The 65,915-nt window shown below is 51.0% G+C and overlaps 16 protein-coding genes across 16 annotated transcripts in view; 9 read left to right on the top strand and 7 right to left on the bottom strand.

Moving 5' to 3' along the window:
• Nucleotides 1-2,390: 2,390 nt before the first annotated feature.
• Nucleotides 2,391-2,907, bottom strand: BDW70DRAFT_75229 (uncharacterized protein). The gene has a single exon (XM_073744768.1). The coding sequence runs from the start codon at nucleotides 2,742-2,744 to the stop codon at nucleotides 2,448-2,450; it is 297 nt and encodes a 98-aa protein (XP_073594560.1). The 5' UTR covers nucleotides 2,745-2,907; the 3' UTR covers nucleotides 2,391-2,447.
• Nucleotides 2,908-4,866: 1,959 nt separating this feature from the next.
• BDW70DRAFT_138981 (uncharacterized protein) lies at nucleotides 4,867-7,788 on the top strand. Its single transcript, XM_073737325.1, has 2 exons — nucleotides 4,867-7,465; nucleotides 7,548-7,788. The coding sequence occupies exon 1, from the start codon at nucleotides 5,427-5,429 to the stop codon at nucleotides 7,131-7,133; it is 1,707 nt and encodes a 568-aa protein (XP_073594561.1). The 5' UTR covers nucleotides 4,867-5,426; the 3' UTR covers nucleotides 7,134-7,465; nucleotides 7,548-7,788.
• Nucleotides 7,789-13,452: 5,664 nt separating this feature from the next.
• Nucleotides 13,453-14,008, top strand: BDW70DRAFT_75280 (uncharacterized protein). The gene has a single exon (XM_073744769.1). It carries the CDS (start codon nucleotides 13,594-13,596, stop codon nucleotides 13,879-13,881), a length of 288 nt encoding a protein of 95 aa, XP_073594562.1. The 5' UTR covers nucleotides 13,453-13,593; the 3' UTR covers nucleotides 13,882-14,008.
• Nucleotides 14,009-16,478: 2,470 nt separating this feature from the next.
• Nucleotides 16,479-20,635, top strand: BDW70DRAFT_75469 (uncharacterized protein). The gene is made up of 5 exons (XM_073744771.1): nucleotides 16,479-16,800; nucleotides 17,618-17,879; nucleotides 18,020-19,075; nucleotides 19,419-20,135; nucleotides 20,235-20,635. The coding sequence occupies exons 1-5, from the start codon at nucleotides 16,726-16,728 to the stop codon at nucleotides 20,426-20,428; spliced, it is 2,304 nt and encodes a 767-aa protein (XP_073594563.1). The 5' UTR covers nucleotides 16,479-16,725; the 3' UTR covers nucleotides 20,429-20,635.
• Nucleotides 20,636-21,569: 934 nt separating this feature from the next.
• On the top strand, nucleotides 21,570-24,911 carry bgt3 (putative cell wall glucanase). The gene is made up of 3 exons (XM_073737326.1): nucleotides 21,570-21,977; nucleotides 22,036-24,050; nucleotides 24,123-24,911. The coding sequence occupies exons 2-3, from the start codon at nucleotides 22,246-22,248 to the stop codon at nucleotides 24,265-24,267; spliced, it is 1,950 nt and encodes a 649-aa protein (XP_073594564.1). The 5' UTR covers nucleotides 21,570-21,977; nucleotides 22,036-22,245; the 3' UTR covers nucleotides 24,268-24,911.
• A 43-nt stretch (nucleotides 24,912-24,954) lies between these two features.
• Nucleotides 24,955-26,004, bottom strand: BDW70DRAFT_161267 (SRR1 family protein; the record flags this gene model as incomplete). Its single annotated transcript, XM_073740955.1, has 2 exons — nucleotides 24,955-25,370; nucleotides 25,434-26,004. The coding sequence occupies 2 exons, from the start codon at nucleotides 26,002-26,004 to the stop codon at nucleotides 24,955-24,957; spliced, it is 987 nt and encodes a 328-aa protein (XP_073594565.1).
• A 926-nt stretch (nucleotides 26,005-26,930) lies between these two features.
• Nucleotides 26,931-27,925, top strand: BDW70DRAFT_75499 (copper acquisition factor BIM1-like domain-containing protein). The gene is made up of 3 exons (XM_073744772.1): nucleotides 26,931-27,240; nucleotides 27,296-27,609; nucleotides 27,667-27,925. The coding sequence occupies exons 1-3, from the start codon at nucleotides 27,027-27,029 to the stop codon at nucleotides 27,871-27,873; spliced, it is 735 nt and encodes a 244-aa protein (XP_073594566.1). The 5' UTR covers nucleotides 26,931-27,026; the 3' UTR covers nucleotides 27,874-27,925.
• Nucleotides 27,926-32,810: 4,885 nt separating this feature from the next.
• Nucleotides 32,811-35,723, bottom strand: BDW70DRAFT_151319 (CHAT domain-containing protein; the record flags this gene model as incomplete). The annotated part of the gene is made up of 8 exons (XM_073739278.1): nucleotides 32,811-33,038; nucleotides 33,083-33,413; nucleotides 33,503-33,872; nucleotides 34,085-34,402; nucleotides 34,438-34,779; nucleotides 35,085-35,154; nucleotides 35,227-35,569; nucleotides 35,632-35,723. 8 exons carry the CDS (start codon nucleotides 35,721-35,723, stop codon nucleotides 32,811-32,813), a joined length of 2,094 nt encoding a protein of 697 aa, XP_073594567.1.
• Nucleotides 35,724-36,586: 863 nt separating this feature from the next.
• BDW70DRAFT_139038 (uncharacterized protein) lies at nucleotides 36,587-37,206 on the bottom strand. Its single transcript, XM_073737327.1, has one exon. The coding sequence runs from the start codon at nucleotides 37,135-37,137 to the stop codon at nucleotides 36,700-36,702; it is 438 nt and encodes a 145-aa protein (XP_073594568.1). The 5' UTR covers nucleotides 37,138-37,206; the 3' UTR covers nucleotides 36,587-36,699.
• A 6,002-nt stretch (nucleotides 37,207-43,208) lies between these two features.
• On the bottom strand, nucleotides 43,209-47,758 carry BDW70DRAFT_75527 (uncharacterized protein). Its single transcript, XM_073744773.1, has 5 exons — nucleotides 46,728-47,758; nucleotides 44,829-46,673; nucleotides 44,035-44,756; nucleotides 43,741-43,981; nucleotides 43,209-43,524 (listed from the first exon to the last, which is right to left on the bottom strand). Exons 1-5 carry the CDS (start codon nucleotides 47,464-47,466, stop codon nucleotides 43,325-43,327), a joined length of 3,747 nt encoding a protein of 1,248 aa, XP_073594569.1. The 5' UTR covers nucleotides 47,467-47,758; the 3' UTR covers nucleotides 43,209-43,324.
• Nucleotides 47,759-54,605: 6,847 nt separating this feature from the next.
• BDW70DRAFT_139057 (type II myosin) lies at nucleotides 54,606-55,904 on the top strand. Its single transcript, XM_073737328.1, has 2 exons — nucleotides 54,606-55,181; nucleotides 55,238-55,904. The coding sequence occupies exons 1-2, from the start codon at nucleotides 54,654-54,656 to the stop codon at nucleotides 55,676-55,678; spliced, it is 969 nt and encodes a 322-aa protein (XP_073594570.1). The 5' UTR covers nucleotides 54,606-54,653; the 3' UTR covers nucleotides 55,679-55,904.
• Nucleotides 55,905-56,226: 322 nt separating this feature from the next.
• Nucleotides 56,227-57,327, top strand: BDW70DRAFT_75580 (pre-mRNA-splicing factor ISY1). The gene is made up of 2 exons (XM_073744774.1): nucleotides 56,227-56,301; nucleotides 56,409-57,327. The coding sequence occupies exons 1-2, from the start codon at nucleotides 56,299-56,301 to the stop codon at nucleotides 57,174-57,176; spliced, it is 771 nt and encodes a 256-aa protein (XP_073594571.1). The 5' UTR covers nucleotides 56,227-56,298; the 3' UTR covers nucleotides 57,177-57,327.
• Nucleotides 57,259-58,506, bottom strand: BDW70DRAFT_75583 (putative GTPase MTG1). Its single transcript, XM_073744775.1, has 2 exons — nucleotides 58,193-58,506; nucleotides 57,259-58,138 (listed from the first exon to the last, which is right to left on the bottom strand). The coding sequence occupies exons 1-2, from the start codon at nucleotides 58,457-58,459 to the stop codon at nucleotides 57,341-57,343; spliced, it is 1,065 nt and encodes a 354-aa protein (XP_073594572.1). The 5' UTR covers nucleotides 58,460-58,506; the 3' UTR covers nucleotides 57,259-57,340.
• A 286-nt stretch (nucleotides 58,507-58,792) lies between these two features.
• On the bottom strand, nucleotides 58,793-61,545 carry BDW70DRAFT_151324 (phosphatidylinositol 3-kinase VPS34; the record flags this gene model as incomplete). The annotated part of the gene is made up of 2 exons (XM_073739279.1): nucleotides 58,793-61,427; nucleotides 61,487-61,545. The coding sequence occupies 2 exons, from the start codon at nucleotides 61,543-61,545 to the stop codon at nucleotides 58,793-58,795; spliced, it is 2,694 nt and encodes an 897-aa protein (XP_073594573.1).
• A 355-nt stretch (nucleotides 61,546-61,900) lies between these two features.
• Nucleotides 61,901-64,794, top strand: BDW70DRAFT_151325 (Nse4 C-terminal-domain-containing protein; the record flags this gene model as incomplete). Its single annotated transcript, XM_073739280.1, has 5 exons — nucleotides 61,901-62,204; nucleotides 62,260-63,093; nucleotides 63,157-63,328; nucleotides 63,911-63,912; nucleotides 64,118-64,794. The coding sequence occupies 5 exons, from the start codon at nucleotides 61,901-61,903 to the stop codon at nucleotides 64,792-64,794; spliced, it is 1,989 nt and encodes a 662-aa protein (XP_073594574.1).
• Nucleotides 64,795-65,752: 958 nt separating this feature from the next.
• Nucleotides 65,753-65,915, top strand: part of BDW70DRAFT_161277 (MARVEL domain-containing protein) — a gene marked incomplete at both ends in the record, with an annotated part of 705 nt that continues 542 nt past the window's right edge. The window contains 2 exons of the mRNA XM_073740956.1: nucleotides 65,753-65,815; nucleotides 65,874-65,915. The exon at nucleotides 65,874-65,915 is cut by the window's right edge and continues 118 nt beyond it. Coding sequence (XP_073594575.1) covers nucleotides 65,753-65,815; nucleotides 65,874-65,915 — 105 coding nt within the window. The remainder of the gene's footprint in view (nucleotides 65,816-65,873) is intronic.

The raw sequence follows: 65,915 nt of genomic DNA on the forward strand, positions 1-65,915 counted from the left end.
TTTTGCATCTTGATGACCTGGGAAGAGCTTGAATTCGGGTGTTAGTAGGAGGGCATGCTGGTGCTGGGCGTCGAGGGACGACCGTTAGCGGGGAAAGTCCTGTCCCTACGGAACACTCGAAGCACTCAGGTACCTTTGTCTCTCCGCCCAGTCGCGTATAGCGCCTTCGACTCCCTCTACATAGCTATTAGAGTACTTAGCTTTCCTTGTCTGTGAACTTCCTCGCTTAAATTGTTCTATCTTTATCCAGATCGACAACCCCGTCAATGGGCTTTAACTCTACTAGTCTCGCTTCTATATCTGGCGTTGACAATTCCCAACGTCGCACAATCATGAACTGAGGGGAAGAATTCTTAGTCTGCCGTTCTAATATTAGATCCCGCCAGCGCTTGGAGCATGTATACCGACCCCTGTCATGCCAGGGGCCGTACTGCAACAATAGCCCAGAAGCTAGAAGCTATTCAAAGGTCTCCGCAATGGGGGCCAGAAACCATGCTAACAATAAACAAGGCTATTATTCATTCATGATTCATGATTCAGCCCTACACTGCCTCTATCTGGTTTCTGGCAGGGAATATCTACCACAAGTAGGACCCGGGCGGCGGCCCGGAGAGATATACCACCACAGAATTGTGCACCCAATATTATCTAATCCTGTATAAGTCAACATATACATATCTCTGGGGTGTGCCGTGTCCACAATGTTGGAATGTTGGAATGTTGGTTCTCACCCTTGAACGGCCTCGGCCCGACCCTCGTGCCATCCGGCAATTACCGCTACCAACAACTCGCGTACTAACACACTGACCTAATCAGGCCCCGTACGGCATTCTGTACCAGAGTCAGCTTATGAATGTTTCGTATCAGACCCCGAGTGAGACATAGCACACAACACATGACGGCGCTGTCCGTCCCATCTCATAGCCATCGTGCCGTCGAGGATTTGGCAACTGGCGTGGACGGATACGCTGCATCTTGCAGATTATGGCGATCCGTTTGCTACGGCTGGATTTAGTGTTGGATTGATTAGTCTTAGGGGGCTAAGACGGCTTTCGGTGTCTTTGTTGGTGAGCTTGTCTCACTTGGGAGCTGCACAAGGGCTAGAGTTATGCTGTCACATCTAACAGGTAGGGGGCTTGAAAGCTGAGCTGCTTCCACCTGTTGAAAAAGAGCTTAACCAGTAACCTTGTGCATTTAACTGATTATGGCATCTTCTATGCTCGCGATAGTCGTTTCTGGATGGATAACCAACATGACGAACCGCGAGGTTCCTGTCAGCCAACCGTACTAAGTAGTGGAGGTCTAGTAGTAGGAAATACTATGGAAACCCCCTAAGCAAGATAAGAACTCTCAGCCTGCTAGGTGTCCTTGCCTTTGCTGCCATCAGGGCGACTAACCCGCCTTCTAACATGTTTCAGAGTTTGCCAAAGCCTCTGTTGACTCATAATACTTTTTACGCTAGGAGCATATGGCATCCCGGCAAAGCGACCTTGAACCATCTCCATTTGCTCTAGACTCAGCGCCGTAGAGCTGTGGCTATAGCCAGCAGACCGTACTAACCAACTTCATTTTCAGGCGCTGAACTTCGTTTCTGTCTAGAAAGGGTTGAACTGAAGCTGCATATGCATGAGTTACAAAGCATTATTGAGCTGCCCAAATCAGGCAGTACTATCACATTTATAAAATTACTAGCGGGTAGACTGACTATCGACAAAAAGCCCCATTATGCCTTGGGTGTGTATACCATCTCTGCCACTCTCAGATGCCGTAAGCTTTGATAGCTATGGCCAGACATCACTCGCGAGGTCATGTGTGAATGCTGACCTCGGGTCCAAATCGTTTGGGCACCCTGGACTGCTTAGCCACGAATGCATCTAAGAGCCACACTGGCGCATCATTACAGTAGACATTCAAGTAGATCACATAGATGATTACCCGGGGGTTTTTAATGCCCAGTCTAAACTCAAATTTGGACTAAGTATGGGGGTCTTATGTAAGACCATGGCCTCAGTCTATATGCCAAGATGTGGCTGGGCAAAGCCCTAATCAACTAGAACCGCCTCAATTCAAGGGCAACGAACACTCTTTGCCCCGGTTTCTCTCCACTGCGGTATTTTTTTGCTCCCTGCGGCATTTTCACCGGGCTGCCTTGCCCCGTTTTGCTACTCTGCACAACTCTTTCTGGAATGAGGATCGAGTCATTTGATGATTGCTTCCTGTCATTGAGTAATCTATAGTCGTGAAATCTGTCCAATATAATCAAACCCAGCGCTGATCGCAAAATGACCAAGCAATGCAACTTCAGCAAGCGAAGTAAAAACAAAGAACTCTAAGTTGTATGCGGCGAACGCCGGGGTGTTCATACAACATAAGAAGAAAACAAGAACAGAACGGCAATCCAACAACATGAGCTCAGCAGCGGTGATACAGGAAAACAGAAAGACCAGCTAAAGAAGTAAAAAAAAGGGAAGTCTATGTATATATCTAACCAAGCCCAAGATGCAGAGGCGAGAGGAAGAGGAAACCCGAAAATGGAAAGTAACAAGGCCATGCCGAAAGTGGGAAAATTCTAATAAGACAGCTAAGAAAGAAGAAACCGAAAGACGATAGATGGTAGAGCCACCGTGTTCGGTATAAAGCCTGCAGGCAAAGGCAGCGCGCAGGTGTCGAGAACACTCAAATGCATTGTCGAGTATGCATATGAGCTGAAGAGCGAGCAGACAAGCGCAGGAATCGAGAGTCATCGAGAGATCCAAGCCCTAACTTCATGGCTGTGAGCCCTCAAACAGGGGTGCAGGTGTGGTCTTTGGCGTGGCCGCAAACAGTACAACGGCCCCCGCACAAAGCAGGATTGTTCATGTTGCCACAACGGCAGCAATTCCACCACCCTGCCATACCGTGCCTGACGGAGTCAACGAGGGCACAAACAGATGGGACACTGGCCAACATCGTTGGCCGAAAATATATGTTGTCTAGGGAGCCGGAATGCACTGTGGGGGGAGAGTATTTGAGGATTAGAGCGACGAGGAAGTTGGATGGATGGTAGTTGTAGGATAGAACGTAGATGAAAGCCTTGATGAAAACAGAGATAGAGGATGGACGGGACGTGATTTTATATCTTGATGTTGATGTGTGACGAGCATAGCGAAGCAGGTATAAGAGCGAAGCAAGGGTAAGGACCCATATTCACCTTGTGCGCAGCATGAAGGCAACGAGGGCGAAGTCGATATTGAAACTCGGCGACAGCTTCATCAAGCAAACGCCTCTCGATAGGTAAAAGTCGACTGACAGGAAATAGCGCATAGGCGTATAGATGGCAAGTAACGAGGCATCTTCCTCCCAGGTGACCTCGATTGAGGCGCCTAGGCAGCAGGCAGTGCAATAGCGCCCTTCATGACGATAGGGCAAGCGCGATATGCTGAGCTCCAAGTCTCTGACAAGCTCCGTGTCTGCAACTGTCAAGAAATACGATTGCGCGGGATTTACGGCATTGTGCCCGTTCCAGAGCCCTCGGCGACCCCGTTCAACCCAGCAAGTGCAAAATCGTCAACCAGTCCAGACTGCATGTTAAAGCAGCCGGATGTCTGCCTTCGAGGTCAAGACCGAGAAGCATCACGCCTAGGACCGGCAGAGGCGGGCTAGAAATTGTTTCATGGACAATTTCCGCGACTGCTCCGAGGCCGTATGAGAAATTGTCCCAATATGTCATATAAGATGTGTTCACCCACGACTGCGGACTGAGCCCTGACTGAGTCTGATCCCAGGGGTACGTATCTGTGGTGAAAGGACGGGAATTAGACCCGCTGCATGCTTAAGATTAAAGTGAAGCGTTAAACCTGGGTGAACCCGCCGCACTGACCCAAGAGCTCTTCAAGAGCTCTTAGAAAAAGGGTTACCAGGGAATTTTGCCAACGGGTAGCTCATATCTCGCGTTTGAGATGTAGGAGTCACGAGCCAGGAAGCGAAGCCTGAGCAAGGCTACTCCCTGTCAAGCAGGGACCCGGGAGAGGCTTGGGTTTCCGTAGAAGTTTCCGTAGGAAACAGTGTCCCTGTATGTGGATATTTTGAATCCATATTTTTCTGTGGATGCCTAAGATCGCGGGTCACGAGTTGCCAGACGTCAGTTCGAGTCGAGAATATCGTGGATCTTCCTGAGTTTCAACCTTCTGGGCACAGTCCAGGTTGGAGGGCCGAGGCGGAAAGGGTTAAGTGAGTCCGCCTTGGGACCCAATATTACATCAAACTGGAAGAAGAAGCCAATATCGGAGTTCCCCGAACAGCAGGATTCCTCTGCGTAGGTCAAATTGGCGGAGGAGGCCAAGCAGGTGCGATTTGGCTCCGCGCTATTGAGACGTGCATTACACCCTAATTGAGCCTCAACAGACTCACCGCCTTCTCAATACCAAAGAGGCGGTCACCGGTCGCAGGGTGCATGTGAAGTAGTGACGTGTAAAGTAGGCATACTCTTTTGAGAAGGTACTTTGGCTTCACGCTCGAGTCAAGTCTTCGAGGGGCCGCCCTGAAAGCGGGGAATGTAGGAAACCGAGTGGCGAAAGGCTAAAGAAACCCCATGATATTCAAGGCCTGAAGACCCGACTGGATGGCGCTGGGAATTGGGTTGGGTCGGGCGCGCTGCGAGAGAATCCGTTTTGAGTCGAAGATATGGCTGAGAACAAGATCCACAATTGAGTTGATAGTCGAGTTGGACGGTTGCCCAGTAGATGGCTGATCCAAAGTAACGTGATCCAAGGGGAACTGCCAACCTTTCCACGGTACTTGTGTTTTGATCACTACAGTCTACTTAATCCTCAAGTCGAACTGGATGCAATCAATCAATCAATCATTCATTCATTCATTCAGTTAACCTAAAGCTCATCGTCAGGCCGAAACTGCCCACATCCTGCCCTCTGATTCGTTATTTTTCTCTGTCGCCCAGTCAGACGGCCAGATTGGATTCGTGGAGTCGTCAGGCTTTCGTTTCGTCACCGCCGCCCAGTAGTGCAGTGCCCACAGTCCACTCGCCCCTCACAGCGTCATCTTTCATCCCTCGAGACTCGAGCTGTCTAAATCTCATCATTATTCTTCTAATTGGACCCAGAGAGGCTCTACCCGGTTTCTAGTCTCTGCGTCTTTCTCGAATAATCCGCGAGTTGCCGCTGTCTCAGGTGTTGATATCCACAGTCTCAGATCCCCACATCTGGTGGCTCGACCTCGGGCTGCTTTTTGACAGACCAACGCCCTTCATTGCTTTTTCAACTCTTCCAATAGTCAGTGGAGTGCCAAAGCTTCTTTTGCTTCGAGTATTACTTGGTTACTTGAAACTCTCGAGACAGGGCGCAATCCTATAAACTTCACATTTCAATCCTTTCATCGACCTTTCTGATCCGCTCCCCATCCAGCGCGCCGTTCTTGCATTGCAGATTGGGATGAGTTCCGCAGCACGGTACCGGCCCATCTCGCCGGGGAGGGCAAATATGATCGATCCCTTACGTGCCTCAACGGGCACAGTTCAACTCGCCTCCTCCTACGATCCTTATGACCCTGCCGGCCGCCCGATCTACACAGGCTATCGCTCCGACGTGCCTTACTCGCCTACATACGACCCTCGATATCCAGTCGCCCCACGATTAGAAGCCCATCCGATTTCCCAACAGACGTACCACGACCCTGGACAGTCCACAAGGTTGAGAACCGAGTACGCGATTAGACCCAGACAACGGAGCAGCACGACATCCGCCGCTGACTCCCACGGCAGACTCGGGGTGCCTCCGATCTCGCCAGTTTCTAGAACGTCACCCGTGGTGTTGTCTGACTATGGTCGATCTCCGAGCCCTCTTACAGACCAAGACGGCTACCTTGTGCCTGCATCTTCCAGACACCATAGGCATCATCGCCACTCTTCTTATGATTACGCCAGTGATACCGGGGGACAACCGACTTCGCGAAGACATTATGGCGCTTACCCAACATACGTCAGTCGACGGAGATATCCCCAGAATGGAGGTCTCCGGAAAGGCGAGGACATTGACAAGTACGATGCCTACTCCTACACCAATCCGCGGGAACAATTCGAGAAGGAGGCGGTGGCCAAGTTACAATACCACCGGAACGCCCGGAGGGAGCGACCTCTGAGCTTGACTGGTATTGAAGACCCCTGCTTGCTGGGGCGAAGGGACCCTCGCGCACATGGGCCCCCTCCATCACATCGTGGATTTGATAGAGCACATCGGGATGACCTGCGTCGATCGACGTACGGTTTTGGTAACAGTGAACTGGATCTGGCGAGCGCACGGCAACGCTCACCACGTTCGGTTACCCTTCATCAGGATCACGACGAGGGTTACTCTTCCTATCGGGATGAGTTTGATGACACTCGTCTTGCCCACCGTGAACATAAGCGGCCCGACAGTGACGCGCGCAAACGAGACACGGTAGACAGCCATGGAGCGAGGAAGCCCTTCAACAAGCCGTCCCCACCCTCGGTGTCCAGTAGTGGTCTAGGAACAGCCGTCTTAGCTAGCGGATACTCAGAAGGCCAAGATTATGAACTCGGTTCGCATGCTGATCGCTACCGCCATCGAGACCGAGTGCCTCGCGACCGAAGTCGCTCGAGAAGACGCTCCAGACGGCGTGGGGGGAGCGAGTCCGATGAGTGCTCATCGGATGACGACCTCAAAAAGTACCGACGAGAGCCATCTGTACGTCCGAGGATTAACGGCTCCGACAGTTCTAAGGAGAACGAGCCTCACCGTCACCGCTCACGCTCCCGTCACCACGAGCGGCCGTCAGAAAAGAAATCAGATCAGAAGAAGGCAGATTCTAAAGAGCCCGACGCGCCACCCAAGGGTATATTGAAGCCACCACGCGATAAGTTCCCAGAGGAGCCGAACCCTGTCCGAGAGGGCGTTGCACCCCTGAAGGACGCCCACAAGAAGGGGATCCCACCTGGGGCCCGTTGGACCAAGATTGACCGCCGACTTGTAAATCCAGCCGCACTAGAAGCGGGCCAAGAGCGATTCGAAGAGCGACCGGACCATGTCATCGTCTTGCGGGTATTGACAAAGGAGGAGATCCAGGCCTACGCTGTCAAGACGCAAGAAATTCGAGGTATGGACATCCCAATTCTCTCTTAGCCAACCTATCGTATACCGTACGCCGTAGATTCTAACAAGATCAGACGCGAGATATCGAGAGTATATCCGAGAGCGCCGTCGACAACGAGAGGAAGATCGTCGGCGCGGGCGGCCCGTAGACGACTTCTCTAGCGACGACGAGGACGAGAGCGACAACTCTCCCCTTGCAATCGAGGGACCAGGCGAGCCAAGATCGTCGCAGAAGAGTTAACTCATGAAAGCCGAGATTGCAGGCCAGCGTGGCCATTGAGTGCCGTAGGCTGTAGCTTGACAATCAAGCATGAACGTATGGAGTACGATTTAGGGGGTTATCACTCGCATGTTTGTGTTTGCTATACGGAGTAGGGGGTCAGTACATATTAGCGTGCTTACAGGAACAGCAATAGCAATCAACCATTAGAACATCAACCTCACACTTTTCATCAAACATCAGTCGAGATGCATCTGCCCAGTCTGACCCCTCAAACACACGTAGAGAGTAGTTTCTTGACTAGACAGCAGACAAAGATCCGAAATTTGGCAGTCGATCCCAACCTTCCCTTGTGACTACGAGATAGAAACCACCACTATAGAATATCCACAGAGCAGTGCACCTAGGTTACACAGTACAACACAACAGCACAGTGCATTGCACTCCGGTCGAGTCCCCATGACCTTTTTGACGTTAGCTGTTGTACTAGGTGGGATAGGGTAGGTAGCCATGCCCAAGCGCTGTTGTTTTGCTTGTCACCAACAGCACTCACGTAGTACATAGGCAGGTGGCGTGTGTACTGGGTGGGAAGACGTTGGCTACCATGGAGTGTAGGCAATGCACGTATGCAGGTGGGTTGGTTGTACTCCCTCCTACCGGCCCCTTACTTAGAGAGTACGTGCAGTGTTGACCGATCTACAAAGTACAGGCTGACATCCGGACTCGTTGAGACCCATCCCCATGAAGCTCACTTACCCAAGTATAGAGGCGAGCACTACTCCATACTCAAGTGATGCTTACTGTACTTCGATCACTGCGCATCATGTCTACGGCCTGCATCTCCCTGCCTAGTTGACCATGAGGAGCCTCGCTCTGCACTGCACTTTGCGAAACCAGAACACCCGACCACCCATTACTGGACAGCTGTCAAAGCACGGGAGGTTGATATCTCGATCACCATATGTCCGTATTGACTAAGACGAAGCAATCAGAGCCCACTCAGGAAAACGGCGTGAAATGTTGTAAGACGAGAAACCCCTTTTTTGTCTGGCTGCCAGGTAAGCTGGACGGGCGCCAAGGGTCGAGGGTTGGGGATTGCAGCCAGAGAAGGAGATGAGGATTAGGCGCAGGCCTATACTCCGCATGTAACCTACGTCTCCGTACTCTATACACACATACACATACTGTAAGCGAGCGTAAGCGCGTGACTGACGTATGCGTGTTGGCTGTGCTCACTACCTTCAAGCTGGAAGGGTGTTTGCCTCTTTTTTTTCCTTCTTGAGGTATGCTCATGTGCCTTTTCTTCCTTTGGGAACTAATCTGATGCGGCCATGACGTTGCGATGAGGGAGGTAAGGACGGAACACTGAGAAGGAGGGGAGAATCTGACGGTGACTGGGTGGATGGATGCCGTTGGCTGTCTGTATAGTTGTCGAATTGTTCCGAGCAGGACTCTGCGAGGCTCTGCTGGTGCATGATGCAAATACAGTGCCCCGTCAGGACATAGTGCTGCTGTTCTTAATTGTCGAGAGGTCGAAAAAAAAAAGAGGAAAGAGGAAAATTGGGGAGGGCGGGGTGAGAGCTGCTTCCAGTGATATGACAGCCTACATACTACGGAGTAATGCCCTGGAGGACATCCATCGCCTATGCGGCCTCCAGCTCGAATTCCGTGCGCGCTTCTCCCAGGACAGGAATTCCCCTTTTGGTGTCTGAACTATCAGCCGAGGAGAGGAGGCGACATCGGTCTCATCGAGCACTATCCGTCTACTTGCAATGGTGAATATGAACAGTACAGTGCTGGAGGACAGGTGTTATCTCCGTTTCGGTTCCTGTGCATAAGCCGCCATTACTCCTCCGTACGTACAGAGTATCGCGCCTCCAAGCAACCAAACTATAGCTCATCGATGACCTAGTGCAGTACCAAGGGGAAAGAACTTGCATGAGATAGATAGGCCAGGGCAAGGGCATGGATCCCTTGGTTCTGGTCACATACGTGAAGACTCAAAGAGTCAGGACCCAGGTCAGCGCCGGCTCGCCGAGCCACTTGCACTGTGTAGACACCAGAGCTGCAGATTACAGGCTCCGCTACTGCAGCTGCAGAAATGCCGTCGTAGGATCGTAGGACCTCTTTCACAGCACGCTGGATGTGTGTACTGCAGGTATACTCCGCATTGTCCGTTTGGACTTGAAAGACAGTTGTCGTTGTAACTCGCCAACATTTCTTTTCTCATGTTCTTTTCTGATGTTTTCTTTTTCGGCCACCTGGCACCGCCGGACTCGACGGTGGAAATGATGAACGGTGGGAAATTTGGAGTACTGTAGGATGATGATGGGTGTCCATTTCACATGCTGGACTTTTGTGGAATGGATAGTTGTCATGATTCGAAGTGACCGCGAACAAGAGCGATCTATTCTAATTTTTTCTCCTGCTTATTGGCAGAGTACACTTCATTTGCTTGCTTGCTAGTACAGGAGAGGACTCTAGGTCGCGACCGAGACCGAGACTAGACCGGGACCACGACGACTGGCGGCCTCCCTCCTCGGCAATTTGAGGTGTTTTCGTACCTGTGCCTTTTCACAAGTTCACTCACTGCCTTGGAAAGGTCTCTCCCCGCTGGCGAACCGAACCGTCGTCGTGGCAGTGGCAGCGGGCCCAATCACAGTGCACTCTTAAATGAGACGATGAGCACCGGCATTATTGACAGATTTCAGTGTTTGATACTCTGTCCTGCTCACTGCTCGTGTTTCGGTTGGCGTCTCGGTTGGCGTCTCCGTAGGCTGCTCCGTTCCCCGTCCGGAGTACAGTGCTCAACCAAATGAAAAGAAAGTCCAGAACCCAGATCGGGAGCGAGCCTGGTCTCTTGAGCGATATTAAGAGGCGAATTATTCATGTATGCCCGATACAGGCCGTGTCGAGTGTCGACACTCGATCTATCCGTCTCCCAGCGCCTCTGCAAAAATCACCGCGAAGCTTCGGCACCGCTCACATTTGCTGGGTTGTCGGTGAGATAATTAGACTTTGCGACATGTAGGTCTGGGAGACGAATGAAGAATTCTGCCAGCCGAGAGTCTCTTGCCGCTTCGACTTGGCTTTCGTCGTCCCCGCCCGCACTTTGCGTCCCAAGAGCAGTGCACGGAGAAACATCAATAATCACTATACCCATCTCGGGCACTTACCAAAACAGGTCGCACTCGGCTTAGATCTATCTTGGACCCCATATCAATATGACGAGCGATCTCATGCATTCAAGAGGGACTGTTGAACGACCTAGGCCCTCGGACCTGTCCCGTCAAGCGGCACGAAGAGTCGAAGGCCTTGGACGGAGACCCAACCATCAGGCATTTCCTTGAGCTCCACTCTTGAACGATGCATAATCCGATAATCACCCGCTTATAGTGAGTGTCAGTGCGCGGGGAATTATTAACCACTGCAAGCCTGCTAGCAGGCATGACCAGCAGGGCCTGACTGGGTTGACTGGCCTGACTGGCCTGACATGACCTAGAGGATAATCGCTGAACATCGTCAGTGAGGTTAAATTGGCTGATGTCTGTTGATCCTTCGGTCCCGGTCTCGACCTGGGAGGAGACGTCTGGACACATTTCTGTCAGGGCCTATGCATAACCACACCACTTGTCCCAATTCTTCGAGAGACCAGAGTCTCGACGAGCCTTATGGAAACATAATGGGTCTGTACTGTCCGGATGGTGGGGCCGCGCTGCCGGTTGCCTTCGACTTTTCAGTCCCGCGGCTAAGGCTCTGAGTGTCCGCCTTCCTAAGCTCAGGCTATCTCCCGTATGTTTTTAGTCCTACTCTGTCGTCGTGTTTATCCGTTTCTTGGCTGGATAATTGTACCAGATAGACGGCTGGTGCGATCAGCAGTGCAAAGAGCTAGAGCAATTGAGCGGAGGAGACTGTGTGTAATCGCCCCTAGCTCCGCGCCCCTTCCGTCGCGCCTGCGCGAGCGCTAAGCAAAGGAACGTGCATTTTGGATTTCTCTTAAACCATAACCCGGCATATATCGTCGCGATCCGTTGTCCAACCCAGCTGGGATTCCATTCCATTTCGGGAGTGTTATCCGATAGGCTCCTTGTAACGTAGACGTCCACGCTGACTGCTCCATGAGCATGACTCCATGCTAATTGCCACCCCCAGAAGCGGCTCTTCCGCCCGTGGGACCCAGTGTGTACAGTAGTACGCCGTACTGGAGTCTCTAAGCAGCGATACTCTGGGTCTTCCCGGTGCGGAGAATTCTGCCCCTCTCAAGTTCTATTTTGGTCGCCCTGTGGTTGCTTTCATGTTCTTGGCGAGAACAGGAAATCGAATAATTCCCTCACCCTTGAACCAGGCCGAGGCTCTCGAGTAGCCACACTGGATATTATCGGGCCTGAACTTTATCGGGAGACAGGCCAGCGGCACGCCGGCAACGCGGCAAATCACCTTGGGGCTCTCGTCTCCCTAATGGTGATTCCGCTAGCGCTTGGTGGCTATGACATATAGTGCTGAGTAGTAACGAGTTTGGCTAATTCATACGATCGCCTATTTCAAATCTGCGTGCTGTGCGCGCCAGTTCGATCAACACTCCCTACAGTTGGCAGGATTCTATCACTGTGCTCTTTGAATGGCGCTAAGGTTGCGTGAGTACAGTCCTCACGCTGTGTCCTGTCGTGGTAGACGAAAATTTCCTCTCGAGTGGGAACGCAAGTACCGAGCATGTCTGTATTGCTGCTGTATCCGTATGCATTTCGGAGGGTTCATGATACCTGGCTCATGCCAAGAGCCTAAGGAGATTTAAGATTTCTCGTCAAGTTGGATTTCCTGGGCTGCTTTAGTCCGGATGGCGTGTGCGCGACTTGGGTCGGAAGCTGATTAATTCTAAGGATGATAAACAGAGAGGGTGGGAAATGCCTTGGTCGCTGTTGGAGCAATGTCTATGCACATCAAAGGACTGCCATACCTACTTTACACCGTTAAATTACCCTTCGGTCATCGGACAGACCGTGGCAGCTTCGACGGGTGTACGGAGAACGCAGGAGGTCGGATTGTCCCGCCATCATTTGTTCGTACCGATGATCGAGGCGGGTTCAGTTCCGTCAGACGTTGAAGCTCGACCAACCTCTTAGCTCACCTGTTCGAAGTTATAATATAAGAATGACGCCCCTTAAGTATTTAGGTGGAGCCATCTGCGGGGCATAAAGGAATCTCTCATCGAGGGCCGTGAACAACGCAAAGTGACTGGCTGGTGGACCAGCCGAGATTCCGAAAGCAGTATAGGGGGTCGCCGCACCGGCGCGCGATCTCGAGCTCGCTAGCATTCGTCGATTAATATCGGTTATTATATGATGATCGGAGGCGCACATAGGTAACAGTCAAGAGGATTATTGGGCTATCGCAGACCACGAGACGTATTCTCCCAATTCGTATTTAATTATGCCAAGATATCATTGCTATAACGGACGAGGAATAAGTTGTTTGTGGTCAAAGAATGCCTTGAATGGTCCGCATGGGCAGATGATCTCACCGAACTCATGTTGACACAGTGCCAGGTGTCTGGCGATCTTCCCTTCAAGGATTCGACCAGGATAGCGCCTGCGGGTGTGTGTCAGATGCTGTCTTCAAGAACTGGGTCGCTGGTGATGTGCATGAATCCCCAGCTGCCGATCAGGTCTGAAACCCGTTAGCGCTAGTTTAGCAAAGTCAAAAGTACAAAGTCAAAAGAACAAAGAGCAAACGTTCCGTCTCGAGGTCCCACCCTCAACGCTGTCTCAATGAGACAGCCTTGACTGAGCTGAGGTGGCGTTCGACGGGGTTACGCCGTATCAAAAATGTTAGTGCTTTTCTCCGGATCCCTCCGTCTCATCTCGCCAGCCATCACGGATTTTGTGAGTCCCGCTTCGCGTTCGGAGCATAGCATCCCCGCCGTTCGTTGGAAAGAAGCAGATGTGGAACGGACGGCGCGACTCTTGTTACATCGCAGGGAGACAGGGTGAGATGTATGTCCTCAAAAATCTCCTAGCCTGAAGCATGAACCAGCGAACATCATTTCTGCAGGTTCTTCTCCGTAGCTGCAGTAGATATGTCGAATCAAAACACTTGTAAGCCGTTAGAACTGTCGGACCTCAGATCAATAATAAGTTACAGTCTCCAGTAACTGATCGTGCGCGAGGGTTGGAGGCTTATCCTTGGCTGGCGAGGTTCTAGCTCAAGGGAGGTCGATTAGGCGCACCTTCCTAACTGAGCTGCCACGGAGTACTCTAGGGTTACGAAGTACGTATGCTGGCCATTCCCAGAGAAGCAAGCTTCCGACGAAAGCTGGACTGGACTCAAGCGCCTCTCAATCTAGCAGCGTTCAGATCAATGGACATGTGTTTCAGAATGACCCCGACGAACATACTCCGCGAGGTACTCCGTGGACTGTTCCTTCCATTCCTACTCCTCACTGTCATCGCGGTCGGAATTGGAATGGCCGGTACGGAACGCTTCCACACCCTGCATCAGATCATGGTGGCTGTTCCAGTCCCATCACTTTCGCTCAACCAGGCTCACGCTAGAGGCACCTAGCTAAAACTTGGGTCTGAGGAGCCCGCTTACGACGCCCCGCTAGCACCGTTTCGGTAAGACATTTCTCAAATCAAGTCCTCGAGCGAGGCTCGCCTCTGCTGGAGCTGGGTGTGGTTGTACTTTGTATAAAAAATAATAGTCAGCGTGTCTCGAACTGAGTCGGACACCTGATAGAGCGAGGTTACCTCAACCCCTCTTCGCGGAATGAGACTCGATGGCGTCCAACCAGGGTTGTCCGTTATCTGCAGGCAGGAAGCTCGAGTCGCACAAGTTTGCCTGTCATTCATGACCATGAATTAAATATGCAACTTGTTGGCCGTTGTACACGGAAGAAATCGAGGCTCCTCAACTATGATAGGTTCACTGGCCTATCAGGAAGATTTCCAGCAGGGAATGCTTGCCTTTGATCCTGTTTCACATGGAAGGATCGCACGAGGACATCCTGTAGCTTGAGAATCTTATCGCTGGGGATATTGGACTGCTTGATCGAGTCCTTATGCCAAGGATCACTAAAGATGGGCATCGACGTCTTATTTGAGGGAAGAATTATGCGGGGCCGACGATGACGCTTGACAGGCTGGTGGTGGATTGCTAGTAAACGCCGTCCGTCAGCCCATCCGCCCATGGTTGAATCTCAGAGTGACAGCGCCAGATGACTCGACCTTACACGCTCACAACGATGGACAAAGTAATCCATCCCATCGGGAGGCAGCAGGAACTCGGGAAAGAAAGAAAAGATGTCGGTGATTCAACAGCCACTTGGCAATGACCGCGGCGTTACACAGCCTGCCTTTGCGCGAGGATGACTCTCCATTCCCCATTTCCCATCGTTTCTTGACCCTTTTTCCTGAGTGCGTTCTGTCCTCGCTCAATATTTCAAGCCTCCTGTTGTTCCCCCTCTAGACGGCCAGGATCATCGTCTTGCGGGTTGCAGGGTGACCGTTAGGGCGTTTCGCGTTAATTCGAGAAGCGGCCAAGGAGAAGTGGCCGTGATGTGAATGGGAGGGTGGCATCGTCATCTGGCTCGCACCAATTGCTGATTCGAGGGACCTGGCGCTCGATGGGGCGTGCTTTCTGGCCCTCGCTCGGCCCCTTTTGATTTGACAGCGGGCCTCGGGAGGGGTGGATTTGGCGTCTGCGCCGGTGGGAACAAGGCTGACGGCAGCAAGTCAGATCGGTTGCTTCCCTTCCAGATTGTGCGTAAATCGTCATTTTTTCGCTGATTGACTTTGGACTAACTGCGGAAAGAAGCCAGAGAAGATCTCGGAGTGTCGGAGAGCAGAAAAAAGGAAATAAAAAAGAAAATACCTGATGCGGGCCTGGTCTTTCGTAAGAAGACGGTCACGACTCACGACTAATTACGCCGACCTCTCTGGGGGGTCTCGCCAGCCGGCCAGCGGCGGCCGCCAGAGGCCTCCGTACAGAGACCGTCGTCTGTGACTGGCTGCGATGGAGGGGATCAATCCTGCTGCTGATCAGCGCCGCTCTTGCTGCTGTCGTTGTCTTTTCCTCGGAGACCGGAATCTTCTGGATAAAAAGCCTCGTGTCAATGAAACACTAGTGGACGGTACCTGACTGCCAACTGGGATTCCTGGAGTCTCCCAAGACTTCGCCTATCATGCAAGGTAAACTCTGTTCATGGGCAGTCAGTGTTGGACTGGAGCTGGAAGCTTTATCCACAGTAGTACTCTGAGTGGTGTCTCTGATGATCCAGAATCCAGACGGCTCCAAGCCTCGAAACAGAGCCAGCGTTCGCGAGTTCAGATTTCACAGGTCCAGACAGTGCGAGTGAGAATTGGAAGGTGGGTGGACCCGCGGTCTCTGCCAATGATGATGGGAATGAAAGAAGCCATTCGTTCACTTGCACACTACTGCCACTACTGCTACTGTACTGTTATGGCTGCATCTCTGCTATTATAATATTCTGAAAACGATAATAATACCCAATTTATTATTATTTGTCCTCTTGGTCAAGGACCTCAAGGGGCAGTCGACTATCAGCATCATCCTGATTCTGTCTTTGCCGTCCCCCATACTCCATAGGGAACGCCGTTCTGTACCTACTGTAGCAAATATCTCCAAATATCTCCCACACAAAACCCCCCAGTTTTCAGGCTGGATACAAGATCGCTCGCGGCTCCATTTTCTTTGTCTGGTCTCCTCTTTTCCCTTTTCTTTTTCCTTTTTTCCCCCGACATCAGAAAACCTCACCTCCCGCACAAGCTTGGCTTTCGGTCCGTCCATCACTGCCACTGCGGTCTCATCTGTTGCCCAGGCTGGGTCGCTCCTCAGTTCTTCAAACTACTTGCTTGAACTGCAAATCATTTTCGGCTGGTCACCCTGGATCTAATCTCCAGCTGAGCTTCCCGGCATTCAGTCACATTTGCGCGTTCTCCTGCGTCCTGCATTTATCCCGGTCAATATTACACCACCTTCCCGCTAGTAACAAGCTCATCTTGATATCCCCACCACTCACTCTCTTTTGATTTAATTTGATTTTCTGCTCTTTCTTTTCTCTCCGTGCACCTGCACCTACGACTGCCTCCATTCCGCATCTGGGCTAGCAGTCTCTGGCCAGCCTGGATGGGTCTCCGAGCTAAATAACGACCCTGGACCCTCCACACACTCGCAGCGCACCGTTTAACAAGGCCCTCCCCCAGTCCGTTCAGGGCAACGAACCACTGCCATTTGTTCTCTGTGTTAGGATTTACTCTTGTTCTGCTGGATTTCCTGCTCTGCTCTGTTTCTTGCTGCTTTCCAGCAATCTAAGTCTTCCACTTTCGCAGCGCATGGGATGAGCTTTTGAGTTGACGAGCAACGAGTCCTCGATCCGCGAGGCCAGTCATGACTGGCGTTGTCCCGAATGACCTCGCCCATTCGTCTCTGACAAAGTACAAGGACGAGCCTGGTGATAATCCGGTAAGGTTTTGCTTTCTTTTTGCTCTTCTGCTTTGGCTACGTGCGCTGCTTTCGCCCCCATTCTTCGGCTTCATCCAAGGACATCCTGGCTCGTTTCACGTGGTCGAGACCGGGAACGACCTGTCAACAAAGACCTGGCTACAAGTCAACAACGGCGATCTCCCCCTGGATTTGACAGTGCACGGCACTCCTGTTGTAAACGGCTGCCGCTATCTTAAGCTTTGATACACGCGACTCGACCCTGGCCGTCTTGGTGCATCGGTCTCCATCTAAATTGAGGCTCCAAGGACCCGTTCTCCACTCCCTGGGGTCCTAGGAGACCCTCTGATCCGGCCTGATACTCGCCGTTTCCCGGGGAGAACAGTCTTGTGCGAGTCTCTGGCCGACGTGGACACTGGCCCTGCGCTCTGCGATTGAATGTTTCGCGAGACTGGACATGTGCAACCTCAGGAACCGCAAAGGCATGTCTTGGGCCCATTATGGTTACAATGGGATGTTGGCTCACTCTGGTCACACCTGGTGTGACTGACGTCCCTACAAGCCGTCTGGCTTTTGAGGAATGCCTGGACAAGATTCCGGTATCTGGAAATGTCAAGGCCGCACCGAGCTGCATCTATCATTCAGGCTGGAGCGGCCGTAGACACCTAGAGGATTCTTCGACGCTCATCGCGCCGCCAGATCAACCAGCTGCCCACGACCTAGGTCCGGATTTTGACAGCCGCTATCATGTGGCTGCTGGGGGCTACGCAGCCTCCCTGCTTTGCAGCTCGAGCGTTAGATGCACATATTAAAGCATTACTGACCAGTCCCATTGCAGTTGCGACAACAACACGCTATCTCTGGGCATCAAGGCTCCCAGAATCCCGGCTCAGCAAGCCTTGTTCACATCTCAAAGCAACCCGCGTCGCCTCGCCAAACTAGCACGAATCTCTCTACTGGATCATATGGTCCTCCGACTCTAGCTAACGGAGTCTTGCATCATCCACCTCCATACGGCCCACAAGCTCCAGAGCAAACCTATTATACATCGCATCAATCTTACACCACGGCGAGCGCACCGAGCCAATACCCGTCTAGCGGTAAGTGCATATGTATTATTTGTCTTACGGAGAAAAGAAAGCCCAGATAGCATATTGGCCAGTTCACGGCCGATTCCGAAACTTCCCAGTCCACATCAGTACTCAGTCATTCTAGGCCTTAGCCTCTAATTCTGTTCTAGGTCCTCAAGAAATAATGGCTACCACACAAATGCATCGACCTTATCCCCCCATATACCATACCCCCCAATCATCCTCCCCTGCTTCAGTGGCTTCCCAGCCGCACGAACATAACAGAAGCCTCTATACACAATCTCCTCAAATGACGTCGACGATATATGGCTATCAACAAGCTTTATCAGCACTCCCTGTGCAGCCATCACCGTATGGAGCACATCCATCACCTCAGCAACACCCTCTCACTACCCAGCCTTTGATGATGTCCCATCAGACTAGCACATCCCAGCTTCAACATCAGTCTTCCCAGGCGCCAACTGCCGCATTGACTAGCCCTACTACCGCCACTGTCCAGCAGGCCACCCCTTCCCAAAGGGCTCTCTTGAATCCCCCGCACCCCCCAACTTCAGCGCCCCTCCAACCAAGCAATTCCAATCATCAGAGCTCTAACATTGGGACGAGCTCTAGCGCAGCACCCGGTCCTATCCCGGCGACAACCCCTCTAGTTGTACGACAAGACAGCAATGGAGTGCAATGGATTGCCTTTGAGTACTCTCGTGACCGTGTGAAGATGGAGTACACCATTCGGTGCGATGTCGAATCCGTCAACGTGGACAATTTGTCGCAGGAATTCAAAGCAGAGAACTGCGTCTATCCCCGAGCATGCTGCAGCAAGGACCAGTACAGAGGAAATCGTCTTGTTTATGAGACAGAGTGTAATGCTGTTGGGTGGGCACTGGCGGAACTTAACGCCACATTGCGAGGGAAGCGCGGACTGATCCAACGCGCTGTCGATAGCTGGAGAAATAGCAACCAGGATCCTCGACTGCGGAGCCGGCGGGTTAGGCGAATGGCCAAGATCAATAGACGACAAGGAGCCCTTCCAGCACCGCCGCCTCAACATATGGCTCCGACAACCGGGATTCCCCCCGGGGTGTCAAGCTCTAGCATCGCACCAGTCGGCCCTCGTCCATCACTTGGACCATTATCAGCTATGGGACCGCCGCAACTACATCACCATCACGCTCAACCCGACGGGCCCGTCCATGAGGAAGCTAGCGGTATGTTCCGCCACATATGATATGCTTATTCCCTTAACACTCCAGCGTCTATGCTGGCAATATTCTATGAGCTCGTAATGTTCTTCTCACATCCCTTTCTTCTGCAATACGCGCGCAAGGTTCACCACGTTACCGGATGAGTGGACGTTTGCTATGTACTTTTATTCTTGTCCTTCTTCGTGGCGTTCCTGTCTGGTTTCTCTTTCATCCTAAGACTTACCCTCCATACTCCCACCTGTCTGCTATGTTATCATGGATGCGTATTGCCGTTTCATACCCGCATCGTGGGCGCGCCATATGCAGTTCTGTGTAGGCTAATTCTTGAATGTTGCCTTCTCTGTAGGTTCCGCCGATTTTGCGAGCGGTACCCATCGGCCGCTGCCACCTGCACCTTCTCCTAGTGGGCATTCGCCAACAGACATTCGCAACGCTCATGTTTTCCACGGATATCCTACATTCCCGCTCTCTGCCAACGCTTCGTCTGGACATCGGGGCCCATCTATCCCCCCTCTGCTTCGGGACAATGGCCTCGGGTCCTTCGGACGCAACCCAGCCGTCGCGACTTCGGGTAGGGTTGAGGAGATAGAGGATGATGAACATGACCCAAACAAAGATGACCTGTTCGGCACACTACCGGAAGGCAAGCGCCGCAAGTTTATCCTCGTCGATGACACACAGAGACCCGGCTGCCGTGTCCGCGTCAAAGTCATGCTAGACCAGGTGGACATGGACGAGATTCCCGACTCCTACCGCTTGGCTAATTCAGTGTACCCCCGTACCTACTTTCCTGTTCAGATGAAGACTCCACGGGGCCAAGTGCTTCCTGGGGACAGGTACATCAAGGACGATACCCAGATCAATGATGTTGACGATGACGAGGCGACCGTTGGGAGGACCATGGTCCCCGCTCCGCAGGTCGATGACGACAGTGAGATCGCTGTCCCTAGGATCTCCCGACGCAGGCATAGAAAGGAGGTGCTGTTAAACGACCTGGGATACCGGATGAGCTGGAGCCAGAGCAGAGTATTCTCCGGACGGATGCTCTTCCTTCAGCGGTCTTGTGAGTGCCCTTCCACGCTTTCACACTTCCCTGGCCGAACTGTGAAATTTTTCGATAAGATTGGCGCGGAATATTGTCTGAGCTAACATTGAGCTCTAGTGGATGCATACCGAAACAAAATGCGCAGCACTATGCTCGCCGCCGGCCAGGATGAAAATTCAATCCCACCACACTTCGAAATCCGGGCAGGAAAACGACGTTTCCTTGAGCGAAGGAAGCGGGCAGCTATGTCTCGCGACACCGAGCATACAGTTTCTGCATCCCAGCACGATGCCGAGGAAGTCGAGCCCTAGCCGCAGCGACTGGCTATATACCATTCCTCTCCTCGTACAACACATTCTTCAAATTATGCCGGCTTCGAATAATCCTCAATTCTTCTCACATTTGCTTGACCAGTACGAGCTCACGTGACCACGGCCGCTATGTATGATAATAGACAGACGGCAGAAAGTCGAGCGGCCAGGAGCGTTGTGTTCCCTCATGGGCGCCATTTACTCAGATGCTTGATTTTGTTCGGTGTCTGGAGAGACGGTTGGACATTGTTTCGATTACTGTTAACCATCCTGCCATACTTGACGATTCGATGTGGATGATTGATGATTACGCTTGAGAAAGGGAAGTACAGGACGGAAAGGGTGAACTACTTACCTATGTTATGACTTACGAATCTGCTTGCTTTTGCCTTTTGTATTGGATTTGTTGTCATTTCAGGGGCGTCGGTAGTTTGTTATGTTAGGTGTCGGCGCAGGGCAGCCTACTATTTTCCTCCAAGATTTATTTGCTTCGCTGTTTATTTTATCCATCTTCCTCCTCAACTGGTTGTCGAGCAATGGGGCTTGATTTTCGAAAGTTTCTATAAAGTATAATCCCTTCTGCTGCCGGGTTAGCGTCGACAGGCACCTGAGCCGGGCATCCTGGGACAGCTCATGATGTAAAGCCGAGTTTCCGGACCTGAGACATTGAGCCAGAATCTCACGCAGCAGAACTCGCTGGACGCTAGTAGAATTGCTGAGCTTCCAGAAGCGATAGGTAGTTGGCGGGTGTCTCGGGAAGATGAGTCCGGAACCATCACACGGTGCAAGTGTGGTACTTGAGCTGGGCGCCTTGAATACAGCCTTCCAGAAGACGCGTATAGGTTGCATCCATTGAAGTCATTGAAATTAGGTTGCGGGCTCTGCATGTCTCACGCTGGAATGCCATTCCTCCACGTTTGCGGTGGACTCACTGGTCTGGCTGTCTTCTCCGCTAAAAATAGCTGGCTGCGCTAGTCCCTCTGCGGAAAGACACCCACCGCCCGTGACGCCGTGGGCCGTGGGCCGTGGCATTGAATCATTGATACCGTAATTACGACGCCGTCAACAGGGTCTAAGGCGCTACCTAAGGGTTCTTAACAGGGTCTTACAGGGTCCGTACGCTGGTTGTCGGGGTCACAGCCTCCACCAAGAGCATCAACAGATTGAACTCCTAGTCCGCATGCAGTAGCAAATCGATCGAGCCAGTTCTTTCTCCGCTTCCTTTATCCAACTTGGCTTCTTCCCCATCACTCCTCTTCAGCTCTATCCTCGACTTTTCTTCTCTTGCGAGATCGAGATCGCGGTGTTCCGTCCTACCTCTCACCCGCTGAACGATCGGCCGAAAGTCAGTGCGTGCGTGCTTTATACGGAAGTCGAACTATTTCTTTCCTGGCCAATATATTAGCATTCAGCATATTAACTACGGTAATCACCTGCGAAACCGAATCAGCAACGACCATTTCCGACACCTGTTTATCTCGCCTGTTCCTGACATCTCGAACTTTCATCGTCATCTTTCACTTTAGAACCGTGGTTCTTGCTGAGCTCGGTGGGTTCAACCGACCTGGCGTTTCAGATGGTTCCAGCCCGTTGCTAACTTCGGACAGGAATTTCGTCTCCCCTCCTGCGATCCTCGTTTCGACGATCTTGTTCTTTCCTCCATCAAGCCGTCTTCTCCTTTCCTTACATGAAACTTGGCATCAGCCAACACCGCGGGATTCGAGAGTCGAGATTGACGATAGGTCCGGAGCAACAACCCACTGCGGTCGTCGTCGAATACCGATAGCCGATACGGCGGCCGATCAGAAGCATACTTCATGGGCGACCGGTCAGAGCAGTACGGCGATATTCCGCCGATTTCCTCTCAACATCGAATGCACGGATACGGGAACAACGGCGAGCCCGCGGCGATGCCGGAAGACGGACAGCAGAACTGGGGCCCTGGTCCTGGCATTGCGCACACGCATTCAATGCGGACGGCCTCAACCGCAACCCCGGGGATGGATAATTTAGGGCCTTCGGCCGTGGGAGGAGGGATTAGCGGTATCGCCCTTGGCGTTGCCAACACCCATGACCGTCAGAGTGGCATTGACGCTTTCAGGGAAGCAGACGCGACACTCGGTTATATCCCCGCTGAACGAGGTTATCATACTACCGGCGCAGATAATCCGTATGTGCCTTCACCGCCGAGCGTTGGGCCTGGGCCAGCCGGAAGCTCAGAGGGGCTGCGATCTCATGAGACTTTTGGCTCAAGCGCGGCCTTGGGCGCTGCAGGTGCGCCGGCAGGGAACTGGACACCACCGAGCGGATCCCATCACAGTTTTCTTGACGGGTCATATCAGGGTGTAGCGTCAGGGCCGTACCAGCGACATTCTGCCTACAGCGCACAGGACTATCCTGTTGACATCAACCCGGATGATATCCTTGACGATGGAGATGATGGTTTTGCGGCAGCCTCGTCCAAAAAACCTAACGCAGCTGGAGGAGCAGTCACTGGCGCTGCGGCTGGGGGTCTTTTAGGAGGCCTCTTTGGTGCAAAAAAGGCAGCCGATGTTTCTTACGATCCTGTTCCCGGCGCAGGTCTGCCATCTGTCGAAAAGTATGCTAAACCTAGACCCTCCGGTGCGAGCCGAAAACGGGGCTGGATTATAGGGGGCATATTGGCTTTCATTGTTATTGGAGCTATTGTCGGCGGCGCTGTTGGCGGCACGTTGGGCAATCGCAGGTCAGAGTCCGCATCAGAATCGTCCGAAATATCTGCAGATGATGACACGGAGACCAACGGTGATCTTGACAAGAACTCGGACGAAATCAAGTCTCTTATGGCCATGGAAGGGTTACACAAGGTGTTCCCAGGCATGGATTACACCCCCTGGGGCGTCCAACACCCGGAGTGTGACAAATGGCCGCCATCCCAGAACAACGTCACCCGTGATATGGCAGTGCTCTCGCGACTAACCAACACCGTCCGCCTCTACGGCACAGACTGCAACCAAACCGAAATGGTCCTCCACGCCATCGACCGCCTCGAACTTACAGACATGAAACTCTGGCTCGGCGTTTGGATTGACACAAACACTACCACCAACGACCGCCAGCTCTCCCAGCTCTACGACATCCTTGACAAACGCTCCGATCACTCTGTCTTCAAAGGCGCTATCATCGGCAACGAAGCCCTCTATCGCGCGGGTTCCACAAAGGAAGAAGCGCGCAAGAACATCATCGACTATATGCGCCAAGTCCGCAAGCACTTTAACGACCACAACATCAACATCAAAGTCGCAACCTCCGACCTCGGCGATAACTGGGACGAAACACTCGCAGATGCCACGGATGTCGTCATGTCGAACGTCCACCCTTTTTTTGGGGGCGTGGAGGTCAGCAAGGCAGCGGGTTGGACCTGGAGTTTTTGGAACTCACATAACGCTCCACTTACACAGGGGACGAGCAAGGGCAATATCATTGCCGAGGTTGGCTGGCCCAGCGGTGGGGGAAACGATTGCGGCGACGGCGCCAACTGCAAGGATGATACCTCTGGTGCTGTGGCGGGTGTCAAGCAGATGAACCAGTTTATGGCAGACTGGGTCTGTCCGGCGCTGGAGAATGGGACGGATTATTTCTGGTACGCTTCATCCATCCACCTACCATGCATCCCATCAATCCTTGGACTCATTAGTACTAACAGGAGTTACAGGTTCGAGGCCTTTGACGAGCCCTGGAAAGTGAAATTCAACAAAGGTGATGAGCAGTGGGAAGACAAATGGGGTCTCATGGACCCTGGTCGCAAACTGAAGCCTGGGATCGAAATCCCGGATTGTGGTGGCAAGACGGCTACATAGCACATCCGGGTCTTTTGCAGACTTCTTTCTGCTTCGGGCAAATGCGATCCATTATCATGACATCTTTCTTCTTTTATGATCACTGTACCTTCCCGTGTGTTATTTTTCTTCTGTATACATGAGTCTTCTAACGTACAAATGACTGACGATCTGGTTGCTGCTCTCCCTCTCTCTGTGTGTCTATCTGATTATTCCAATTTTGGCGATTATGTTGCTCTCATTTCTCGGACCATGGATTGCTTGTTGACTATTTGTGACCGGCTGCGGTATTTCCTCTGTATTTTCTCCGTCTGCTCGGGGCTTATTGCACCGACCTCCATTGTTGGTTGCGCGCTTGGCTTGCCATGTATATAGTATATTACACAGCTCCACTCGATTCAGGTGTCCTAATACAACCGGTGTTGTTTCAATTTGACGGTCTCGGGTCCAATCGGTCGATCGGGCTGTCCTGAATTGAGCTGGGTCCCTGCTCGATTGAATACCGGTCTCCCGCTCCCTCATGGCTGTCACAGTGCATCGTTTGGCATGACGTACCCGAGTGGCTGGCTGCGGCGGACCAAGGTATAATATAGCACTCCTCGCCTTACCTAGTACAACAATCCCTGACCGGCAGGTCCAGTATGCACGTCATGGTTTATGGTAACAAAGTTCTCGAAAGAACCTGTTCACCATACATACGCTGTAGTCCTATCCCTCAGCTACCCCCTCTTGATTTCTACTGGAAACCCCATCTTGCTTCTCTGCCCCCGGACGCGGGAAATATATCCTCATTCCCCAGAACGCCGTCTCAAGCTCCGCAAACTCCTTCAGTCTTACCGACTCTCTCCTCTCCACAAACCGCCTCACAACATCCGACTCGATATCCTCTAGCGGCCCGCCGACCACAATCGCCGGATCGTGCGCAAGAAGGAGCTCAAGATGACGCCGTTCTGCCCCTGGACAAAAAAGGAGGGTTTTCGGCGTCACTTTCTGGAAGGCGCCGGGGTGCGCGAGGACGGTTATCTTCAGCTCGTTGAGTAGAGTTTCGTCGTGGGTGTTGAAGACGGGATCTTGCGCGTAAGCCCCGATTCCGGGGTTGGGGTTCTGCGTCGAGGTGCTTTCTCCTAGCAGTCATTCAGGAGTTAGAGGTTTGCCTTCAATTTTAGATCCAGGGCAGAGGAACGAACCAAGCCATTCCAGGATACTCGCCAATGCAGCGAGCTGGTACATCGAGACGGCGCGACGATCGACCCAACCGCCCCGCAGGAAACCACTGGGACTTCCCAGACCGATGCAGACAATTGAGATGCCATTATTGCCCTGATCTTCGTCTTTATCCTTGACCTCTTCTTTGTCGTCGCCGTCGCCGTCGCCGTCACTGTCGCTGTTGCTGTTGCTTCCACGCTCCGCCAGCAAGGAGGGCATCCCGCGCCTGAGGCCCTCAACAACACAACCCCAGGTCACGGACTCCTCCCATCGCTGTTTATATAATCCAAGCTGCCGCTGGAGGTCGGACAGTGTAGTCTTTTGTGGTGCTTCGGCGGGGACGAGCTCCTCGGCTACTTCTTCTTTCTCGACATCATTCTCTAGACCATTGCGGTTCCCAGTCGAACTCGAGCTTGGATTCGGGTTTCGGCTCGGCTGTCGGATGCGGCGAGCGTGTTTGTTCGTTGTGACGTGCGTCCAGCCGGAGTCGTCTGTGACTTGGAGGCGCTTGTTCTGCGACGGGGAGGGTTTTTTGCGGCAGCTGTGGGGCATATTGTCTCCTTCTGGAAGAGGGAGACAGTAGACTTGGGGGAGATGGATGGGTGAGATTGAGCGCGATTGGTTTAGAGACCGTAATGTGGCGGTGGATGCATCCTGTTGGCCGTGGGCGGTGGTGTATAGAGGAGTTTGTGTGCCTGTGGTGAGCGTTGGCGAGTGTGATGTTTTGCTTGATAGTGATAAGCTCGCAGGCTTGTGGGGAAGGCGGCTAGCGAGGGGCCGCCATTAGAGGGAGACGAGACACTCGAGACCATCGTTTATGCTGCTTTCTGGAGTCGCAGACAAGCCAATTCTCATTAACTCTTGATATTAATCCAGGAATGGTGCTGACGCTCATTTGGTATACCTTTCGTTCGCCAATACTACACCACTCACATCGCCTCTGTAAGCGCCCGGTCTGATCTCCGTCTACTTAGTCCCAATGGGCGCTTGCAGCAGGCTTTCCTTGACCAATCAGAACTCTCCAAGCAGGTCTGGAAGGTGATGCGCGTGCATGCTAGGCCTCTTGGACTCTACTCTTTGGCCAATCTCCCTCTCGTTCTCGCACTTCCCCCTCCAAGGCGTGCAACCAATGGCTTTATTGCCGACCACCTGCTTGCAACCGGCCAAGCAAACCTCCTCAGCATTTCGAACCGCAGTGCGGTGCCCCCTGTCGTCGCCTGCAGGCCTGTCACATCGTGATCTCCGCTCTCACTCGTCCAGCGCTCACTGCAGTCCCCCGCTAAGCCTGGCTTCAAAGGCCCATCAGACAATGGCGGCGGTGCCTCAAAAGCGCGGCCAGCCCGTCTCACCTGGGCTCGTCTCCGTTTTGTCTTGTCCTTGACCTTCTGCCGTCTGCATTGTCCGAAGCTTGTTTCGTTTCGGATCGAGGATGATCTGTATCGCTCGCATCGAGTGAGCTCTTTCTCGTCCGGTTATTCTAGGCAAAACAGCGTACAGTGTCCTGGTCTCTCGAAGGCCTGACCGAAATTCAGTTGACTCTCCTCGGCTCTTCGTACTGCTATAGACCTCGCAACATGCTACTGTCAACGTCGCCGTCACAATGGCTCGCCGCGGCCATGCTTTGCATCGGCCTGGTGAATGCTCATACCGTTATCGTCTACCCTGGATACAGAGGCAATAACCTACACACGACTGGGACGGTTGAGGGAGCTGACGGTCTCGGTGTTGCGTGGAGCAGCGACAATGAAACTTTGATCTATCCATATGGAATGCAATGGACTTATCCTTGTATGTCAACACTGTATTCTGTCGATCTGATAACAGTTTGTGCTGATATCCCTAGGCGGCGGCATGCCCACGTCAGAGAATCGAACGAAATGGCCGGTGCAAGGGGGCGCCGTATCCTTCCAACCAGGCTGGTTTCAGGGCCATTCGCGAGCTCAGATCTATATCAACATTGGGCTGGGCACTGTGCCGCCGAATATGAGCCACCCCATGATCACGCCCTTCGAGATCGTCGGCCCAGACAACGACCCCTACCCCGGCACAATCTGTCTTCCTCAAGTCAAGCTGCCGGCCGGAATCGAAGTCCAGGTGGGGGATAACGCGACGATCCAGGTGATTGAGCTTGCTCAGCATGGAGCGGCTTTGTATAATGCAAGTCATGCCCTTTCTTTTCCCTAGTGCTCGCTACAAGGTCTAATGCGGCTTTAGTGCGCGGACATCACCTTCGCCGAACCCGAGGATGTCGCCGAAGTCAACTCCACAAACTGCTTCAATTCGTCACACATCTCCTTCGAGACAATTTTTACTACTTCCTCCCTAGAAAATGCCGGACTCGAAGCTGTCACGGTGCCGTCCCTCCTCACTGCCGTCGTTCCTACGTTCCTAGGCATCGCATACGGCCTTCTGATGGCGTAGATTTACACCTCACCACATCCTCACCGTCACGATTGCACCTACATTTATACCCACACTTACATCCACTCAGAAGTACATACCTCGCTGACTGGTTGACTGGTCAATCAGCAGTGGCAATCTGACGATGAACAAAATGAGCTCGCGTTTTCCATGTCGTTGGATTGGCTTGATGATATATTGGCGTTGGGGATATCGTATCGCAGCACATCATCACCCGGACTCACTGACGGCTGCTGTATATACTTCTGCACATGCTTAATACCTTGGTTTACCATAAATTCCTTCACTAGTGGAATCTGATATCTATAATAGTGTATACCAGCTTGATGGTATTCGTCTACTCTACTCCAGCGCAATTCCCTCAATGTGTGTGGCTCGCATACTGTTCATATACACCGGACTCTAGTATCTCCGCCTTTTCTTTATACATGACTCTCCGCCCGCTACGTCATATGTATCATAAAGCAACCTACGCGACTTCCCTATCTGGATCACCCATGGATATGGGCTTAATTCTAACACTATAAGCCGACCATAGAGCGCTTTCATCCCCGTCTATGCGGGGAATCTTATCTAACCGGCCTCAATAAATGCTGCTATCTGCCCACACTGGAGGCGATGTATGATTCACGTCACACCGTGACGGCAGCAGACCCCATGATACCACCTGGCAGAGTTTCCCATTTTGGGAGTTCAGCATGCATATTATGGCTAGTTTGCAGTAAGATAATACATACTCATGATGCCAATCCCACAGGTATATACGTATCTCCTGAAACAAAATGGTACCTCACAGTCCGTATAAGAGGTTGACTGGTTTTCATTAGCTGTTCCGTAATATGTCTCAACGGCATAGATGTTGCCTGCCAGTGCTCCGTCAAATCTATCCTGCATATGATCCACAGAAATTGTTGATATCTATAGGAGCAAAAGGGAATCAAGTACATACGACCATAGGGTGTGGAAAACAGGGCTTCCCGTCCGCTCAGCCGTACTTAAGCCACACGCCGGCTGGTTAGTAGTATGGTGGGTGACCACATGCGAATCCCAGCTGTTGTATGTTTTTTTATCTTTATTAGTTCAACCTTTTCGTCCTCTACTTTGCCTCTTTTCCGCTTTCACGCTTTTTTGTTGATTATCTGATTTAGTAGTTGAATGTCACGCCGTGTCGCACTTTTCTCAAAACCCCAACTCTATTCACCCTTTTGTTTACGCAGGATGGGTACTCATGACCTTAGCTAGGAATTCAAAAGCTGTGCTTGGCATGGAGATGAAGGCACATGTGCGAATAACGGCTGTCCTGCAGCAAGTTCAAGACCAAGCGCACTTTTAAAAGTCGACAACGCGTCTAACATGGTCTTCTACCGCTATACGGGCAGGTGTATATGTACGACTGGAATGGAGCACATGCAGGCCCTCCTGCGGACTTCCCTGGATGCAATACGCTTGGGGATAGCTCTGTATTTTGCTGTGACTGTCCATTTGTTTGGGGGCTCACCGTTCTTTCCGGTGCCCCTGGAGAATCTGCTCCTGGACGCAGGCTTGTTCCCAACATATTATAGCCCTACATTTGCAATGGGCTTTGACAGCAACACTGATTAACTGGCCCAAGATGCTCCAGGGCAGCAGCCAAACAAGGAGCCATTTGTGTGGATTGTCCTGGTTGGCAAGGAAGATGATTTGCACAGTTCTGAAAAAAGGGATGGGTCAGACCTTGAACTATCTGACTGTGCACAGACTGCAGAGGATGATTTAAGCACAAAAGATTTGCGTAGTCTGTTGGAACTCTGATGCTAGCAGCAGTAACTGTCTATATATTGAGAAAGGAAGACTTTGAGCCACTGTGGTCTGCCTTCTATCAGATTGTGGCCCCGACAGATACGTGCATGCTATGCGCTTTTTTTATATGGAATACAGAGGTGGCCCGCTGGCTTGCATGGCCCATTCGTTACGAGATACGTTATATAGAACCGATTAGTAATCGTCCCTGATCTTAATGCCACCTCAGGAGGGTAGTATATCACGTCTTACAACTCTCAGCCGTCATGCCGCATCGCCTTCTGCCAGAACTCTGGGCGCAAATTGTCTCATACCTGGAAGAGGATGGCACGTTCTTTACAAATTGCGCCCGCGTCTGCTGTCAATGGCAGCCTATCTTTGAGCAACTGATCTACTGTTCTGTTGAAGTAGAGAGCAAGTAACTGCAGCCAGGAAGCAGGTTACTATCTTTCTTATAATTCCAAATTCTCATGTCTGACGCAAACCGGCGCCGACGATGCTTTGTCCGCTGTCAGCAATATACAGTTATCATGCCTTATCATCTTCCAAACTATGAGGCAACAAAGCTTGAGGGTTACCGTGAGCAGAATGAATTCTGAGAGGCGAATAATCAGGCCTTTGGAAAAGGCGTATCCTCATTATTCGATTTACTAGCTTCATGGAAGGAGAATTTGAAGCTTATCCTGCTCCTTACAGCCCGTGGGAGAGACAAGATGCTTGAACCAGAAACAGAAGCAACAGCGCATGCTGAGCAGTGGCAAGTTGAGCTTGACGGAGAGCAGGTGATTGCTCCGTACCGCGCGGTGTTTCCCGCCTACAAAGCTCCCATGCTGCCTCGGGCTACCTGCATTGAACACCTGTGGTCCGAAACCAGATATCAGGGGATTTGTAATAGCGCTGTGCTGCAGATTGCGGAACACTGTGTTGGTTTGCAGCGGCTTCGTCTGCACTTGGCAGGCTGGCTGAGGCCAGATCATGTACAATATATGTGAGAGCGCAGACAAGGTAAGTGCTCTTTGACTAGTTTCAAGATTATATATGTCTTTTTCTGTAAACCTGACCTGGATCACATAGTTGTGGCGTCGGGTCTGCAAGGCTCCCAGCAACCCTTCGGGCATTTGAATGCCTCGCTACCTGTGACCATCCCTGGTCAAATACCCTTCCCGCCCTAGATCTTCGGTCCGCCAGCAAAGTTGATGAGTTCTCGTCAAGATTGCGCATTCTCTGGTGCAATCTACGGGAACTGAACCTTGGCGTTCTGTCCTTGGATATGGATTTTCTCTTTCTGTTAGACGAGGGTGGCAACCCCTTACCTACTGCATCCTCCCTTTACTGGCCTTACCTCGAGACCATCGTCCTAAGTGGGGTTTCCGTGAATCTCCCATCTGATATGACTTCCCGCCCCTCTTGACGCTTAGGTCCAGTTGTGCTTTTGCTTGTTCTTCTGGCCCATTAGACGTAGTTTCTGTTCCCTCAGTTGTAGAATCCTTAAGCCGCTTTGTAAGCTACTTTTGTATTGTTCACAACCCCAACGAGGACCAGGTCTTGAAGAAGGCGCCCAGGGCGACTCGGTTTTGTTTCCTCAACAAAATCGCGAAGTGCATGTTCGGTGAGGTCAACATGTTTGCGTCGGAATTAGGACTTGAAGTGGCTCCCCGATGATCCTAGGGCTAAACTTCGGCTAGTAAGGCGGAGATTCCGAATGTAGTTCAATTCAAGATAGGACACAATGGAGTCTATGATTTCGTTCGGTAGGTGCTCCAGGGATGGCATCCTGGTGATGGTGGTTGCCTTCGGCTTAGAAATTGAAGTATGTTGAGTTGGGTCGCCTAGCACATAGTGAACTGAACCGAAATTAGGGCAAATGCAAGGAGGGCGTCTGTCCTTTTATGTCCAGTTCGTGGTTCGTCTACCTAGTCAGTAATAGGCAGTGACCCCGAGCTAGCAGACCTGGACTAACCTTCCCAGGCTAGGTTGAATGAGTCTTGAACATGAAACGGATATGGCTGACCACTCGGAGTGGGAGTGATTGGGATTCCACTAGCGGAAGGCTGTATAAGTTGAGACATCTATCTAACATTGGTTTGTTCTCTAAGTTTGTAAGCTCGCTCTGAGTCAATGTTCACTTTCGCTTTGTTCTTTATATTATATGACAGCTTTCTCTGGCCAACTGTAGATTTCATTACAGATGAAAATGTTGTCCTTGTATGGCGTGGAATATGATATATCTCCTCTCAGATTGCCGAGAACTCAGCTATAGAACGGCTTGCCTGGCTACACCTGCAGCGTCCAGGTTCCAGCTTACTTAAAACTTGACCTTGAATTTGTCAGGTAATTCGTCCCTTTTGCTGGCATCTTCACCATGTCTCATTCTTCCGATGCGCTCTCCACCTCTGCCTATAGCGAGCTCTCGTCAGACTCTTGATTTTTCTTGCTGACAAAGCCCTATCTCGACCCATTCCCCATTCCAATTTCTCAACAGGTTGTTACTTACATTTATGATAGTAAGTATAAATATATAAATGAAAGTCTGCCCAGGTCGAACTGGAACATTCATCTATTCTCGGTGACGAATTTGCGAACTAGTAATTACAGCTAATTTCCCGCCTCTAGGATCTCATCCCCAACACCCGACAGCCCATCAATGCCAGAAATCCGTCCGCTAAGGTCATACGCTGGCAACTTCGAATCGAGACCATGAGCAAGGAAAGAATATCCCCGATCGGTTGTCTTTGTACCTTTTTGTCGAGCGATCAGGCCTATGGCAGCGCATGGGAAGATCTGCCCATTAAAAATACCCCACAGAACCATTTATTTAGAGATTGGCCTTAATTGGCCTGCTCTCTCCACCACCTGCCCCAAGACTCTGTCCTCTGAGAGAGTTATATTAACATCGAGCAAGGTGGGTGGCGATACTGGGGAACAGTAAGACAGCTCAAGACACAAACCAACGAGAATTTGTACTTCGAGTGTCTTTCTGATAAGAATTTGAATATAAAAACCAAGCAGACTTCAGCAATGACATCTACAATGTCAAGATGTTAGTTGAATGCCCGCCCTTGACAGCCATCGTCTATTCGATACTAACAGACATATTTTTCCAGAATGAAGGCAATCCGTCAGTCGTCCTTCCACTTGTATTGTACGGGTAGCATTACCTATGCGCCATAGTGTGTGAAAGATGCCCAGTTACTGGGATGCTCCGTGCCCCGAATTCCCAAAACAGCTGTGTGCAATGCTTCGGCAACCAGTCGATTGGACAATGCTTCGGCTTGGTGCTCAACAAGATAGCCATAGAAATAGCTGGCCATGCGCGCAAAGGTCGCGTCATCTACTGACCAGAGCGATGCAATTAAATGCCCGAATCCCGCAACTTTTGAAACGCGCTGGCTAAGTGAATCGCTTCGTCAAAGAGATCAGATGCAGTCACTTGGGCTGTTGAACGTGCCGAGAGATAAGCAATACGTGCGCGGCCAAAGACATGGTCAGATATTTGTTGCACTGTCAGCTTCTCTACAGCGAGAGTGGATGATTTGCACCGTTGGAGAAGCAGATGACTGCGAGATGGATTGACGGGGTCAGAGGAGCCGTGGCAAGCAAAGTGGATAATATCTGTGTCTTTCATTGCATCTAACACAGTTCTCCGTGTTGGATACTTTTGCAGTTGAACTTTTAAGACATGTCCTGAAGCCTGCCTGATCGCCTTAATCTCTGGCTCGACGCCTGGAAGGGGTTGCTTGTTGGGGGTGGTCGGCATCGCACTATGAAGATTGAAGTCGTGGGGTTCTGGGCCGGTCCCTTGGCCATGCGGGATAGTGGATAGGCAAGGGATCTGATTGTGGATGTATACGAGGAAATGGAATGGTTAATAGTGTTCTCAGTCGGGTGACTATGGTCTCCACCAGCATGGAACGGAAGGGAGCTGGCAACACCTGTCCCAATCCACCAAATGCGCGGTAAAGTGCCGGGAGCAAGTGTCTGGGGTCTGATTTCATTGACAACCAGCTTCACGCAGAGAGACCAGAGCCAGTGAAGGGACTCGGTATCATAGTGGGGGGTATATGATCCTTGAAAGGAATAAAGCAGTGCCAGTTCACCTATGTCACGGGAACTAGGACCAGGACCACGCTGCCCTACTGATCGAAACCGCCATAGGTGGTCATTCAATGCAAATATTGGCGTCTGTATCATGTCTGGCAGAGGGATAGGTTGAATTTCTTCTTTTCCATGAATAATGATGGCGTGGGCGTCAAAATCAGTAATATTGACAACCACAATTGGCCCTTCGACGGCCTGACTGGTAAGGTCTGAAAGACTATGCTCCAGGAGGAATTGCTCATAGCCCTTCTGTTGGCGGATTAAGCAAGACAGGCCTCGAGCTCGCGTGGAGAATTTTTCTTCTGCTCCAATAATTGGTCCCTATGTCTCGGACTGACCGAGTTGGGGGATTGGGATAAGATCAAGCGAAGTCGATCATACTGCTCGGCTATATCTTGGTACTCATTCCGAAGCTGGTCAACATCGCTGCGGCTGTCGATAAGGTATCCAAGGATGAGACCGCGGCCGAATTCTAGAGTCTGGAAGGCCTTTTCAGGACGGCCCAGCTGAAGGAAGATCGAACAGGCATCGGCAGCCAGTCCTGCGGTTTGGGTGATTGCATACTGCTGATCATCACGGGAGAGATAACGGGTACACACAAGGGGCAGAAACTGCACAGCGTTCTCAGCAAGCACTGAGGCCTTGCTCCACTCTGCCTGCTGTGGAGAAGAATGCGAATGGCTTGACGTGCAGCTTGAATGTGTTGGAGAGGCAGTGCATTTGGCATATTTGCGGCGACAGTAAGATACTGGAGTGCGGTTTCCAAGTCTTGAGGGTTCCCAGTCCGCTCACAGCGGATCGAGAGATAATCTGAAAGAAAAGTCACATAGTACACATAATCAGGATGGTTATCAGGGTGGGCAGCCACAGCCTGGCTGGCGTTGATGATGACTGCCTCTAGATCTTGCCGACTTCCAGTTTGCTTATAGCAATGGGAGAGACAGATAGCAATATTGTTCAGACTGCGTGCACGATCAAGATGGTCATCAGGGGTGGCAGCCACAGTCAGGTAGGCATTGTAGTGGCAGCCTCTGAATCTTGTAGACTCCCAGTCCGCTCATAGCGGCGTAAGAGACAGATGAAGATAATTGTTTAGATAGACCGCGCGTTCAGGATGGTGCTCAGCAGTGGCGGCCACAGCCAGGCTACCGTTGGTGATAGCAGCCTCTAGTTCCGGTAGGCTGCCAATCTGTTCATAGCGACTGGAGTAATAATTAGAAAGATAACTTCGGATGGTTGCACGTTCAGGATGATCTTCTAGAGTGGCAGCCACGGCCAGGTTGGCATTGGTTATGGCGGCTTCCAGATCCTGCAGCCCCCAGCCTGCTTATAACGACTAAAGAGACAGGTGGAAAGATTGCTTAGACAAGCTGCGCGATTAGGATGGTCCTGCCTCAGCGGCTTCTATGGCCAAGTTGGTATTAGTGATGGCAGCCTCTAAATCATGCAGATTCCCAGTCTGCTCATAGCAATGACAGAGATACTAGAAAGATTACTCAGACGGTATGCACGATCAGGATGATTATCAGGAGGGGCAGCCACGGCCAGGGAGGCATTTGTGATGGCAGCCTGCAAATCTTGCAGGCTCCCAGTCCGCTTGCAACGACTGGAGAGAAGATCGGAGAGATTGGCCAGGCAGCTTGCGCGTTCAAAATGGTCTTCCCTAAAGGCAGCGGCGGCCAGGTTGGCATTGGTGATGGCTGAATCCAAGTCTTTTATACTGCTGGTTCGCTCGTATAGGTTACCCATCCAAAGGGAGAGGTTGTGCAGGTAGATCGCACGGTTGGCATCATCAGCTTGCGTTGCATCCAATGCTAACCTGGCTATATCGAAACACGCTCCAAGTCAAGCATAGAACCAGTGCGCTCGTATCGCTGAAACATCCTCTGTGCGTGGTTTTTTAGCACCATAGGCCGCTCTGGATTCTCTTCTCCTGTCATGTTCGCCGCAATGGCAGCCTCTCCAATAGCCATGTCCAATTCCTTGGTCTCTAGCTCCCAATTCATGGTCTGCCTGCTGACACAGAGACTGTCCTCGTTGCTGTCTCCATCAAAAACGTGCCTGATGATAACGCGGGCCTGTTGCTTCACCTCCCGTGCATTGGCCCAAGTATATGCTGCGGCCATGCGGGAGAATATCTGTCTGGATTCCATCCGTGCCGCATGACTGTCATTGATCCGGATCGCTACGCGGTATAGCTCCTTTTGTAGTAGCTGCCACCAATCATCTGGTGACAGCGGGTGAAATACAATGTTGGTGGGAAAACGGCTCTGCAGTCTAGGATTCACCTCCATGAGCTTTAGCATCACCTGTATATTACCCGAGAGCACGACGACCAGCTTTCCCTTGTGCCGCACCTTGGTCAGACTGTCCACCAGCTCATCCGCCACCTGCTTCCCATACCTGGGGTCGGCCAGCCAGTAGGCCTCGTCAACATACAGCACCTTGCCGAGCGCCTGTTCGATGAGATGGACCACTTGCTTGCCAATGTGTCCTTGCTGTTGGCTGATCAGATTTCTCACTGAACATATTACGATATCTTCCGAAGGGAGTAACCCCATCTCATAGTAGATCTGACCTAGCTTCCGCGCCGTGAACTTCTTGCCCGTTCCTACCGGGCCTCGAAAGACAAACGTGAACGGAATATGTGGCCAAGGGCCGACGCCGCAATGTAGCATGTCGGCCACAGTCTTCTGGTAGCCTTTGAGCTGAGCAACGATCCCTTCCATTCCGACCATGTTCCGGAAGTGTGCAGCACACTGGGCCGTGGCCTGCAGAGGCCGGCTGTAGTGCAGATACGGGCTGTAGTGCTGGTCAAAGTCCTGCGGCTCCAGGGTGATCTCAACGGCAGTGGCCGACACTAGCTTCTCTGCCGCGCGCTTTTCATATGCCTTTCTGGCGTGGTTCAGGATTCTCTCCACATTACTCCCGTTCCTGAAATCTGGTCTGCTACGCGCCTTTTCCAGCACCTGCATCGCGATCTCCCGGCCTGGCTCGTGGCCCGGACATTCTGCTCTCGCATTTCAGATCCAGTATCTGGCCGAGCTGAATCATGCTGTAATCAGTGAAGCGAAGGGCGTCAGCCCAGGCAAACCGGCGGGCCAGTCTCGGATTGCATTCTCGGAACATCTCCTTTAGCTGGTCCGCGTGACCCATCAGGAGCACACAACGGCCTTTGCCGGCAACATTGTCGGCTTCGGCGACCATTGTATCGATAACGACAAGCCGAGGATCGTCTTCTTTGCTATCCGCATCAGACTGGGGTCCGCCGGGATAGAGAACGTGGGCATTGTCGATAATCAGGACCTTGCCTTTTGCATTAGCCAGGATCTTCCCTGGTCTGCTTCCGCGACCCGCCAGCGTAGTCCCCGATAAAATCTGAGGCATCTTTGACAATGACCTCCCCTCTAGAAAGCAGCCCTATATCGGCGAGGATCTGTCCGTACAGCTTGCCAACAGTAGTCTTGCCTGTTCCAGGCGGCCCGAGGAAGACACGATTCAGCGTAGAGTACAGCGGAACCATTCCACGGCTGATACGGCCGAAACTATGTGATATGCGAAAGAAAAGGAACCCAACCGATCCCCTGACAGTTTCCAGGCCGATCATATTCTGCAGCCTGGCCCATGCAAGGCTGCAACGGTGGGCCCTATGCCCGACCAGGTCAGCCTTGGTGGGCAGCAGGCAATCCGGCCAGGTTCCCTTACCTTGCTCCATCTGCAGTCGCTCTGCCTGCCTGTGCAGCGCCTTTTGCCATGCTTCTTTAGGGCGTGCACGTTGCGGAATCCCTTTCTGCGCGTGCTCCTGCAAATGTGCACTAGCATCCGCAGATATCTCCCATTACTCCCACCCTGGATCTTCCACTTCGTCTTCTCGATAATGGCGCCCAGTATTCTCAGGAGCTCGCCCTCTGTGTAGTCAGGAAGCTCAAGCTGTATCTTCTCCTTGACTGTTTGATCCATTTGATAAGTATAGGCGGTGCCAGAAACACCTAGTTCTTGTAAAAAACGGTTGTACAGTAGTGCAACTGTTGATTTGCCTATGTCTGTTAGTAACATAGTACCCTATTCCAGAGGCGACCGCATACCGGTTCCACTATTGCCGATGATGCGTATATCCAAATCCTCGCGAGAAAGCGTCTTGCCCTGCTTTTGAGCCATCTGCACTCTAGCCCGTGTTTGGAGAAAAGCAGCTTTAGCAGCCTCTAGCCCGACCATGCACATAAGCTCGTCCAAGCTTTCACTTTCCGCCTGCTCGTCTCTCTTTAGGCGGATCCATTCCTGCTGGGATGGTGAACCATTGACGATCTCACCCCGAGTGTCATTAAGAGTGTCCTCTGACAACTCCAGCAGCAGAGGTGACAACGCCTGGCATAGATCTAGGAATTCATCACTTTTGGACAGATGCTGATTGTTTTTCATCGTTCTTTATTAGGAAAAAATCCACTGTTGCAAGGAAGAGGACGCATAACGGTAATGATGCCAGACTAGGTGGAGGAAAACCACATTGTTCCAGGTTTGACGAATTATCTTGCAGAGACAAAAAGAAGTATGCTTATTATCAACTGTATAAGCGGGAGGTTTGCTCGCTTATAAAATTCCCATTTGTAGCCCATTTGCACCGGTACACGCAAATCTTGAGAGCATGGCGGGTTTCATTGGCGGGCGCATCAACGCATAAGCAACAAAAATTATGGCATCAGCTCCCTTACCAAAACATCTCTTTGGCAGGACGGCCATTCAGCCTCGCCTCGCCCTGCAAGGGGGTCTCGTCGTTGAATATTGGAATCGTCGCCATCCGCTTGAGGCAGAGCATCATTCAGCCTCTACCGTCCATGGGGGCGCTTCACTCAGATACTTGGGCCGTGAATTGAAGCAAAGCAGACCCTGCGCTGGGTTCTTCGCAGCTTGATTCTTGCAAATAGGTCTGCTCGCCATGGGATACCTGTCACTCCAGCCGGGAAAAGGCGTCAGGCGACGTCGATTCAGCACCTGACCCCGTATTAACCCTGTTTGTTGCCCTTCTCAAGAAAAGGGCTAACCCAGGAGCCGAGTTCTGATTAATATACTGGCTGACACTGTTCTTCCAGGGTCATCCTCACCAAAGCGAGTCTGTGGAACCCGGATGCGGTCATTGCAGGCTATCAATCTTTGGACTTTTCCAGCTTCTTGGTGAAAGTTTTTAGTCCGCAGCTTATGGTTCCATTTAGTCTGGCCCTGTAGTGGTAGTGGTATATCCACCAGCGGAGGCCTCTCCTTATAAATCAGCATCCAGCACCAACCTGTAGAGCCTGTCTGCATATCACATTGCCTATATGACAAGTCTTATCTGACTGTATAAGTGGTCATTTCTATCGCCTAATGAAGACTATTTTCTGAAGCCTCGAAAGTTATCAAAATATCAGATCATAGCTAGGATAGTAAGACCTCCAATACAATTTTCCGCAGCAGACCTCGGCCCAATAACCAAAATCGACACGAATATTTTCACCTCAATAGTCCGCACATTGCTGTCTTTATGCTGACAAGGTGGACCAAGGCAGCACTGGACTGAGGGATGTCCTGACGACTCCTCGGTACCTACCTTATCCCGAGTTATATTTCCTCAGGTCGAAGGCACATCATTTTCTCGCCTGTCGTGTGAAGCCAAGCATGGGAACCCAGCTATTTGATAGAGTTACTTGGAGATCAAGAGTAGTTTGACTTGGTTCATACTGCCTCTGTAAAGGATTGAATAGGATAGCCCCCTATGGCATCTCTAGCAAATCCTGAGGCCAGGGTTAAACCATTAGAAAGGATGGCCACTACTTTAAATTAAACCAGCCAGTATAGCCCATAAGGGTCTGCAGGTCTTGGCCAGTCTGAAGATCCTAGAGCATAATAGTCTTGTTAAACAAACTAAGCGCCAGGGTTAATCTATTAAAAGAGAAGAAGAACCGCAGAGGGGACATAAACTCAACGCAAGTCCATATCTCTAAGGAAAGAAGGGGGGAGGGAGTTTCCTGAATTTGCTTTTATTGCCTGATGTTGTAGGTGCTATTAAACCAACTCGGGGATCAGATACAGTGTCACGCAGTCTAGAGATAGCGGTCCAGACCTCGTTGCTGGATATCTGCCAGATCTTGCGGTTCTTTCCGTTGATTCTCTTCTTAGCCTTGTCATCATCCCAGGAGAAGGAGAGGCTCCTCAGGGCCAATGGGAGAGTGAGCAACGCGGTCACGTCTTCCGTTCTGCACGGTGATTTGACCCTTGTGGCAATGTGAAGGTGCTGGATATAACATTGGTTTGTTTTCCCATTGTCTGGACACTTTTTGTCGCCCTGAAGTGTTTCTTGTAAGAGGGACCCTAGGCCATCCGGGTTTAGGTTATACAGACGGAGTTTGCTCAGGCCCTTGAGATACAAAAGCGGCCATATATCATGCAACCGCAATGAAGGCTCCAAGATATCCTCGTCCCATGGCTTGCGGTTATACATAACATAGCTAGGGACTTCGCTGAGAACATGCAACTCTCTCAGGCTGGAGAGCAAGGTTGAATGGGCGCAGGTTTGTTGCTGATCCAGTGCTGCCTGCAGAACCCCCCTAAAAATGGATCCAACGCCGGGATATGTGCATATATCGTCGACACACGCGGGAGGCTGGCCAGAAGGAGCGCCACCAAAGGCCGTCGGTCTCGCTCGTCGTTAGCGAAGATGGCTTCCAGGATTTGAGACCTAAGCTTGTCCGTCAATTCTGCACGCTGAATTGCCATCTCAGCTATTATTTTGTCGTTCGGTGAGAATCGCAGCCGCCTATCCCGGTCCTGGAGCTCATGGTTTCTCCTGATATAGTATGTAGGAGGACCTCCCCAGTTACCGATGTTGATTGACTGTACTGTCGCTGCAAGATCAGGGTTCGTGATAACCGTGCGGATGAATTTCCATATTCCGTTGTAACTGTGCCGCGCTCCATTACATGTCCAGTGTGAATAGACCCGGGCACAATGCGTAGTGCCATTTGCGGTTCACGAGCAGCAAGCGGCTGAGACCTTCGACGTTGATCGCCCCTTGCACTGTTGTCCATAATCAGGTACGGCGCCAAAGGCAAGAGCAAGAATCTCGTCGGCCAGTTCAGGGTGTAAATCAGGAAGTTCAAGGGAGGCTGGCATCTTAGAAAGGGAGCTGGAATATTTGACGGGGTGAAAGAAGATCTAACGTTTCATTGGGTCTTGAATGGGGCAGTCCACCTTTTAGAAGTTATTATGATACAGTATTTTACCGCTTGTATCCTCAGAGGGGGGAAGGCAGAACGATATACTGTACCGATTACACGAACTTAATCTACTACTGAGTGATGCCATTCGACGATTGACTCTTTATGCCGTTGACGATATATACTCTTGTCATCTCAATCTTGATACGTTGAAGGGTCAAATCCTCAGGGTACAGTAGAGATCGACGTCGTGAGTGGCAATAGGCCAACACTGGAAAAATGTCCATCTGGTGAACACCGTGGTACCTCGACGAGTACAACTCCTTCGCCTTTTGAAGTATCTCTAATTGGGTATTACTGCCTAGGCAGAAACTGAAGGAATGCTCTCTAGCGCGCAGCCGAGCAACATGGCCAACGGGACAAATCCTCGTCTCAATTAGTATCGAGTCAAGCAAGACGATACCGGCAGCAAATAATGATCAATGCCTCTCCATCCATCTCGCCTGATGACTTTCTTTTCCTTAACCCATCGGTGATGGTTGCTAACCTCATTCCAGACGAGAGCTATTGTATACTGGCGGTAGGAGAGGTAGTACCTACTCCAGCTACGGGTAGTTCCTGAGGCATATATATCCAAGTGCATTTCCGTTCATCAGCAGTGCCAGTCTGACTCATTGGCAGCTGCACTGGCCCAAGCTCCTATCAACGTGCTACGGTGATCTCGCACCTCAACACGTACCGTCTCACCCTCGACCGCACCGAGCGCAAGCTCGAGTACAGAACAAATATCGTTCCAGAGTACATTCCCAGCCCACAGCTCCTGGAACCTGGTTAGCTGCCAAATGCGAGCCTACACTGGTTACATGATACCGGAGATGAAGACACAAAGGTACTGGCAAATGATTGTTTGTTCATGGCGAGGTTCTACTCATTCAGCGTGGACAATTTGGAGAAGTGGAACCCTAGTCTACAGAACGCAATCCTTGCATGTTGGCAAGGTCGCATATACTGCGTGGCCGCCAAGATGAAGGTATTTGCCTACTTCTGCTTCCATCATGAAAGGACACTGAGGCAGATCATTAAGGATAAGTACCCCTGGCTCTAGTGCCAGTGCACCGTCTACGATAAAAACAATGCCACTGCAACTCCTAGCAACGTTCCAACTACGACGGGATTTACCACACCATTCTCAACGAGCGCGATGCTAACCGACTGTGACACGTTTACAAGGTTAAGAATAGCCGTCGTGTGGAATTTCTGCGGATCGATTCATTGACTATAACCCGGCTGTGAAGAAGGATTGTTCGGGGCTGTGGCCTGATACTTTGTTTGTACTGGAGTTGCAGAGAGGGGCCACAGGATCTTATTACAGTATTAAGGCATGTAATTTGATGAGAGTTGTTCACTGATTATAGAAATGTCCTGCTCAGATAGGTGGACAATGGTGCTATCGCCCTACCACCCCAAGGAATTCCAGGTACATCATGCAACTGCACCTTGACCAAGTTTATTTCAGGCTTTCTTGCCCCTTTGTAGAGTAAAACATCCTCGTCATGGTCAACCCTGTCCTTTACATCTAAGAGTGCTTTTGGCCTTTCCTTTCATCCCCCGAGCACGGAAAGCGTATGGAGGATATATGCATACAGAAAAAACGAATGCACGTGGCGATAGTGGCTCGACAAGCGACATCCGATGAATGATCAAGACCAACATTGTTCAAACAAGCCTAGGCAACAGTTCCAGTAGCTGGCTGGGTTAATCAGGCGCTGATTGCCATGGCTCATGGGCCCCAAGGAGACTTAAAAGATACTCTACGACATAGGCAAGCAAGTTCAAAAGAAAAATGGCATATATTAATCACTAAAGCTGATTATGTGCGTATCCCGTGGAGGCTGGAAGCCTCTTGCTGTGCAATCCCAGTTAAATCCATGCTTTGGGAACGAGATGTGTGCAGACCAATGCTGCTCGACCCAGCCTTGAAAGACCTTGTTCATGTATCATCTTGTTTTTATCTTCTTCCACTTGGCGGTCTTTTTCTGCTGCTAAGGCGGGTGATTCGCCTACGTCCCAGTATGGGAAACGAGAAAATAAAACCCGGAACCTCCCCAACTCCGCGCTCGCTTGTTGTATGCCAAACTGCAATAGATGATCGATAAAAAACGACAGGGGAAAGAAACAAGAAACGAGGGATAGCGTCCGAAGAAGGGTGAGATATTGCGGTATGCTTATGAATATATGGGCAATCTCCCTCAAGCAGAGTAATGCGAGGGCCGGCGACATCTGCAAAGACAGTCTTCTGTCAGTGCTGATGCCGTCGTCGCAGCTCACCTGGTTGAATACTGAGGAGCCCCTCATAAAGTAAGTGGGTGGTTGTGCGACTGGTGTTGTTACAGCGCCAAGACCCGAGTAGGGTCTTGAAGGAAGCGTCTACGGTATGCAACAATCTCTGCGGCCACGGTGTTGAAATCTTTCACCTTGTCACGCCGCATGTCGTTAATGGCCTCTTTCAGTCCGGCGACGTACTTGTCAGATTCTTCTGCAGTTTTGCCCTCCCGCAGGGATCCCATTTGGATGAGAATTTTGTCATCTGTCGAAGTTAATAAATCTGTGCGTCAGCATCCGCACGATAGAAAAAAGACCAAATGCGCGAACAACAAAGGGAACAATCAAACAGCAGAAGCGAGAGGGACGAGGCAGAGAGAAGGGAATATTGGCCCGGGGGCGAGGTGGGTTGGGAGTTCATAGGTGCGAGCTTTCTGTTCTGCCAGGAGTTGTGCAAATGGTTGTTCAAACATCGACGCACCGCTAAGAGCCATGTTCCGAAAATGTTGGAATTCGCAGGAACGGTCGTTGCAGACGCCCCCTGAAGTTTCAAAGGGACAGAGGTGTTTCAAAGGATCAATGTTGTGGCTATAGGTTAGGGAACGATAACCGCCGGACACTTCGTCATTGTAGTTGGGATGGTATCGATAAGCCCTGAATAGCTTGAGCGGGCTAAAATAAGGTGTGAGTTTACGGTGCGAGTCTTCGGGGCGTCGCGAATTCTGTGTACAAGTCAGCGTCCACAACTCCTGGTAGGAACTGAGGTTTATCGCACATCCAGAGGGCCAATCTGAGAATGTTGGCTTGGTTGCTGAAAATCCAGTTCCTGGACTTTCTTAGTTAGTGGCTCACCAGCTTCTTTAGATTGATCCTCTGAAGGCCCAGGGACTTCCATGTTCGGGGCAGGGCTGTGGAAACCAGGGCTGGGAGCTGGTGAGTAATTCGAATCAGAAGCATTAGCAGATTCTTCAGGTTCTGGGGGCTCATATGCTTCTGAGACAGGAGATTCTCGAGAAGCAAGATTCTCAGAGTTTACACCTAGGTCTTTGTTGGTTGAGGTCTGGAGATTGGAGGCCTGGTCTCCTGGGAGAGGTTCCTCCTTTGCTTGTAACCTTTCCGGTTCAATCGAAGGTCCTGGAGAGATAGTATTTAACTCATCCACAGGTGCAATCGGGTTTGTGTTGGGTTCTGGCGCATCAGGCATTTCCTCGTTCAATGAACCAGACTCGCTGCTCGAATCAGCCGAAGACTCGTCCATTGAGGAGCTAGAGTCGGACATGGAAGTATCTGTTAGCTCTTCGGCGGTTGCGTTCAGGTTCGGGGCATCTTCCACGGTGTTAGGGGCAATTGGCCGATCTTTCACAGGTGGAGAGTTTTTGGCAGTAGGGTCGGTATGCGAGGGCGGCGCAGTATTTTTATTAGTTGATGCATCAGCCTCAGGTACCTCGGGAACGGCTGTGGCAAGGTTGTCGGCCACCTCGTTCTCAGAAGTGGGAGCTATAACGTAGTTATGGTGAGTCGCTGTAATTGACTGCTGAAATTCAGGAATTGATAATCTCCAAAGCATACCTTGGACAGCTTCGTCAGGCAAATCTTTCTTTGCTTCGATGGTACTCAGTGCCGAATTGACGTGGTCAAGCGACAAGCCAGCAACCTCCAACTTTAGAGCGTTGAGCTCTTCGATAAGCTGCTGTCGGCCTTCTTCCCCTTTCGCTAGTTCTGACGATAGCTCTTCCACTTCCCTCCGTGCATCGGCAAGTTTCATCTCAGTCTTGCGAATTACAGCATCCAGGGAAGGAACACCTGCCTCAATCTCCTGCATGCGTAGAATCTTGGATTTCATTTGTCTGAGTCCATCAGCGTTCATGGCCGCTAAAAGGTCTTCCGCTTTTTTATCCGTGGCACTCGGCAGGGTTGGGAACGATGATGGGGCAGGTGCGGCGGGCGTGCCAACAATATCGGGGGAAGACAAGTCTGAAGCACGAGGGGATTGGGTACGGCTGGCTAGCTTTGCCTTCTTCCTTTGCTCGAGTTCGGCGATCCTCCGGTGCATAGCCTGAATCTCAAGATCCTTTTTCCTAAGATCATCCTGTTCGTTGCTTTTATGATTACCCGGAGTAGAGACTGCGGAAGAGCTGTAGCTCTGAGATGTGGCCGGGCGATGTGGGAGGTTTCCAGCCGGTGGTGGATATGCTCGTGGTAATCCCTCAACAACCGGTGGGCCAGAACCTTTTGAAAGGCCCGTCGATGTTTCAACGTCCATGCTACCCTCGTCATCGTCATAGAATTCATCGTCACTTATGTCAATAATAAGTCGCTCAGGAGGAATCTGGTGATTCGTGCCGTTGGTGAACGCTTTCTTAGGCACCGGAATCGGATCGTCATCAAAGTCCGACGCTCGAGGGCGTTTACGTTGGCTAGAGCGGGGGTGAGCTGCCGAATCGGAGACTGGGTCTTGAACAGTAGTATGTGCACCGTTTGTCGGCGGAGCTTGATCCATCATGAATAAACCCGGAATGTGGTCAAGAGAGGCAGATTCGGGGAGTGGAGGGCGTTCAGGTAAAGGGTGTTGTTTGATAGTGGAAGGTTGCGGCTGCGGCGACTCGTGGGCATTTCTCTGTTCCTTGTCTACATTTATTTGTGATTTTTGAAGATTTCTGATGAGCCCCTGCTTCTTCAGCAGTTCGATACGTTGCCTCGCGAGTTCAGTCTGCGCCTTGTTCTTTTCTCTCAAACGCGTCTCTTTCTCGTTTGCTGATTGATCTTGCGAAGGGGTGGATAATGTAGATTTCTCTACTGTCGCAAGCGTGCTTTGAACAGGCCCTGCTGTTTGTGCGGCATCTGTTGGTGGCGCAGAGGCTGGAGAGCTTTTAGCGGCTTTGGCAGCCAGCATTCTCGCGATGACCTCTTTCCGCTCCATAGGTTTTGTTGTGCGTGCCGGGGCAGTTTGTGGTGGAACGGAGCTGGGCTCACTGGGAGTAGCTGTTGGTGCAGCAGTTTGTTGAGGTTCATTCTGCTTGGCTGGTTGCTTTGCTTGTCCGTTGGCGGCCGATTGGTCAGTCCTTGCATCAGCTGTTTCCTTGGAACTAGATCGAGTGCGAGCATCGTCTGGTGGCGTAATCGGGACTTTGATTCCAACCTCTTCATAAAGCTGCTTTAGTATAGTTGGGTTGATGCCTTCGCCCACAAGCTCAGTATAACGGATACTGTGCGGTGCTAAACTGAGTAGGGCGCCCTGTGCTTGCACCCGAAGTTGAGCGACCGAGACAGCCGATTCAGGAGAACTTTTTGAGCTAGAAGCGGAGACTGATCGCTCCACAGTGCCGACTTCTTTACTATTTGTTTTCAGAACATCTGGTGATAATTTTGACATCGGCGGAGATATGGCGTTTGTCGGCATTGGGGGGTTATAAGCTAAGAGATGTTAGTAACTAAAGTCAGCTGCCTGACCAGCAGGGGTGGAATTACGGGATCCGCTAGCTCTACTAGAGGCGCGACGTTCGGGTGAAGCCTCGCCTTCCTCAAGGTCTGAAAGCAACTCGCAGCCGGTAGAGATGACGGCGGAACGCTCATCTTGAGCGTGAAGCCCGTTTGATCTTGTGGACTGAGACTGCCCAATCGGCGGCCTGTTGTCCCCTTCGCTACCGGCTCTGCGAGTTGGCTGACTGTCTGAAACATGGCCGCGTGGACGTCGCGCATTTTTTTGTGAGTGAGGCTGCTGCTCAGTCGTTGCAGGACCTTCGATGTCCGTCAATTCGCCTTCTTCTCGGTCCAAATCCTGATTTGATTTTGTAGTCGACGTAGGGTGCTGACCCGGTGTCTTTCTTGCCGAATTGTCCATGTCGTTCGTTGACGGCTGGTTGGGACGCATTTGTGAATGTACTGACGATAACGGCATCAAAGGATAGCCCACATTCGGCATAGTTGCGAATGGAGGGGCGCTCGGTGCAGGAGGGAAAGTGCTGGGGAAAGCGAACGGAGGCGGCGGGAAAGTACCAGTTGCGCTTGCGCCTCCTAATCCCGAGAGGTTCGAATTCGCATAGAAATTATGAATATTGCGATATTGCTGTGGATCAAATGACGGATCTGGATTGAATTGAAGATCATGAGGCATGGATCCTGATGAAGGGGCCGGTTGAGGGGTCCATTGCTGCGTGTAGTTGGCTCCCCAGTAGGGAGGCGCTGGAGGCATCGGTTGACCCGACATGGTAAAAATTAGCGCGCTTTTGAGTCTATGTGTAGCGGCCAGCTGGTGGTGAGTATATTTGTAGTAGATCGATTAAGTTCCGAACGTCTTTAGACATAGCACACTACTGGAATTCATGTACTGGTGACACGGCGCGTCAAGTAAAGGCTCGACATCCAACGCTCCTGCGATCGCTGTTTAAAATCAATAAACGTATACGCACTAAGCAGGTCTCATCAATATAAAGGTCAGAGCACGATATCAACAATAGGGGATAAAAGAGCGGAGATAAAAGTGAACAGAGCAGATGCACCGCTGACCTGGAACTTGAGAGCATCAAAAATGCTCGGATCGAGTTTCGTGCCGCACAACACGTGATGCGTGCACAGATGATCAGATCGGGCCTAGCGTGATCGATGGATACTTATGCCTGACTATCGAGGCATCAAACAGCTCCAGGGCGGCGGAACCAGATGTAAACAAACACAAACCGGGCCAACGGTGGGGAGGGCGCCACTGCTTGGATGCATTTCGGCCAACAACTGAGCCAGGTTTGCTATGACCCATGATCGTCTTGAAGTCTTGATGCCCTGTGCACCTGCGTCAGCTCTCTACCTTACGTCGAACCCCATCTCTTGTCAACATTCTGATTCCCTGCACCTCGTGCCTTCCGTGATTTGTATGCTGCGCTGAGCGGATCTCACAACACATTCCGTTGAGCCTCTTATTCTCTACATTTGTCTATTGTCCTCGCTTCAGTCTTTTGATGCAGATAATGAGCTGTCAACGATACCCACAGCAATAATGCTCCCCTCTCAGATTAATGGTTCGCCGAAGCGTGCCAATCCCTTCAGCCGCGCATCGCCTTCACCCTCCCCAACCCCAAGCCCACAAACGAAAGCGCGCCCAAAATCAGCTGTGCTCGCATCTGCCGGGAAGTTTGAAGAACCAAAAAGTCACATTCGGAACTCTTCCTCTATATCTCACACCTCGCTAGCACCATTCGCCCGGAATGCGAACCGCCAGAGGTCGAATTCTCTGAGAAACGATGTCACATCCGGTACATTTGCGCCGGACTTCATCAAATCAGAGGATCTCCGCCGTGGCGCTGACCAGATTCGTGGACAAGAAGGGGACAATGACTTCTCGGGAAATAAATACGTCTGGTTACGTGATCCCGAAAAGGCCTTTGTCAAAGGGTTAGTTTTAGAAGAGCAAGATGGAGGCCGATTACTGGTACAGACGGATGATGGGCAGGTATGATCAACCGGTACTAAGGTCATCCGCATACTTACAATCTGCAAGCAACGGGAAGTGGACGTCGACCAAGTTGACAGAGTCAATCCGGCAAAGTTCGACAAAGCGGATGATATGGCTGAGCTTACACATTTGAACGAGGCGTCCGTGGTGCATAACCTCCACACTCGATACCAGGCGGATTTGATATATGTAAGGCGGCTACCTTTATTGTGCTTGTTGCCAGAGCCTGATTGACAATACGTTACTAGACCTACTCAGGACTGTTTTTGGTGACAGTCAACCCTTATTGTCCCCTGCCTATCTATTCCAATGAGTACATCAATATGTACAAGGGACAAAGCCGCGAGGAGACTCGGCCGCATATTTTCGCCATGGCCGATGAAGCGTTTAGGAATCTTGTGGAAGAGGGCGAGAATCAGAGTATCCTTGTGACGTGAGTCTTTGCGACGCATCCGTATAAATGCGAATTCTGACGCCCGCACAGAGGAGAGTCTGGGGCAGGCAAGACAGAAAACACCAAAAAGGTTATCCAGTACCTTGCAGCCGTTGCAACATCAGATAATATGTACTCTCGCTCAGGAGGCAAGCAGATGAATACCCTTTCGCAGCAGATCTTGAGGGCGAACCCGATCCTCGAGGCATTTGGTAATTCACAGACTGTCAGAAACAACAACTCCTCTCGGTTCGGCAAGTTCATCCGAATTGAGTTTTCTCGATCAGGGCAGATTTCTGGTGCTTCGATCGATTGGTATCTTTTGGAGAAGTCCCGCGTGGTGAAACCCAATTTGCAGGAGAGAAACTACCACATCTTTTACCAACTACTCAGGGGTGCCGAGCCTACACTAAGGCAAAAGCTGCTTCTCTCGAACTTACAGATCGAGGACTTCGCTTACACCAGAGAAGGGAACGATACAATTGCTGGAGTTTCTGACGAAAAAGAATGGGACTCGTTGCTTGAGGCTTTCCATATCATGAATTTTTCGGAAGAGGACCAAATGTGCATCCTTCGCACTGTCGCAGCTGTCCTCCATCTAGGAAACATTACCATCGTGAAAGAAAGTCTACGGGCTGATCAAGCCGCCCTTGGTCGAGATGCCCTTGATAGTGTTCATAAAGCATGCCGGCTTCTGGGAATTGAGACTGAGCCCTTTGTCAAGGGCTTACTACATCCCAAGGTAAAGGCAGGCCGCGAGTGGGTAGAAAAGGTACAGACTCCGGAGCAGGTTCGGCTGGCACTCGACGCTTTAGCAAAGGGTATCTACGAAAGAGGTTTTGGTGACCTTGTCAACCGCATCAACAGCCGACTGGAACGAAACACTGTCACGGGTGAAGATAGCTACTTCATCGGTGTACTTGATATCGCTGGTTTTGAGATCTTTCAAAACAACAGCTTTGAACAACTCTGCATCAACTACACAAATGAAAAGCTGCAGCAGTTCTTCAACCACCACATGTTTGTCTTGGAGCAGGAGGAATACGCGCGGGAACAAATTGAATGGCAGTTCATCGACTTTGGCAAAGATTTGCAGCCAACAATCGACCTCATCGAAGTTACAAACCCCATTGGTATTTTTTCTTGCCTGGATGAGGACTGCGTCATGCCCAAAGCTACCGACAAATCGTTCACCGAGAAGCTTCATTCGCTATGGGACACCAAGTCCACCAAGTATCGCGCCTCTCGCCTCCGACAAGGCTTTATTCTCACCCACTATGCAGCCGAGGTGGAGTATTCCACTGACGGTTGGTTGGAAAAGAATAAAGACCCCTTAAACGATAACATAACCAGACTGCTCGCATCCTCGCAAGATAATCATATTGCAGCTCTCTTTTCAGACTGTGGAAACGCAGATGAGGTCGACCATCCCAGAAGTCGCGTGAAGAAAGGCTTGTTTCGCACAGTGGCCCAGAGACATAAGGAACAGTTGTCAAGTCTGATGAATCAGCTTCATTCAACTCACCCTCATTTTGTTCGGTGCATTATACCGAACCACAAAAAACGCCCGAAGATGTTGAATGCCCCCTTGGTTCTTGATCAATTACGCTGCAATGGTGTCCTGGAAGGTATTAGGATTGCGCGCACCGGGTTCCCCAATCGATTGTCCTTTAATGAATTCCGCCAACGGTATGAGGTTCTTTGCCGGGATATGCCCAGAAGCTATATGGATGGGCAGTCTGCTGCCCGGATAATGCTGCAGAAGCTGGCTCTAGATAAAGCTTGGTTTAGAGTCGGCCGCACCAAAGTGTTTTTCCGAGCTGGTGTCCTCGCAGAGTTGGAGGAAAAACGTGATGAGCTCATCCGTACAATCATGACACGATTCCAGTCTGTAGCGAGGGGGTTTGTTCAGCGCAGAATCTCAAACAAAAGGCTGTATCGTGCAGAAGCAACCCATATCATCCAGCACAACTTCCGAGCCTATTTGGAGATGAAGGCCAACCCCTGGTGGCGTTTGTTCTCGAGAATGAAACCGCTTCTTGGGGAGACACGTACTGCTCACGAAGTGAAGAGAAGAGATGAAAAGATTAAACAACTCGAAACGAAAATGAAGCAGGATCAATCCGAACGCCAGAAAGTCGAGGAAGAGAGACGGCGAGCGGAGATAGAGATACAACGAATCCAGCAGACCCTGGAGAGCGAACGTGCATTGGCCCTTGACAAAGAAGAGATCTTCAAAAGGCTGCAAGATCGCGAGGTAGAGCTCAGCGAGAAACTAGCAGGCGCTATTGCCGACCAAGAAAAACTTGAAGATCAACTAGACGAACTAATACTCGCAAAGAAGAAGACGGACGAAGAGCTCGACCTGCGAAAAACACAACTCGAGCAGGCGGGAGAGATTATCCAGCGCCTAGAGGCCGAGAGGAAGGAGATGCAGCAGAATTTGGAGGATCTAGAGCAGAAGCTGCTTGAGGCACAGAGCAGTGCCTCAGAGACGGAAAACCATATGACGGAGCTTGGACAAGAGGTCAAAATGCTCCAAAGCCATCTCAGTCTGAAGGAGCGGAAACTGCAGGATCTGGAGGCAAAACTGCTGAAAACCGACCAAGATCTGGATGTGAAGCTGGCAAAAACATCAAAGGAGTTGGACCGATCGAAGAAAGAAGTCAAGGATCTTCTTGATGAGAACCGCACAATTCGGCAGCAAATCTCTGATCTCTCAAAGACATCTACCAGTTATGAAGAAATGCTCCGGCGCAAAGAAAGCGAGCTCACAGTTTTGCGCAACGATGCAAAAAAGCATGCCGAGGAGAAGAAGCAATTAGACGTTGAGAAGTCTAATCTTTCCACACGGCATGATAACATGCAAAATAAGCTCCGTGAGCTTCAGGCTCAAGTCGATGCTATGGTATCAGAAAAGATCCAACTCGAGCGCGAAGCTGCCGACGTTCAGAAGCTTCTGCAGGCGAAGATATCCGAGGATGCCGAAGCTGGAGAGAGCCGCAAACTTCTCGAGCAGCAGATCCAGGACCTGAAGAATCAACTATTCCAGGCACAGGCTGATCTCAGTAGGGAGCGCCAGTCGAGGGATGACGTACAGATGCTCGCGGAGCACAAGCTCGCAGAGCTAAAAGACAAGTTTGAATCATTGAACGAGGCGAAAATCACCATTGAGAAGGAAATGTATATCCAACAAGATAGTCTTCGACGGGCTACGGAGGCTCGGGTCGCTGCTGAGCAGTCGCGAAAAGAGCTTCAGCAAGAATTGATCAAGCTTCGGGATCGATTTACTGCCGCTGAAGATGCTCGGCTGAGAGCTGAGGCTGAGATGGAGCAGGCCCTTGTGAAACAGACCACTCAGCGCCTGGAAAGTATCAGGAAAGAGCTTGACAATACACAGCACCGCTTAGAGGAGGTCGAAGCGGAGAGGTCGCGCCTAGCAGCACGTGAACAACAACTCATGAACGCCATTGCTGAGTCTGAAAGCTTCCGTATCCGTCATGATCAGCATAAGGAACGCTTGGAAAGGGAGCTAGTCACTCTCAAAGGCCGGTTGACAGCATCCGAAAACGACAATCGTGCCCTCTTGACTAAAATCCAGCAGAAGAACCTTGACATTGCTAGATCTAACTCAAAAGCAAGCGAAAGCCAACGCTTACGTGTCGCAACCCTACAGAAGGAAAAGGCAAAACTTGAGGAAGAAAATAAGGCTCTCTCCAGGCAGCTAGGAGATCAACAACTCTCCATAACGTCGTTGGAGAAGCAAAAAGAGAAGCTTGCTTTGAGTGTGGAGGATCTAAATCACGAAGTCAATAGAGAGCACAAAGCTAGCCGCAATGCAGAGAAGGCTGCGTCAACAGCATCTATTCAGCTGGCTGAAGCGAACAGAAACTTGGAGACCGAGAGGCAACTCAGAACTCAGGCACAAGCGAACACGCGAAAGCTGCAGAGCTCATTGGATTCTTCAAATAAAGAAATCGACGACCTGCACCGCCAGCTCATGCTGTTCCATAAGATCGTGGAGCCAGAAGCTGATCCTTCGGCTGATTCTTGGGATAAGATTCAACCAGACCTGTCCAAGAAGGTCGACTTAGCTCAGCTGGTAGAGACCTTGCAAAGCCAACTGCAAGTTTCCGAGGAAAAATATAACCGAGCTGAAGCTCAACTCGCAGAAATGCGCCGTCGGCATGGGGAGGAAATGAAAGAACTCGACGCCCGTTACTCCTCGTCCAAACGTGCATTGTTGGAAGAAATTGATCAGAACGAGGTCGCTCATAATCGCACCCCTAACCATCTTCGGAAGAACTCTGAAACTGCAATTGCGAAGAAGTTTGGAGCGCCGACGACGCCCAATCGACGACTAAACATCAATGACAACTCAAATGACTCCGCTCGGTCAGACAGAACTGTGGACACTGTTGGCTACCAGAAGCGCATGGACCTTGCGGCTGAGATTGAGGAACTTCAGAACAAGCTTCAGATGAGCGAGATGCAGAACAAGCATTTGCAGGATCAACTCGCTCGATCTGTTCCTCCCAAAGATATATGGCAGGATGAGAGTCCCTCAATCAGACGCATGCAACTTCTGGAGCGAGAAAATGGTCGTCTACATGAGCAGCTCGACGATTCTTCCAAGAAAGTATCGGCCCTTGAGAAAAGCATACACTCTGGGGAGCTGTCACTACGGGATGTTCAAGCTAAATCCCATGAAGAGCTGTACGACTTGATCAACTCTCAGGAGCAGTCCAGAAGGTCTTTACTCCGGGTTCACAATGAAACGGTTGCCGAAATTGCCGATGCCAAAGCGCAGTTCGAAAAACTAAAGCGCGCAAAAGCAGCGCTCGAAGTTGAGCTTCGCGATGCATGCTCAGAGGCCCAGGAACTGCAGGCGGCTAGGGAGCAGGATGCTCTGAGCAGAAACCAGCTACTGCAGGAATTTTCTGATCTGCAAATCCGTCTCGACGCCGAAACCTCCAAGTCCGCCGATCTTGCCGCGAGCCTGAGCCTATACAAGAGTCGTGCTGATGAATATTTCAGCAAACTTGAGCAAGCAGAGATTACGCTTCTCAAGGCTTCTCGTGCGGAGCAATTTGCCAAGACACAGGCTAAGGAGACTGAGGATAATTGCGCCCAGATCATGGCTGAGCGCAAAGAGATGGAGGCCATTATTGATGATCTACAGCGGCAGACGCAATCTCTTGAGGCCAGAATGGAGGACCAAGCGGCGGAGCTGCAAGGTGCGCTCCAGGCCAAGCAACGTTTGCAAAATGAACTCGAGGACTACAGGAATCAGCGAGCCATTGATATCGAGGACAAGGAGACATCAATGGAGCAGACGAGACAAAAATACCAAAGAGAGATAACCACGCTCAATAACGAGCTCGAGATGGAACGTGAGAAGGTTCTCAATGGCCGAACAGAGGCCTCCCGCCTCCGAGAAGAACTTGAAGATCTTCGCAGCAAATGGGACAATGAGGTCCTGAACAGTTCAACCTGGGCCAAGGAGAAGTCACGGATGGAAGTCATGCTTCAAGATGTGACTACTTCTCGTGATGAAGCAGTCAATGCTCACAATGATGCCCAGGCCCGAGTGGTTTCTCTCTTATCACAAGTCAGGAGCCTGAGAACTTCTATCGACGATGTAACTGCAGAGCGTGATATGTTGCACAAAGAGAAGAAAATGCTAGAAGCACGGTTAACAGAAGCTGGAGAGCGCTTGGAGGACCTGGCCAAGGGTGAAAGCCCTTCCATGCGCAACGCTGCTAGCATGGATCGTGAATTGTTAGAGCTTAAGGCGAAGCTAGCTCAACAGGAAGATCTTTCTCTCGCAGCCGTCGGCAAGATGAGGAGGGCTGAAGCTCTTGCGACTGAGATGCAGAAAGAAGTTACTGCCGAGAGGGAGGCAACCGCACAGCTCTTCAAGGACAAGGCTGCCTTGGAGAAACAGCTGAAAGAGGCACAGTTACGGTGTGTTGACTTGGAAACAAAAAGCTACTCCTCTGGTAGCCAAGATATAAGATTTCTCCACAAGCGAATCAAAGAGGTAAGCAAGCGACTAATGCCAGTCCCAGAGGATTAAATATCTAACACGCCTTTTAGCTGGAAACTCATCTGGAAGAACAAGAAGCAAAGAATAACTCAGAACAACGGTCTTTGCGGAATGTTGATCGAACTGTCAAGGACTTGCAATCTCAAATAGAACGGCGCGAAAAGATGAACGCACAGCTCGAAGAGGAGGTTAACAGGGGTCGTGAGAAGGTTGAACGCCTTTTGAAGAACATCGACGAACTCCAACAGAGCGAGTCGGATTCGCAACTTCAAGCGCGTCGCGCAGAGCGAGAGCTGCGTGAAGAGCGCGAAAAGTCGTTGAGGTTGGAGCGTGAGCTAAACGGGTGGAAAGCCCTCCGAGTCGAACGCGGAGGTAGTGCCATCGCAAGGAGCCATGTCGCCTTCAGTGATGCCGGAAGCCGGAAAGGCAGCGGTGCTTACACCACTGGTGACCTGCACCGGATGCCTAGCAACACCAAAGGATTTCTTTGAGCGAAGGCCGCTTGTTCAGAATTGTTTTCGTTTGCGAAGGGAGCTTGCGCAGCTCCTGTATGAAACTTTACGAGTGTAATTTCATGGCCATCCTGCATGTTATGATGTATTGGGGACGGAGCGTGTTTTGATCTTGTTTCTTTTTTTTCGTACTATGTGTATACGCGTTTTGGATCTCCATGACGATATTGTTTATGAGCCGGAGGAATGTGTTGGAAGACTCAGGCGTGTACTAGAAATAATTCTTATGTTTCCTTCAATTATATATTCTCACCGCATGATATTAAGCGTATGGGGTCCTGCGCAGCCCAATGTGCAACCTAGGGTGTCCAAGCCTGTAGATCTCACAGCTAATCCAATGGGTAACTTCCGTCATGAGCATCTACCTAAGAACTGCCTCAGGTTTGTTTGATGCTGCCGGTGTCTATAGAGCTTGAAGTACTGTTCCTCCTTTACGACAGACGTAGACGCGCGGCTAAAACAAGCGCTCGCTTGTGAAGTCGTTGACCCACCCGAGCTTAGATCAAGTTCACTCGCTTGGGCAGAACAGTCGGCCTCCCTCAACACTCTCCAGGCAAGGATTCCAATATCAATAGCGGCTCCTTGCACGCCCTCCCAAAATGGTAAGTCGTTACTTACAATACGATACTGATTGCTGGTCCCGTCGGCTCCCGAGCGCTCCATGAAGAACACACGAAAAAGAACCAAAAAAGCTAACGACTGGACGTAGGCCCGCAACAGTGAAAAAGCCCAGTCCATGCTCTTCCGCTTCCGCGCCCAGCAAGCCGCGGACCTAGGAATCATTGATATTGGCCGTACGCGGCGCCCCAAAGCCATCACCTCCGTTGACTCGATCCCGGCATGCGAAAAATGGCGCGGACAAGTCCTCAAAGAGATCTCGCGCAAGGTCTCTCGGATCCAAGAACCCAGCCTATCAGACCACCAGATCCGCGACCTGAACGATGAAATCAACAAACTCATGCGCGAGAAATGGGCGTGGGAAATGCAGATCCGAAACATGGGCGGACCGAACTATATGCGCGGTTCAGGGAGGGTATATGATGATGAGGGTCGTGAGATACCTGGTGGTGGGAAGGGTTATAGGTATTTTGGCCGTGCGAGGGAGTTACCTGGCGTTAAGGAGATGCTTGAGGCTGCAGCGAGACGGGGGAGGGGCCCGGCCGAGGAGGAGGATGATGATGGTAAGACTGTTGGGCGGGGTGGGGATATTGCGACAAAGAAGGTTGATGCGAACTACTTCGGTTATGGGCTTGATGAGGAGGATGGTACGCTGCTCGCTTATGAGATGCAAAGGGAGAAAGCGGCCGTGGAGAAGTTACGGAAGAAGGGCGAGGACGAGGAGGATGTTGAGGATGGATGGGAACCATTGCCTGGGGACGCTGGGGATGGCATTGAATGGCGACTGCCAACGCTGGAGGAGGTGCAAGAGGAGCTTGTGGATAGGAGGAGAAGGCGGCTTTTGGAGAAGATTTCATAAGGTTCTCATTTGCATCTTATCTCTAAGCTTGGTATTTCGTTTGTTTTACGGCGTAACTCGGTGCATCTTGAATTCACACTTGTTGACTAAGGCTGTACGCCTTTCGCCGGCTTCATCTTATATTGTATATGCTGCTAGCGGGGTATAAATTATGTACATAGATGCTATTTTTGTCTAAATGAGGGGTCTGTTGCCTGCTGTCGCCTCGCTGATTTCTCTGCTTTCAGGGCCTGCGTTATACTGATACTGGCTTTATCCTCATCGCTCGACTCCCGACGACGCCGCTCTTCCTGCAGGTCGTCTAATATGAACCTACCGAGCCCGCCACCGCGCCACTTTTGGATGAAATGTAAAGCAGCAAGGTCCATATTTGGTATACCACCCTTGGCAAGCAAACCCGTATTGCGGGCAAAACTATCCAAAAGCGGGTGAACCTCATTCGTCGGTAAAGACCAGCGCTGATATACAGTGGGATCGTGCAGGTTAATATGGTAGAGCAAGTAGTCCGCTAATGTGACCGGAGAGATTACCGAATCTTTAACACAGCCGCAAAGGGCCAGCTTCAACATATTCTCTGCGTCAGGCACATAGGGCATAAACACGCCGGGTGTATCCAACACGTAAACATGGGCGCCATTATCTCGCTCTATGATTTTTACAGGCGTTCCGATTTTCCGCGTGATGCCCGGTTGGTCTCCCGTGTGCACGGCTTTCGCCTTTCCCACGCCGCGATTGCGCAGGTTATTGATTAATGTTGATTTCCCGACGTTCGGCATCCCGACAACCATAACACGACAGCCAACGAGCCTGTCGGGCCCTTGGGCGTCTTCGCGCAGATGCGTTAGGATCGTGTTCACATCCGGGCGGTTATTTGTTCGAGACTTTGATCGGGGGTCTAGATGATGTGGACTGACGAAGAAAACGGGTGTACTGCGGTTAAAGCTCCGGATTTGCTTTTCGAGCTATGTGTTGAAATAGTATTAGCATAGAGCCATTCTTTGATGCGCCTCACTTACACTCTTCTGCTCCCGCGAACCCGCTTCAGACCCAAGGTCTCTCTTCGTGTATACGATCAGCCGTCTGGTCTTCCCCAGTGCTTCCTCAAACATGGGATTCACTGATGTGAAAGGGACGCGGGTGTCTCTGCACTCAATCACATAGTCAATTGAAGATAGCATATTTCGCATTTTGTTTAGTCCAGCGCGGTGGTGACCAAGGAAGTAGGACCGTGGGATAGATGCATGATTGGGGAACGCCTGACGCGGCACAAAAGAAGCCGCCATTATTGATTAGTCCCTAACGAGGTTGAGATAAGCCGGCCGTTATTGACCGCATGTCGATCGCAGAATTGCGTCTTGATTGCGGAAGAAATGCGATGTTTCTGACATATTCTGCCAGAGGCTCAGGGCGGTGTAATCAGCCTTGCTGACCGCTCCCTTATCGCGTAGCCCTAGAAAGCTTCCTTCAGTACGATCGTATTCCATGAAGTTGTCATGGGACTCGGAGAGATCTATATAATTGATACTGGCACAATTGGGGTATCCTTTGGCAAATGTACTGAGATATTCCCCTCTATCAACATATATGAAAGATATTATAAACAGGATTTTGAGAGGTTACGCTCTCCATCCTTGGACAAAATCATGAAGACGGTCAATAACCACACCAAAGATGGCGTTCGCGCTGTCCCCAATAAGCTGCTCAAAGTGACGGATGGCTTCCTCTTCAGTCATTTCAAGATGGAACCTCTCTTTCACTTTCAGCACGGCCTTATCAGGCTCTACACGGATGTCTGGGATATTGGCGTCTACCATCAAGCTGAACAAATTGAGGATAAGGTTTGCTGACTTGCGTAGCGTCGTATATGCTGTAAAGCAATACTGCTTAAACTGGAGGTAAAGCGGGGAAGAAGTCCCGCCCATGCCCTCAACCATCTCCTTGCAGAGTTTCATCATAGGCGCAAATGGCTTGGGGTCACGGCCGAGAATGAAGCCAAAATCTGCGTGGAAGAAGTGTCCGTCTGGTGCAAGGAGAAGATTCTCGAGATGCCTGTCACCGACGCCGAGGAGGTATGTGATCACGCAGTAGCCGGCGCAGGATTTGATGTACGTGTCCATAGTTTCCTTGCGGACGCCGAGTGGCTCGTTTTCATCTGGATTATTGGCTTTGAGGTAGGCAAGTACTGTTTTGTACTTGGCGGAGACGGCGGATAGAGAGGTTGACGGGATAAACTGCATTGCACCTGCTGTGGCGTTGGTGGCTAGGATGCGGTATGGGGTGAGTTTTAGGTCTAAGTTTTCCTTCTGAAGGAGGCGGTCCATTAGAATGATAATTTGAATAACGAGCTGATCTTGGCGAAGATCGTCGCCGACTTTGAATAAGATCGGATACTTTCTACCTTCAGTCGTCTTGAAGGTGATGAGCAGAGGGGACAATGATGATTTGAATACATTGGATTCCTCCGGGAAGCAGCCTGTAACCATGACGTCTGGGTCCAAAGGGAGGGGAAGCGGGGGGTCAAACTGGAGAAGATCGTTCTTTGGATCTCTGAGGTACTTTTTCAGTTTTTCGATTTTGATAGGACGGTTTTCCCGGGCGAAACGAATATCCTTGGATATTTTCGAGAGCACGGCGACAAATTCACCTTGGCGCAGCAAGGTTTTTCTGTGTTCGGGGTGCATCCGTTCCAACTCTGCCATAAAGTAGTACTCCACCCGGGCGAACAGCCTACGGTGAGAGGATAGTGTCCCTGGACCGGCATCATCGCACTCAACCATGAGGTACCAGTGTAAATAGCTGCCTAATTTAAAGTTGTTAGCTGCGCGAGTGATGAGAAAATTGGCCAGGGAGGAGTCGTGCGCAGCTATATCCGCGTCCTCATGTGCTTTGTCCTCGTACTTGAGCGCTTGCACCAGTTGTAGTAGATACAAAAGTAGCTCGTCGTCATCTGCCTTGCGGAGCCGCTCAACAGCATACGAACGAACCGCAGCATTGTCAAAGGTTGGACCAAGGAGCTCTAGAGCATCATCGACATCAATTTCCGTCCATTTTGGTAGAATTTCGACAGCTTGGTGCGCTTCACCGACATCTCGCCAGTTGACTGATTTGACGAACTTGGTCAGGGCCTTTTTCTCTCGGGCTAAGTAATATCTAAACCGCCATACAAGATCCTTCTCCTCGGCAGTAAGGTCTTGGGTAGGTTCATAAGACATGATGATGTTAAGGTCGTCACGTATCTTAGGGTTAGGCTTAAGGTCGCGGTCCATGATGCCGGTGCGATGGCTACGAATGAGCCTTCGATGTTTGTCTTCGCAAGGATTGCCTGTCTGGCCAACCTCAGGGTCATAAATTCTGATGACCTCCTCGCCATCGGCCCCTTCAATTCCCGGCCCGAAGCGGACCTCCGGAAGGCTTTTCAAGGTGCCAGTAGCATTTCCAGGCGCATTCTGAGGGTATGATGAGATTGGGGGCGGCGGATATTCATGATCGGACCAAACAATGGGATGGTCGAATCGTGGAAACTCAACATAGAGTGTGAAGTTCTCATCCTCAAGCTTTTCATCGTCCTCCTCATTTTCACCTTCCAGGCGTCGGTTCCTGTTGGCCTCCATGAGAAGAGCACGTTTTCTCGCAGCTTTATCCGCGCTGAGCTTCAGCCTTTCCAGCTGACGAAAAACCAGCTGGTCCATCCAGTCAATCTGCGGAATTTCTTCCATCTCATGCTTTTTAATCAAAACTTCTACTCTCTCCAACTCCAACTCTTCCGGAGAGGGACCTAGCGGATCTGGTTTGTTGCCCCTTCGCCTTTTCGATGGAGTTGATGGCGTCGTTGTCGCCGAGAACCCGTCTGCAGCCTTGTGCCGGTACACCTTGCACTTTTGCTTTCCCGTTTTCAATTTGCCATCGTCGTCAAACAGCCGTATCGTCGTCCCACCGAATGGAATGTGATGGCCGTTAGCTCCCTCCCCACCAAACGGCGACAGGTCCCAGATCGTAATAGCGAGTTGACATCTCAAAGGGGCATCTTTTATGGAGATTGGTAACTGTAGCCATTCATTCCAGGCTCTAACAGTCTTGAACGCTTTGTAAGAAGTCTGCAATGGCACCCCCAAAGGCTTGGACTCCGACCATAATTGCGCAGTCACGAATAGATCGGACAGGGGATTCTGCACGGAGCCGATATGTCGCAACTCAGGTTGCTTCAGAAGGACTGAGAGTGGGATCTGCTTCTGTTTCCCTTCTAGTGAACCACTGTATTTCCTATTAGTAGCGATCTTTCACATGCTCTTTACGTCCTCCCTTAGGCATACATCTTGACATAGATTGGGAAATCCACTTGGGCGGAAACCGCAAAAGTGAAGGCCTCCATCCTTGACCGGGGACATCACTGTCCGGCTGCTTAAGGCATGATTAGGGAAAGTTGACGTGTGGACAATGCCTGTGCCAATAAAGAGAGCCCAGCTAGCTCCAATTTGGAGATGACGCGGGGGAGGCCGGCGACGTCACGTGCAGTGTATTTCGGACGCGTCCAGACAAACCATTAATTTCAATTTGAGGAAAGACGAATTCGTGGGCCAGATTGCCGGCGGATAATGCTTTGAGGTCATCTCTGCTATGTATCTCTTTGTGTCTACGATTCTGAGTACTCTTTCTTTTCTCGAAACTGTGATATAACACAACTGCGCAATCGCGCGCCCTTTGTTAGAGAAATCAGCCTTGCGAGTATGGCGCGTACCCCCCGAGTCCGCCCAACATCTCCTTCGCCGCCGCCAGGTTCGCCCTCCGATAAAGAGAATTTAGATATTCCTTCCAGCAAGAAACGCGGAACTCAGGGCCAAAATATGTCGTCTTCGAGGCAAAGCGCGAAAAGGCAACGCCTAGGGGATAGAGCCTCGAATGTCGAAACTGGAACCCAAATATTACAAGCACAGCGGAAAGCCAGCACGAAATACTACGACCCAGACCAGGATGCAGCTGAGAGGAGGCGGGTGCGCAAGGGACTGAGGGATCTCACACGGGATTTAAATGGTAATAATAACCTGCCGCTGTCTACCTCAGCATTTGTTAATAAATGATCGTGCAGATTCTAGGAATGAATATCTACAGCCAGGAAATACTGGTATCAAAGAAACCTTTCTCAAAGCGAATGAGATATTCCGGGATGTCAAGCAAACGTCGGATGCGACAATCGACTCCCGTCTTCTAGTCAACGCGGCGGACTTGTCATACAAGAAGGCTGCGACATTAGCCTTGGGTGAGAGCGGCGTGGGAATTGATGTTGACGAATTCGTGTCGAAGTGCATTTCATTTATGCGCGCTGGTCCAGAAGATCCGAACGCATCAATCACCAGCACACAACGCCGCCGTGCTCCACGTAGGACCCAGGCAGACATTGACAGCGACGATGAGGATGGAGACGCAATGAACTGGGACTGGCTTGGGCGTGCTGCTTGTTTTCGTCACAGTTCTCGTCCCGCAGTTTCGGGATTCTTGCTTGGACCGCTCTCAGTACAAAAGCGCACGCGCCAGATAGCGCAGCGACGAGCGAGAGAGCGCATTGACCCATCACAGGCAGTCCGGCCGCAAGAGCTCCGAGAGGAAGATTTGGACAGACGAGAAACGACTAATCTTACTGCTATGTGCACTAGCATAAACAAGCTGTTGGGCAAAACGCGTGACCAGGCCGAAAAGCTTGCTAACGAAGCCCTGGAGCAAATAGGCGACCCCACAGAAGATGAAGTGCAGTCTATAATGGCGAAGTATAATATCGCCGACGATGCAGGCGTGCCGCTAGCCAATTTCTGCATCAATCCCAAATCATTCGGTCAATCGGTGGAAAATCTGTTCTATCTCAGCTTCCTGGTCAGAGACGGCACAGTCGGGATCTCAACCGATAGCAGAGGCTTGCCAACTTTGCGTATGATTTTTATACCATCTGCTTGTTATAACGAGGGACCTCAATTATCTAACTGAACACTAGATCCAACGAAGCCTCTTGCTCCCAGCGAAGCGCAAAGACAAGGTGTCCAGAAGCACCAGTCGGTGTTCAGTCTCGACTTCGATACGTGGAAGGATATGGTCGATGCGTATAACATCAAAGAATGCATAATACCCCATCGTGAGGAAGAGGAGAACGATACAGCACAAGGATGGTATAGCTAGAGTGGCAGGCTTGGCTTTTCTACTCCTTCAGACTACTCCTTCAGGATTCTCGGTGTCAAGGCGTTGGACGCAGTACCGTAGACGTACACGATATACCCTTTTCGTTGGAATAAACTTTTTTGCTATAACGATTCTTGTAACTCAACTAGGCTTCAATCATGATCATACTTATCATTTCAGTTTGCATATTGTGCTATTTTTGTCGCCCGTTCTCCACCGGTGGAGCCACCATCAGTCGTGCACATCTGGAGTCGTGCCGTCTTCAGCCCAAGCCATTGACGTCAGCGGATCACCAAGCACCTTAACATCGAGGTCCAGACTCCAGACCGAGAATTGTCATCTCCTAAGATTACTAACTTGCAAGACATCGTGCCATGCAATTTGTCCACATGCAATTTCAAACGAGAATTATTTATGCCATGTGCTGATCGCGCCCTCCTGAACCGAGGCGCTTTATCGGCAAACAGCGACTTTCTTCTAGTCAGGTTAAAGACTCGACCCCAGCGGCGAGATTCACAAAATAGCCCAGCTTCCCGCGCAACAGCAGACCTCGAGATAAACCCCATCGACAGGAGTGCAGAGTAAACATCAATAATGACTCCCCAACTCTTTCCCTCGAACCCGGACGAGGTCATGGTGATTCGCAACGTCACTTCGGATGTCATAACCATGAGCTTGCCCTTTGCGCGATTTGGACGCTTCAAATTCGGTGGACGAGGGACACTGGGTTGGTCGGTGCTCACTAGTAGCAATCTACATCTTAACTAATGAAACAACAGTCCGGATGACGTCCGGCTCCATAGCTGTCTTTTCCCCAGTCAACCTAACTCCCGCGGTTCGCGAAACGATATCCGGCCTCGGCGGACAAGTCAAGTACATTGCAGCCCTCGACCTTGAACACCACATCCACCTAACGGCATGGAAAAACGCCTTCCCCGACGCAGACATCATTGGCCCCGAGGGCCTATGGGAGAAGCGCCAATCCGTACCTGAGTACAAAGATACCCCGATCAAGTACATCCTGCGACAATCCAACCTGAACAAGGAACACACATGGCCCATATCCGAAGAATTCAACAAGGAGTTTGATATCGAGTACGTCTACGGCCATGGGTCGAAGGAAATCGTATTCTTGCATAAGCCGTCGTGCACCCTTATCGAAGCGGACTTGCTGTTTAATTTGCCTGCGCGCGAGCAGTACTCGAAAACTGGAGAGAGTGCGACGTCGGGAATCTGGACGAAGATTATCCAGCCGCTCTTGTCAACGGCGCAGCCGGCGACCTGGCAGAAGAGATTCGCGTGGTATGTGCTTTCGAAAGGGGATAGGAATGCGTTCTCGGAAAGTATGAAGAGGATTGATCAATGGGAGTTTAACCGGCTGATTCCTTGCCACGGAGATGTTATCGAAAGTGGTGCGAAGGGCGTGTTTAGAACAGTTTTTGAATGGTTCTTGTGATTCTGTTTGTGGTGTTGTGGTAGGTGGTTGCGGAGTGGTAACGCACTCATGTCTTATCCTCTATGTTTGTACTATACCTAGTTTGCGGCAGCCTTAGCTATTGGTGGTTAGTCACTGGAGTTTGGTAGTTTTCAACATCGCAAAAATGAACAGGCTAACATGGAATCTTTATGTTTTCGATCTACATATGTCTTAGGGTCATTATCCTTTATTTGCCAATAGCCGGCACCCTAGGTGATGCGATAAAGGAGAGGCTATACAGAACATACAAGGAATCTACATGGCAATCAGCACTAGACTCTAAACGTATTAGTGTGAATGGCCTTGAGCTCCAACGTCAATATCCAACCATCATGATGAGGTTTATTTATTTCATTAGACCCCCAGCTGAGACTCTGATCACGAGGATTGGAAGATGGCCAGGACACCAAATCATCTGGACGGAAGGACAATCGAAGCGAGACGTCTTAATCCTTACTGGTGATGCCGCTCTTCTTCCCACAAAACAAGCTGCAGCCCGCTTGGGTGACGTATCACCAGGCAGAAAAATTGACCACGCCATCTTTTCCTGGGTCAATCAGTGCCCAGTTGGGGTTCGCGAGCTGCAGCTGGAGGTGTTACTCGAACCATCGGCGGTAGGCAGAGCTGAGCAAGACACAGAAACCAATCGGCTCAGCCAGACGACGTCATGGCCTCGAGCTGGTCACGTTCGCGCAACAGAATTGTTACCTGAGGTAAGGGGCGTTGGACGGTGAAGATGCGCTCATGCCGGGGTATTAATATTGCGGCCGCTCCTTATCGTGACTTTCTTCTCTCTTCTGAATTCAAGGTCCCATGAAAATAAGCTTCTGTCAACGAGATAAACTAGGCCTAAGGCAACCTGTCAGCCCTGCGCATTGATTTACCAAAGCCCACTCGAAACTCTTACTCCAATAGACCAACCCCACTTTCGCCCATCATGCCTGTCATCTCGCGTATGTTGTCTGTGATACTCCGTATTGCTGAAATCGCTTTTGGTGCGGTATGGTTCCAGACACACTTCTACGCTTCAATTCACGAACCCAAGCTAACTCTCACAGGTGGTCGCCGGTATAATCGGCTGGTTCCTCCACAGGTTCGGT

Source organism: Aspergillus foveolatus (genome assembly GCF_047715535.1).
Source record: "Aspergillus foveolatus strain CBS 279.81 unplaced genomic scaffold BDW70scaffold_35, whole genome shotgun sequence".
NCBI classification, from domain to species: domain Eukaryota; kingdom Fungi; phylum Ascomycota; class Eurotiomycetes; order Eurotiales; family Aspergillaceae; genus Aspergillus; species Aspergillus foveolatus.

Bases quoted from the DNA above. Each gene is read 5' to 3' on its own strand.
- BDW70DRAFT_139038 (XM_073737327.1), bottom strand. From the start codon at position 37,137: ATGCCTCAGATTTTATCGGGGACTACGCTGGCGGGTCGCGGAAGCAGA.
- bgt3 (XM_073737326.1), top strand. From the start codon at position 22,246: ATGGGCGACCGGTCAGAGCAGTACGGCGATATTCCGCCGATTTCCTCT. The intron at 24,051-24,122 runs GTACGCTTCATC...CAGGAGTTACAG, and splicing joins AATGGGACGGATTATTTCTG to GTTCGAGGCCTTTGACGAGC.
- BDW70DRAFT_75229 (XM_073744768.1), bottom strand. From the start codon at position 2,744: ATGACTCTCGATTCCTGCGCTTGTCTGCTCGCTCTTCAGCTCATATGC.
- BDW70DRAFT_75280 (XM_073744769.1), top strand. From the start codon at position 13,594: ATGCTGGCCATTCCCAGAGAAGCAAGCTTCCGACGAAAGCTGGACTGG.
- BDW70DRAFT_139057 (XM_073737328.1), top strand. From the start codon at position 54,654: ATGGAAGTCATGCTTCAAGATGTGACTACTTCTCGTGATGAAGCAGTC. The intron at 55,182-55,237 runs GTAAGCAAGCGA...CACGCCTTTTAG, and splicing joins TCCACAAGCGAATCAAAGAG to CTGGAAACTCATCTGGAAGA.
- BDW70DRAFT_75499 (XM_073744772.1), top strand. From the start codon at position 27,027: ATGCTACTGTCAACGTCGCCGTCACAATGGCTCGCCGCGGCCATGCTT. The intron at 27,241-27,295 runs GTATGTCAACAC...TGATATCCCTAG, and splicing joins AATGCAATGGACTTATCCTT to GCGGCGGCATGCCCACGTCA. The intron at 27,610-27,666 runs GCAAGTCATGCC...ATGCGGCTTTAG, and splicing joins ATGGAGCGGCTTTGTATAAT to TGCGCGGACATCACCTTCGC.
- BDW70DRAFT_75583 (XM_073744775.1), bottom strand. From the start codon at position 58,459: ATGGCGGCTTCTTTTGTGCCGCGTCAGGCGTTCCCCAATCATGCATCT. The intron at 58,139-58,192 runs GTAAGTGAGGCG...TTCAACACATAG, and splicing joins GTTCGCGGGAGCAGAAGAGT to CTCGAAAAGCAAATCCGGAG.
- BDW70DRAFT_75469 (XM_073744771.1), top strand. From the start codon at position 16,726: ATGACTGGCGTTGTCCCGAATGACCTCGCCCATTCGTCTCTGACAAAG. The intron at 16,801-17,617 runs GTAAGGTTTTGC...GTCCCATTGCAG, and splicing joins ACGAGCCTGGTGATAATCCG to TTGCGACAACAACACGCTAT. The intron at 17,880-18,019 runs GTAAGTGCATAT...ATTCTGTTCTAG, and splicing joins GAGCCAATACCCGTCTAGCG to GTCCTCAAGAAATAATGGCT.
- BDW70DRAFT_75527 (XM_073744773.1), bottom strand. From the start codon at position 47,466: ATGTCGGGTCAACCGATGCCTCCAGCGCCTCCCTACTGGGGAGCCAAC. The intron at 44,757-44,828 runs GTATGCTTTGGA...ACTACGTTATAG, and splicing joins GCCTGACGAAGCTGTCCAAG to CTCCCACTTCTGAGAACGAG. The intron at 43,525-43,740 runs GTGCGTCGATGT...TAACTTCGACAG, and splicing joins TCGGAACATGGCTCTTAGCG to ATGACAAAATTCTCATCCAA.
- BDW70DRAFT_138981 (XM_073737325.1), top strand. From the start codon at position 5,427: ATGAGTTCCGCAGCACGGTACCGGCCCATCTCGCCGGGGAGGGCAAAT.